Genomic DNA, 60093 nt, shown 5'->3' with positions numbered 1-60093 from the left:
TCTATCATGTTCCATGTGTGCACAAACGACATTGTTTTGCTGCCTTTAGAAGACGTTATTTGATGATTATAGTCGTCTCTCCCTTTGTTTTATACTGTTGTAGCCATGACTACGATGGGGATGAGGTTAAAGAATTTTGTTCATAGATAACTCACAATAGATGCTATCAAATCAGCCTATTCACAGAGCATCAAACTAGTCAACAGGAAAAAAAATAATGAATACCAATTAATTCACTTAAATCATTATCTCTCCCAATTAAAAAATTTGCTCATCGTTCGAAGATGAAGAGAATCATTAATCCTGTTTAAGGGAGAGATGCATTCCAAAGGTTAGGAAGACATTTGAAGTCATCTGTAATAAGTGTGGCTAAAAGGGCCACTACTACAAAATTTGCTCCAATCCCCCTAAAGATCCTAATTGAAAGTCTATGATCGAGAAGAAAAGAAAAGCTAGCAAGGAGAATATTGCATGAGTGGATTCTATCAACACCACACAAGTATAATCACTTTAGAGTTCAATTTGTCCTATAAATGAAAAGGTTTGGGGTTTAAGTGTCACATTATCTTTTAGTTAATGATTTAATTATCTATAAATAAAATGCCCAGGTATTTAATTGATTATATATGAACAATGATTTATACAGGTTCAGGGAGTCGAGAAAAATAGTCAGAGTACCAATTTTGCCGTAACTACTATGAATGCAGTGGTGAATACGTTTATGATTATATCTGTCAAAGTTGTGTTAGTTCTACTTTTATTACTCCCCAAACAAAGATTGTAATCAGAATCACAATTAAATCATACTATTTTATTGTAACATCTAACTAAATTTATGATACATAAGCTAAGTTTATTGATCATCAACTTAAACCTTCCACCCCCACGAGCCAATACAACATCATAAAGGACGAAGCACTCAATTGTTAGGTCACCATCTATCTACATTCACATTTGTTTCAGTTTCTGTGATGCATCATAATCCTCTTATCATTGGCCTTTATTCAAGGTCTTATACTCCATCCAACACATAACTTTCCACTAACATTGTATCTAATACTCCTAGTGAATATACAGTGCCTAAACCAAGTAGACAAGGTAGAGAACAACTTATGAGATTGCATTAAGATTCTTCAAGTTCATCCTCACTCCCACACTCTCTGCGGGGTTTCAAACATGAAACAAAGAGAGAGACGACTAGAATCATTTAATAACATCTTCTGGAGGCAGCAAAATAATGTTATTTGTGCTCACATAAAACAGGATAGATAGGCTCCTATCTTTACTAACAAATCACGTGAGCACCTAACATCTAGTTCACCACCTTAATCCTCCACCTCAACAGCTTAACGAGACACATCAACAAGTTTCATTGCTCCTTGATGGCAAAAGTGATAGAAGGTTCGTGTTGTCAGAGAAAGTATAGAGTCAGGAGCCGAAATGGATTTTATTTTTTTTATCAAGGATCGCATTATCATTCGAACAAATAGACAGAAGTCATATTGGTACTTTATTCCTAAACAAATTAACACAATACTCAAAAAGATATTGTTTTTATAATATGTTGTTTGAATCTTAGTTCTTTTAATTATTGTTTTATAAATTTTAAAATTTAATTTTGTATATTAAATATTAAAGGTGATGAGGTGGGTACTCACAAAACTGCAAGGATAAATTAAATTACAACAGCTCCTGAATAGTGTTGGTACAACTTTTTTGTCTAAAAAAAGCCGGATAAAATTGAATAGGTTAAAAATCCGCTCTTATCTATTTTATTGTCATACTTATTCGTAATATTTCATGTTTGCTTATATGCAGTGATGAAAAATAAATGTTGAATAGTAAGAGGTTATTTTTTAACATTGTTATTTTATTTATCTATAATCTCATCCATTAATAACATACATTTTTTTTATTTTGGGTGTGCATCATGCTAGCAAAATATTTGCTGAGGGAGAGAAAGGGAAATGAGCACGAAAGCTAAGGGTACATTTAGTTTGTATTTTTTTTATCTTTAATATTTTATGCGGTCAAAAAATTTATGAAAGAAAAAGAGAAAATAATAAAATTCAATTTTCTACTTTCTCGTCTTATTTTCTCTTTTTTTTTTCCACCAAATTTTAAATACATAAAATAATAAAAATAAAAACGCATACCAAATGTCTCCAAAAATTTTGAGCAATGGATTAGAAATTCAGCACAATATTATAAAGACCATGGATAAATTTAAAGATTGTTTTGTTTGGTGCATGAAAACTCTATTCATTAATTAGGTTTAAGTCTTGGCCGAAATGGATATTTAGCTCATGCAATTTTCTTTGACCATATTTTCAGACTATGATCTTACCTTGGGTGATGTTTGGCACCGTGGACAATCACATTTGGATGACGTGTTGTTATGATTATTAATAAAAAGGAGGAAGTGTATGAAGAAAGCGTCACAAATTGCAATACTGAGTTAGTTACAAATACAGAATACGTGGCAATTGATCAGGATGAGCAGGGACTAAGGCATAGTGCTAGAGAGAAGGTTGTTAACAGGAGGTTGCAAATATATGTTCTTTAGGTGTGTTGTAGTAAATTCTCTCCCATGTACCTGATGACAAATTATCTGAACCTTATATTCTTTTATTCTTTTTCTTGCTACTCCCTTTCTTGATTGTTAAACCTCTTCCTCCCTTCCCAGGTTTCTTGATGGATGCTCGATGTGGCTGAGATGTAGCTGAACTTATATTCTTTAATTCCTTTATGACTTGATTTATTGTTATCACATTATTTAGTACTTGTCAATTTACTGTTCCATTAAACTTGCTGTTATTTCTTCCTACATAATTGAATAAATATTTATTTATCAGTGAAATTTTCTACTGCAACACCCTTCCATTGGTGCTTTCATTGACCATGTCTATGCGGACAACACGAGAATGAAAGGCATGGAGGCAGATATTAATTAAGAAACTTTACCAGATGATTGAATCAGCAGCTATCCTTCTCATGAGTTCTCAAATGGTGCGAGCTCAACCGAGGACCCACCGTTTCGCGCGGGATTGCAATCTCAAAGGGTGAACTTCGATCTGCCAAAATTTGATGAGAGTGATGCCTTGGGTTGGATTTTCTCCATGGATCAGTATTTCGATTTCTTCCAAGTTCCCGATGAAGAACAGGTCGGTTTAGCAGCGCTTCAAATGTCGGGATCGGCCATTCTATGGTTTCAATTATCACAGCGAGCGACACAGTTCCGTTCATGGACTCAACTCAAGAGAGCAACTGAGCTCGAGTTCGGACCCTCATTATTCGAGTCTCCTAGGGAATTGCCCTTCAGGCTTCAACAACATGGAACGGTGAGTGAGTATTATTCCGAATTTGTTGCTTTAGCTAATCGTACTCAGATTGAACCGCCTGATGCCCTTAGGGACTGTTTTATAAGTGGATTAAAGCTATTCGACGGGAAGTGAAAGCTCAATGTCCTCCAAGTTCGATGTGTGCTGTGACTTTGGCGAGATTGTATGAGGATAAATTTACCCCCGAACCACGTCATACTACAGGGTCGGCTACCCATTGCCCTCAGTTTGCTAACCAAGCTGTCGCTACTACTCTGCGGCCTAATACAAGCCATTCCTTCCCTCCACTCCTTCCTACACCACCACAATAGCCCCTACTAAACACTACCAGAAATTCCACTAAAAAAACTTACTTTGGCTGAAGTCCAAAGTAAAATGGAGAAAGGGTTATGCTACTGGTGTGATGAGAAATTCTCAGCGAGCCATCGTGGTACCAATCAGCACTTCATGTCATTACATCTTGAATTAGGGGATGAGACGATGCCCGGGGGGGCAACGGATACGTTTATGGATGAGACCGCAAGCTTGTAGGTGTTGGATCAACATATCATTGAGCATATCCTATAATGCAATGCATGGTACTGAAGGCCCAGCCATGATTCGGATTAAAGCCTTTATCAATGGCTTAGAGGTCCAGACCTTACTTAATGGGGGTAGTTCCGATAGTTTTATTTAGCCCTGCATTACCAAGTTTTTAAACTTACCAGTGGAGCCAGCACCAGGGTTCAAGATGGTGGTTGGTGATTCCGATGTTCTGCCAGTGGAAGGTTGCATTGGGAGTTTAGAGGTTGATCTAGCTGGTTGCATTGTTACGATCCCTGATGTTTTTGTTCTGCATGTGGCGGGAGGCGACTTAGTTATTGGCACTACATGGCTTAAGTACTTGAATGCCCATATAGTAGATTATGATGCAACTTTTTTGCGATTTATGCACAATGGACAACTCACCACTGTGCAAAGGAATTAAACACTGAACTGCAGGTTGTGCTCAATTCCATCACATTAAGTGGTTGATCAACACTGATGCTGTAGCTGAAATATTTACTTTAAATTAACAAACTTAATAGAGGAAAACCAATCACCCTCACAACTGCTAGCTTATATGGACCCTAAGTTGATGCAGTTATTGACTAAGTATGTTGATGTCTTTGCTAAACCTTCGGGCTTACCACCACAACGAGCTCATCACCACTGCATTCCCTTGGTTAAGGATGCAGAACCTGTGAAGGCGAGACCATATCGGTATCCTCATAGTAGGAAAACCCAAATTGAATTGATGGTACAGAAAATGTTTGATGAGGGGATTATTCAGCCTAGCAAGAGTCCTTTTGCATCTCCAATCTTGCTGGTGCAAAAGAAAGATAGGACGTGGAGATTTTGTACTAACTACTGTGCTTTGAACAATATTACGATCAAAGACAGTTTTCTAATTCCAACCGTGGATGAATTGTTAGATGAGCTGTTTGGTGCTCATGTACTTTCTAAGTTAGATGTTCACTCTAGCTATCACCAAATCTTGGTTAAACCCGATGATCATTTTAAAATTGTTTTTCCGACTCATCAAGGCCTTTATGAGTGGCTTGTGATGCCATTCAGTTTAACAAATGCGCCGGCCATGTTTCAAAGCCTCATGAATGACGTGTTTCGCCCGTATCTTAGGAAATTTGTGTTGGTATTTTTTATGACATTTTAGTCTATAGCACATCTTAGGAGCTACACATTCAGCACTTGGAAACTGTTCTTCAAGTGTTACAGCAAGAGAAATTGTGTGCAAAGTTGTCTAAATGTTTGTTTGGTACTCATGAAGTTGATTATTTAGGTCATACAATTTTGGGGGTTGGGGTTCACATGGAGACTGATAAAGTCCAGACAATCTTTAGCAGGAAGCAACCACAAGACCTTAAGCAACTGCGAGGGTTCTTAGATCTTATCAGGTATTATCACCGCTTCATTAAAGGGTATGCTACTCTTGTAGCTCTGTTGACTGATCTTCTAAAAAAGGATGCTTTTAATTGGAGTGCTCAAGCTGATTTGGCTTTTGAAAATCTCAAGAGAGCTATCTCTTCCAAACCAGTACTGGCTTTGCTAAATTTTGAGCTGCCTTTTAAAGTTGGGACTAATGCTTTCGGGTCTGGCATAGGTGCGGTGTTGACACAGAACAAACACCTCATTGCTTTCTTTTTTAAGAAATTATCAACAACAATGCATAACCAGTCAGCTTACACGCGGGAATTTTATGCCATCACTTAGGCCGTTGTGAAATTCTGCCATTATCTATTGGGGAAGTAATTCATCATTTGCCCAGATTAGCAAAGTCTTAAGGCGCTACTCGAGCAGAATCTGCACACTCCTAAGTAACATAAGTGGCTGTGCAAGCTGCTAGGATATGATTTCGAGATCCACTACAAGCCCGGAGTGGATAATGTTCCTGCCAATGCCCTTTCTAGATCATGTTTTGCTGCTTGGTCATCACCAAAGTCTGATTGGCTGCACCAGCTAAATACTGAAATTGATCAAGATGCTAGTCTCAATGCCATTGTACAACATTGCATATAGGGTTCCTTGAATGATGCAAACTATGCTTTGAGAAATGGGATTCTCTTGTGGCAAGGCCAGGTAGTGATTCCCCAAACCAGCAGCTTAATCAATTCAATTCTGAAGGAATATCATGACAGTGCAGTGGGAGGGCACTCTGGTGTGGCGAAAATAATGGACCGAATCTGTGCGACCTATTATTGGCCTCACATGCAATGTCAGATACGTAGCTACGTGTTATCATGTACTACTTATCAGCAGGTGAAGGCTGAGACGAAGCTTCCTATGGGGTTGTTGCAGCCTCTTCCCATACATATGAGAGTTTGGGAGGATATTTGTATGGATTTTATTGCTGCTTTACCTCCCTCTGTTGGTTTTTTTGTGATTATGGTGGTTGTAGACCATTTAACCAAATTTGCTCACTTTATTTCACTCAAGCATGATTTTAGTAGCAAAACGGTTGCTGGGACTTTTATAAAAATTGTGGTTAAACTGCATGGGTTTCCCCATTCCATCATTTAAGATAGGGATAAGGTCTTTGTCAATCGATTTCGGTAGCAACTTTTCAAGATGCAAGGCACAAGTCTGGCGATGAGTTATTCCTATCATCCTCAAACGGATGGGCAAAGTGAAGCTGTAAATAAGACCTTGGAGATATACTTACGTTGCTTCTGTTTTGACAACCCACAAAGATGGTTTGAGATACTTCCATGGGCCTAGTTCTAGTACAACACCAGCGTTTATAGCAGTACTAAAAATGTCGCCTTTTAAAGCCTTGTATGGTCGGGACCCTCCCAACTTGGTGCGGTATGAATTCTGCCAAGATGGTGAGCAATCTTTGTAGGATATGCTACAAGTTAGAGATCAACTCCTTTATCACCTCAAGTTTAATATCTCTCGCTTACAGCAGTTTATGAAGCACTTTGCTGATAAGCATGGAAGGCACTTGGAGTTGGAAGTAGGCAGCGCGGACCCATAAAATTTTAAAAATGGGGGCAAAAATATGTATGCTAAAATAAATTTTGTTGAACATTATTAATTATATCGAGATATAAATTTTTAAAATACTATTCATTATATATAATTTATAAAAAAAAATATTTCTAAACTTTGGACTTAAAATATTTTAATTAAATTATAGATAACTTGTTATCCTAACTAATTTTTTTTATTTATTTGTATACACATTAAATAATAAAGACTAAATCAATTGACACATTAATGTCTAATGACATACTAGTGTTTATAATTTAAAACTAGAATTATATATAAATACTCGAAAAATTAAATCTGTATATAAAAAGTATGTTTATATAAAATAATCAAAACTTAATTTATAATTTTTATTTATTTTTAAAATAATTAAATTTGTTATATATTTTTAATTTAATTTTGATATAATGTGAGATGCAAGATTTTATGCATTTGTTTAACTATGTATTGGATTTAAAATATTTTCTCATTACTATTTCTGAAAAAAAAAAAATATTCTAAATTCATAAATTAATCAATTTATTTCAAAAATTTATATGCAAGTACATATAATAGAATAAAAGATAAAAAAAATAAGTAATACAGATGAATAAATTGAGAATAAAATAAAATATATAAAGCCATGAAAAGAATGAAAAACTAGTTTAATACCTAAATTATAATGATTTGAATTAAAATTTGTAATTAAAAATATCAGTTCTCGCTGAGTTTGGCCGGTGTATAGCTCGTCCGTCGATGAATGTCTTCAAGCTTCACGTCGGGATGAGTTATACGTCGGCAAAAAGAGAACACGGGGTGGGTACCTGCAAAAGACACTCCGACGCTCAAGTCAGTAAGTGTTTAAGAGGTAGAAGAATAATTCTATGACTATAGAATGTAAGACATGAAATAGAAATTATCATGTGTTGTATATTATAATAATTTTATGAATATATAATGTATAAAAAATCTCCAGTGTATATAGAAATAGGTGCCTTTTATAGGCATAGAGTTGATGGTATGACCGTTGATCATTAAGTCAGAATAATAGTCATTAAGTCGGTAATGAAGGTGTCGGTTACAGAATGAATGATAATTAAGGCCGAGTTATAACTTATAATGCACAATAAAGACCGAGTTATAAGGTGACAGATCAATATCAAAAAGAGAAACAATGAAATTGAAAGATATAGAATTGGCCCCTTTCAAATCAGTCACAAGCTCAGCCCATTAGTATATCGTTTGGCACTACCTGCAGAAACTAGAATTCATGATGTTTTTCACCTCTCCTCCTTAAAGCGATTTCGTGGTGAGCAGCGTGATCATTACTTGCCAATGCCCCTTCACTCCACTGAAGTTGGTTTCATCATTGAGCCTCACCAACTGCTGGCTACTAGAACAATCTTAAAGGATGGGAAAGAAGTGCAATAATTCAGGTTTAGTGGGGGGCAAGGCGCGAGTGCTGAGGTTACTTGGGAATAAGCTGACAAATTTCGACGTGTTTACCCCACTTTCAACCTTGAGAACAAGGTTATAGTTGAAGAGGAGGGTAATGTTATGGTTATTAATGAAAAGGGGATGTGCATGAAGGGGGCGTCACAAATTGCAATACTGAGTTAGTTACAAATACGGGACATGTGACAATTGATCAGGATGAGTGGGGATCAAGGCGTAGTGCTAGAGAGAAGGTTATTAACGGGAGGTTGCAAGGATATACTCTTTAGGCGTGTTGTGGTAAATTCTCTTTCCCTGTACCCGATGACAAATTCTCTGAACCTTCTATTCTTCTCCTTGCTACTCCCTTTTCTGATTGTTAAACCTCTTCTTTCTTTTCCAAGTTCCTTGATGGATGCTTGCTGTGGTTGAGATGCAGCTGAACTTATATTCCTTAATTCCTTTATGACTTCATTTGTTGTTATTACATTATTTAGTACTTGTCAATTTACTATTTCATTGAACTTGCTGTTACTTCTTCATACATAATTGAATAAATATTTTTTTTATCAGTAAAATTTTCTACCGTAACACCCTTTCACATGTACACTGTTATACTAAAAGAACTTAAACAAGAGCTTATAAACTATGTATGATCTTAACAAATAACAATCAAGCAGGGGTTGAATCTGGCTAATTATGGAGTGCTAATTCTGCAAAGATGCACACAGCTAGAGATGGTTATAAATGGTCGTTAAAAAAGAAGCATGAATGGCTACAAATGAAATTTGGCTTCGGCTGTGGCACTCAAGTGTTATAGAAAAAATTGTCTCATGTGACTTTGCTGGGGTGATGAAATCCCAATTGGAACTGTGAATCATTTATCTTAGATTTTGTCCAAAATCTCAACAAATCTAAAAGAGTTTAGGAGTGAGTCTAAAGACGAACAACTCAAACTTGCATTTCCTAATGCGCAAAAACCTTAAGCAGAGTGAATTTATTTTTTCAACTGGAATATAGTGGGTGTGGAGAGATAAGAATATTGACATTTTTAATTAACATGATTCTTGGAGCAAAGAGAAGGTTATTATGCTCATTAAGCATGCTGTTCGTGATTTATTCCAATCAAATTCCTCTCAATAGAATCATATCATGCCCTCTTTAATCAATACCTAGAAAACTCCTCCTTCAAGTGCAACTAAAGTGACTTGTGATGCCAGCTTATTGGAAGGCCATCAAGTTGTAGGATTTGGTTGCTTATGTAAGAACCGATTTAACCGCTTTAATAAAATAATAATTTAATCGTCTAAAATAGGTTTGAAAATATAAAAATAATATTTTAAAAATAAAAAAGGTAAAATTTTATTTCAATGAGTTTTTCTAAGTTAGAAAATGTATCTGTTGTGGAAAATTTTTATAAAAATATGTACCGGAGTTTAAGCCGGCAGTATCAGCTCTAGTTTGTCCGGTACCGTATTTTGAGAAAAATAAGATTTTTGAAAGTTGATTTATTGTTTTGAAGGACAAAAATAATTTAGAATTGAAAGCCGGACACTAATCTTAAAGGTTTTGGCCCAAAGTGGACCAAACGGGCTAAAACTGCTAACGGTTGGACCGGGCTCAAATCGGGCCGAAGGTCCAACATATATATGCTCATTAAATGAGCATTTCAGCTCATCTCCACCCTAAATTGAAGAAGGGGGTGCAGCTTGAGAGAGAGAAGAGATGTGAGGGTTGGTCACTATTCACTCCTCTCTTCCCGTGACCATAACTTGAGCTACGGAGCTCCGATTGACGAGTCGTTTGCGGCCACGCGTCGCTCTTGCCAAGCCCGTCATTTCTAAATAAGTTTTGTAGGTAAGATCTCTAAAATTGTGCTCTAGTTTTCAGCCCTAATATTTTCGCATTTTTTAGTAGATTTTGTGATTTTGTTTGTATAAGGGTGATCTAACATTGGAATATTGTTGAATTTTGTCCCTAATCTCGTTGGGTAAGGTAAGGTCTCACTAAACACTTGTGTTTAGTTATTTTTGTGAATCCTAGGTTTGATATTTGTATGTTATGTGATATTAGATTGAGTTTTGGTGTTTGTTGGAGTTAGTTTGAGGCTTTGGATCGAGCTTTGTGGCTTCGTTTTGGTGTTTGATGCATTTTGGGAATCAGCTAAGGTATGATTTCGGTTTCCTTTATGTAATATGTAATATTTCTGGATCTTAGGATAGTTGACCCTAAGATAGGATTGAATGATGTTGGTGTGTGATTAATTATATGTATGTGAATTTCTGTTTGATGATGAAGAAGATGATATGGAGTGTGGTAATGTGTGATATATGCATTATGATAATAAAATGATGAGTAATAGTGTTATTTATGATTATGATGATTTTGATGAATTATGATGGTTATTGTTGATGTTTGGTGTTAAATGTTGATGAGAATTTGTAGTGTGTGGTGGTGGTGTTGTTGAATGATGAGGAGTATGAGGTTTGGTAACATATTGAGGAGTTTTCGAATGGGGATTGAGAATGAATTGAGTGATTAGGTGTGAAAATATTTGTGATATGATTCAGGAATAATGGTAAATGTGTGGTAGTATTTTGGTAATGAATTATGGTTGTAAATGTTTTGATTTGATTTTGAGTTTTGGAAAAATAGAAAACCCTGTGAAATTTGGTAAAAATATGTTTTGATGAATTTTGGCGAATTATAACTTGAGCCTCGGTTTTCAAAATTAATTAGGTTTTATTTTAAATTAAACATGGTTTCAAGAGCTTTAAATTGATATAAAGTTTGTAGAAAACGGAGTTTTGTAGAGGAATTTATGAGCGTTTAAAGTTTGGTGTTTAAAAAATTGAAATTTTGCAGCATTTAATTTCTGGGTCTGATGCTGCATGCGTACGCGACCACCTGCACACGACGCGAGCAAAGAAAAACGCACCCACGCGTACGCGTGACCTTTTCATAATGCACTCCCACGCGTGGCTTACGCGTACGCATGACCCCTACTTTGCTGAAAATGTGTTTTCTTCAATTTTAAGGGTTCTCTACCTTTCCAAACTTCTTCAACTTCTCCTTAAGACTAGTGGATAGTAATTAAGCCCTAAGACTAGTATAGAGGGGTTTACGTTTGAGATTAATAGATTTATATACGAGTTTTAGAAGACGGTGACTTAGGCTTTGGAAGGTTTGTGAATGAGAGTAGTGAATGTGGTGTGGTGAGGTATTTCTTTGACGAGACTTTGAGATTTAGAATGATTAAGTCGTATTTGAGGAACTTGAGGATTGATAATGGATGATGAAAAAGGGAATTTGAAAATGAATGACTATGGTTAATGAAATGAGTATGAATGGAAGTGTGCTGTGAGTAGTGGCCTCTGAGATGGATTATGTGATTGTGACATGCATTGTTCTCTGTCGTAGGGACTGTGGTAGTCTCCCACCTATGTTCGGATGTGAGGGCTGTGACAGTCTCCCGCTCACGTAACATACATTGATTTGGAAAGTCGCTATGCTCCTTTGGCAAGGGCTGTGGCAGTCTCTCGCTTGTCTGAGGTAGCGGTGCCGGCGTAGGGGCCGAGCTAGTCTCCCGCCTATGTTGAGATGTGAGGGCTGTGGCAGTCTCCCGCTCACATAACCTTTCTACTGTCAGAGTGAACTCGGGCATTATAACCCGAAAGAGTGTGCCGGACACTGTAACTCGCGGGGCACAAGATAAAGTAATAGTGAGCAGGGCACTATAACCCTGGTCGTGGCAGAAAGGCGACATCCCGGGCATGTGTCGGGTTGGCATTTTGAACCAACAAGTGATATCACGAGCCAAATAGGATAGACATTCATCATATGCATCTTCTATATGCTTGCTTGCTTTGATTACTTGAGTTTTTCCTATTTGAATAATATGTCTATATGCTAATTGAACTACCTGCTGTATATGTATATTACTTGTGTTTTTCTTGGTTGCATTAAATGTGTTTTACTGGCGTTGAGGAGGATCGGGAGGCGGTGGCGATGAGATCGCACGGAGGTTAGGTTGGCGAAGGCTGTGAGATATAACGGTGTGACTAGTATTAGTTAGAAATCCACTAAGTTTAGATAACCTTGTTTATGGTTTATGGTTTAATTTATTTATTTTCGTTAAGCTTGAATATCTGTATTGGTGTGAAGTTCTTGGATTGCCTTTGGCATTCCGAAACCTTACATCTTATATATTGGGTACTGTTACCATACTGAGAACCTCCGGTTCTCATACCATATATTGTTGTTGCTTTTTAGATGCAGGTCACAACCCACCCCGGTAAATTTTGTGAATATGGTGACAGAGCGGATGATGGTCTTTCATATGCTTTATTCTACTTTACTTTTGTTGTGGTATTCTCTCATCTTTTTATTTTTAGACTTTATGGCCTTAGAGGCTTGATTTGAGAGATAAGTTGTATAAACTGTTTTAAACTTCCAAAACTCTTGTATTTCTGTTTGACTAGCCGGCCTAAACTCCGCAAGCTGTGACTAATCATCTTTTTGGTATTTCATACTTATATATATATATATATCTTATTAATTCAATTATTACCTTGTGTATCTTGGAGCTATCTACAATATATATATATATATATATATATATATATATATATATATATATATATATATATATATATTATGTTTTGATCTGTCTGTGCCTACGCATTTAGTTGTCGACTGTGAATGTTATGCATTTTGTAATTTCGCTTTATGCGACTTTGAGCTCTATTCTTTCATTGAGCTTTTAGAATTATTATCTCTTTCTATATATATTATTGTATAAGCCTTAGATTTGTCGTAATCTCTGATTAACCTTTGCTTTACGACATGAGATAAGACTTTAGGGTAATTGGGCAGTTTAATTCATAATAGCATGGGCGATGGCGAATAGGTTTCTCGGGTAACATTCTAGTGAACAGTGGCAAATATTCTTTGTAATCTGAAAAAGACTTGTACTACGTAAAAGTGTGAGAGCAGAGAAAGAATTTGTGAAACTAATAGTTTAGAGGCCTTCTTATTGATCAAACAAGAGATCAATACAATGTCGACAGAAGACAATGATCTTCTTTTGAATATTAGAGAAGTTCTTCACCACAACTGGACAGCTAACATTTCACTAATTCAATGATTAGCAATTGATATAGCTCATTGCTAAGTGGCTACGAAGAATAAACAATCATACACAGAATGGCTTCAACCCTGGAATGCTTTCGAGGTTATAGATTATTTCTAACTTTCGATTTTTTTTGTCTTCCTTTCTTTGCGTTATTTATTTATTTATTTGTTACTTTTAGGAAATAATTTTAGAGAAATACTAAAGGGTCAATATAATTTTATTATTTTTAAACAATAATTAGTTATTAATATTTAAAAATATGGATTAAAAATATATTTTAAACTAAAAGAAGTTAAGAGGGAAAGAGCGATTTATTGAATTTTATTGTTAGACGATTATATTCATTATCAAAATCTATTAAAAAAAAATGTTCACTAATTTTTTTGGTTATTTATATATGAAATTGTATAAATGGTAGCAAATTCATTTGTTTAACATGGAATCTCTTGAAAGAGAATAATCAAATTGATTATTTTATATTTTTATTTATATATTACTGATAATTACTGATGTATAAAGTAAAATTTATAATATAACAACGTTCTTAATATTACAAAAGGTTTTTAATAATGACAAGAATCAATTTAACTTATATTATTATCTCTTAGATATCAAATTAAAAAATATTTTAAAAATCAAATTAATTGATATCTATTTTAACATTAATTCATATCTCAATGCCATATATATATATATATATATATATATATATAATATTATTTTTTCTTTTTATATTGTATAGATGAAAGTTTGTTTTTTTTTTTTTTTTTTTTTCATATCACAGGATCGTATTGAAGTAATTTTATTCTATATATTTTCATCAATTAGAATCATAATCCATATTCTATTATTTATTTGAAGGGAAAATTATTTCTTTAATCCAATAAAGGGCGGAAGAAGTGATGAGACCGACTTAGATTTTACGGCTGCAAATTATACCGCGTATATTTCTCTTTCACTATTTTGACTTTGTTTCCTTCTTAGTCTCTGCTTCCTTCCGCTTTTCTAGCCCCCAGCTGGCACCTCCTTACATTTTATCCTCTCTTTCTCTCTCTCCTTCGAGGAAACCCTAATCTCCCTTCCTCCTCCTCCATTCCTTTTCCCTCTTCAGATCCAATCTAATCTTTGCTGCAACCATGTCTGCGGCACTCGATATGACCCTTGACGACATCATTAAGAACAACAAGAAGTCCGGATCAGGCGGATCCCGCGGCCGTGGTCGCCAACCCGGATCCGGACCCGGACCTACTCGCCGCTTCCCAAACCGCGCCGCCAACCGTCTTGCGCCTTACGCCACCGCTAAGGTTTTTACTTTTATTTTTAATTGATTTTTGTTCGATTTGAATATTTTCGAATCTTTTTGTTTATGGGATTCAGATCGCGAAGGTGATTTGGTGTAACCTTTTGTTGGTTTCGTTTTTATATGTTTTCAGGCGCCGGAGACAGCGTGGCAGCACGACCTGTATGCAGATCAGGCTGTGGGAGCTTTCCCTGCGCAGGGTGGTCGAGCGTCGTCGATTGAAACGGGGACCAAGCTATACATCTCGAATTTGGATTACGGTGTTTCTAACGATGATATCAAGGTGAGCCATCTCTTATTGATATTCAATAATCTATCTTTGTTTCCTAAGCAGAGCGCTTTGGTGTTCTGACTTTTGAATTTGAAGCCTTTGACGTTGCTTGTTTTGCTACTCTCTCTCTCTCTCTCTCTCTCTCTCTCATTACATTAAGGGATGTAGAAGAACACTTCCTAGCCATGCCTTTGCTTGTATATGTGAAATTTGATTTTGAATTGGCTCTGTTATTCTACTCTTTTTATGTATTTAAAGAGATAAAAGCACGTGAAGCACATATTCTAATTGTAACCGCTACAAACTCATGTATGCATGATTATTGGTTAGTGATAATATCGAATATTTCTATCAGCTTGGGACATCTGATAGCGAGCTTAATTGCTATGCTTTCTCAATATAAAAACACTAAACACAGATTTGGACTACTATTTTAAGGAGTCATTATTTCAATATTTCTTATCATATCTTTTCCTTTCCCATTAATTACACTGAGGTCAACGTCTGGTGCAACATAATGAATGGGAAAGAATTACAACAACGTGTATTCGCAATCCTTTAAAAAGCTACAAATAATGATGTTTCCAAGTTTATCACTGACGATGCATACAACACCAGGAACTTACTTTCATTGTTGTTCTAATCATGCCTGCATGTGTTTTGTTTATGCTATATTTCATTCTATCTCCTGTTGAAGTTTTTCCACTCTGTATTTATTGTTTTTTTTTTCAAATAATTGTAGGAATTATTTTCTGAAGTTGGTGACTTGAAACGGCACACTGTTCATTACGACAGGAGTGGGAGATCGAAGGTATCTAGTCCAGCTGGAATATTTTGGTCCTTCTGATCAATTGTTTCTGTCCTGCCATAGTTTAGAAAAAAAAATACTCTTTTTCCATAGGGTACAGCGGAAGTAGTCTTCTCGCGGAGAGCTGATGCTGTAGCTGCAGTGAAGAGGTACAACAACGTGCAACTGGATGGGAAACCAATGAAGGTAGAGATTGTTGGAACGAACATCACAACACAAGCTGTTGCTCCTGCTGCAAATGGAGGTTTTGGAAATTTGGGTGTAGTTCCCAGAAGGTATGTAATTCATTAATGAATCTGTACATTGGTGTTTGGGTTGTCCTTAATCTAACTTTTGGAAGTTAGGCATTCATGATTCTATTGTGCTGGGACTGACTGTTGTTATGGGATGTGCATGCACTGATTTTTTGTATTTCGAGGTTTCTCTTTTACCATGCTGCAAAGCTTCACTATGTCCTGTTTTGTGTTGATTAAATTATTTCCTTTTTTGTAAATGTAGTTCATTGTTCCGAATTTGGCATTACCTTGAAGGATTGCATTGATTATATTAACTTCGCACTAAAGATTGCCATTTCATATTTGAAATTTGGATCTTCTAACAAAAACCTTAGAGCATGCATCCTGTTGTGTATATGAGTTTGATCGGTGAATACTCAATTTTAGTTCTGGTAATTATACCTAAATCTTTTGTGATGCTTTTTATCATGAAATATCTTGTAGACATTGTTTTTATAATCCAATTTGAAGGTCTATATCATTGATTTGGCAATGCTTTTGATCTATTTAAAGCTTATTACACGTATTTTGGCTTTTAAACAGTGGACAAGGGAGAAGTGGAGGGCCATTAGTACGACCACGTGGTGGTGGAAGTAGAGGACGTGGCCCTCCTCGAAGAGGTCGAGGGCGTGGAAGAGGTCGTGGCGGCGAGAAGGTATCTGCGGAAGATCTTGATGCTGATTTGGAGAAGTACCATTCAGAGGCAATGCAATTAAACTGAAGAAATTACCCGTGTTATATTTTCTTGGTATTACCGTTGTGGTTATTGGGGCTTGGTGATGGAACACTGCCTACTTATGTAACTTTATCCCATGCTTTTAGGGGAAAAAGGGGAAGGACAACTTCTAGAGTGAACTTTTTCCGTTGATATATGTAGTTTGGGATTTTTGTAGTCAAATATTTATTTTTCTTGACTACGACTGAAATGTGGGTAAAGAAACAAAGTCAGGATGTAATATGCAGTCGGGCTTGCTTTCATTGGCTTTAATCAATTTTTATTCAGCAAGTATGGATGTGGAATCTGTGATCTCGTCTATCCATGCACAAAGAAAGCTTTGGCTTCAAAATGTGGAAGGCTGCAGATTTCTCCCACTGCTGTCTGCTGCTTTGTGTTTTGATTAGACTGTAACTGTGGAATCATCAAAGAAGGTAGCTTTCCCTGTTGTTGCCTCCTCCCCCCAGAATGACAAAGCTCCTTGAATCTCTCTTGGTAGTATCATTTTTCCTGTGCTATTAATTTTTTTATATGATGGTATACCATGTTGAGTTTTTCTTACCTGTATTGGCTGTATCTTTTAGGGAAGTTGTTTTTCTCTTGACTGTTTGGTAATTCTGACATACTATCTAGTGGGATGGAATCTATCATCTGTTCTCTGGTTGGGTGCACTGGTCAAGATAGTTCAACAGATGAAAGATAGATAGAGCCTTCCGTGATAGGTTTGCTGCAGGAGTTAGCATTTATGTAGATCCTGCTGCATTCAAGGTTAAGCTGTCTAAATGGTGTTCTGTTTACATTTTGTTCCGAATTATTTCATATGCAATCATCAGTATTCGAACTGAATGTTACATAGGGAAGAGGGAAGTGCTTGCTCTTAGTGATGGTTGGAGTGGTCGTTGAACAATTCTGTTTTCAAGGCATGTAAGTTGGGTGTGGGAAAGACTTGCAGTGCAGGGATTATAACCTGGTGCATATTTCTCCCATGTTGGGTTTTGTACAAGCCGATATATTAGCAAAGGATATGATCATCGACGGCCAGTTCTAGTTAATAATCATCCCCAATACAAGTGTTTTGTTCTTAAATATGGGATTGCTAAGTTGATTTTTTGAAGCTCCTACTTTGCAGCAGTTAGGACTTGAGGTATATAATTGTTACAAAGCTTAGCGCCTTTTTATTATCTTGTTCAATGTAATTATAACCTGTTGTTCGTAGTCATATAGAGAGTAACCGACAACTTGTTCGTAAATTTGATGGAACGAATTGCAGTTCCGTGCCTTTTATAAAAAATCCCCGCTTTGTGAAGTTGGATTGAATTCTAGATTTATTGCTGATAGAGTAAAATTGTACATGAATTATCATTATCATTAATGATAATAGTGCGTGCGGGAAATGTTCAGAGACCCTTTTTCCCCTTGCGTTTCCCTGTTGGCATGCATTCAAAGTTGGAAGTTCATCTGTAAAAACTTCATGGGCATGGGGATGGTCTAAGATGACTTTGGCTTGGCAATCTTTGCCCAGAAGGACAATAATACCCTCAACAAGGAGTAAAGGATTGCCTTAATGCAAAAATCCACCAAGTTCCAGCAAGTGGAAGGCCAATACCAGGGATATAACAATCTAAAGAACAAACTTATAAGATGCCGAGGGTATCGTCCAACCTGAGTGCCATTTTATAATATCTAAGTCAAATGTTTCTAGGCTGCAAACATCTAGCTCCTACTATTTTAGTTAACTGTCAAAATACAACCTAGGTTGAGAATAACAGCATTTGCCACTTACCGGAAAGAGCAAATCCAATGCTTCCCAGGCCGTATGACAAACGGCTCTAGTGGGATACATCAGACCGCCAGGAGAAGTGAAACTATACAAACAAGTTTTTAGTCTTGTACTTGTAGTCATTCTAAGTTCCATGCCTGTACAATATTGATAAAAAAAATAAAATAAAAAGGGGGTTAGTTCGAGATAAGAATTTTTTGAGTATAGTATTTCATGGTAACTATAGTCCATAGTACCCTGAAGGACCTTAATTTCTGAAAGGTAATGCAGTAGTACTGGTTCCACCTTCAACTTTTGAAGCTGAAAATAATTTCAGAACCACAGATCAGTAGGGTAGCTAACATCATCATTTCTACATTGGTACAGAGAACAACTCCAAACACAAAAAGTTGTACCTGATCAGTAAGTTCTGTAACAAATATATCTGCCGGGCCACCATTCAAGAAGGCATTTGGAAAAGTTGGACAATGTTTCAGAAAGCTATCCATTTTGTGAGCTGCATAGAGAACCAACAACCTTTTTAGAAGACTTGGACAATTATTCATAGGCTAATCCGGTCTACATAATATCTACCTGCATTGTAAAAGAGCATGAACCTTGAAAGCAAAAGATACATATCTCGTTGTGCCTGGAATTCAATGAAAATTTTAAGTGCCGCTAAATCCATATCAGGTGAGCATAGTTCTACTGATAAATAACACTCTGAGGAGATCTCATCAGACCTGAACTGGGATTTTATTCAATTGATTGGGGACCAATGTAACATCTTGCAGAAGGTACTGATCTTGAAGTGGAAGAGGAAGAGGAAGAGGAAGAGGAAGAGGAAGATTAATAATCATTGGCCAAAACTTTTTCCGAAACATTAATAAGATTTGGCTATAGGACTCTTACACGGAATAGAGACTGGAAACGCCTTGTGTGTGTTTGAATGTCAATCCTTTTCATAAACAAACAATAAATATTTTTAAAGTTACAAGGGAATAAGCATAACTAACTTGTTCATCACTTCATCTACAAAAGATTCATCATACATACCAGAAAACATTAGTGGCACCTTGAACAAGAGCAGCTGAGTAGCGAAGCAGAACTTCTGAATTGTCAAGTTGAACTTCAAATAACTGCAAAAATGTTTGAACCAGTTTTATATATATATATTTTGCGCAACAATCTATAAATGAAATGAAAGGCAAGACATACCCATTTGTGGAAGAGGAGGGCAAATATGTTGGATGCAAATGATTGGGTCCACATTTGAACAATCATTTCAAGAATACGTTTTCCAGTCTCTGGAACTCTGGCAAAATACTCAGCAAGAACATCATAGAAACATAACGGACCTTCAATCAAATCCTCTGCAGGAGATATAACATCTTCTTCCTTTTTCACTATTACATCTGTTCTACCCAGGAGACTCAAAATCATCAACTATAATACGCGTACAGTTTCAAATTTCCATAACTAACTCACCTTTCGCCCGATCATCCACTTCTAAAGCTACATCTGCAAATAGCTCCTGCAACAAGTTGCGCCTCTGCGACGGATTAGCTACTGCCTGCAACACACACACATATTTACATCAACACAAAGCAAGCATTAAGATTAAAAAAAAAAACTTGAAATTAGAAGAAAAGGAACCCGGTGGAGCTTCTTGTGGATGGCTTGAGAAAGAGCACTGAGACAACTACTAGTCATTTTTTTTTTTTGTTTTCAGGAAGCAATATTCTGATATCTGAATTCAAATGGAGCAGCAGTGTTTTATAGTCTTTTTTATGAAAACACAGATTTCAATTTCCACATGATATGTGTGTGTATAATATCTTCCGACAGCACCACCGACCGTACAGTAGTACAAATCAAAGTTGACGCATGTTTGGAGTTGGATCCTAGTGTTTGGTCCTAATTAATAGTTGTCCATAGCCGTTTCTCTCTTTTGACATATATGTATGTGGTTTTTGTGCTTTTCATTTTCGTGCAACTATATTGTTTATTTATTTAAATTTAATCTAATCTAATGTTATGTCATTTTATGTTAGAGAGACGTAGAAGGAAATGTGATTAGTGTGAGGTGTTTGGCCACGGTGGCACCATGGAAGTGTCAGGATCAAAGTGTTGTCAAAATTAAAGGCTGGTATTGGAAATATGAGACACAAAATTAAAGGCGTTTGTGCATCGTTGCGGTTTAATTTGGTGGGTGCTGTGTTGTCCTAGCTACCGCGTGTTCACTAAAATAGTATAATGTTGTCAACTTCATAGGTTGGATCACTATAATTTAATTCATGAGGAAATCGGTTTACTTTGATTTTTCTTTTAGTACACATGTTATGTAAACATAGTTACCATTAGTTTTTTGTAGAGATATAAACTTCTCTTACATTATTATCTACACCTCATAATAGTAGATAAATGGTATACGAATTTAAATCTTTTATCTAAGAGACGCAGTTTTCACTGTCATCTTGGGAGCTGTTTTTTTTACTCTCATGAAACTCGGTTTAATTTTTTTATTCTCTAATGGATGGCGGTGATAAAATCACATTGTTTAAATGCATATATTATGTGCCGACCACAGAACTTTTCTCAATCTAATCAGCATTGCAGAACCTCAAACTCATCATAGTATTTGTTCTGAACTAAGTCAAAGTTCACAAGAAAACAACATTGAAAGGTCCAAAAAGGTTATTATGCAAAATAAGCCTATAAAAGAGAAAGAATCAAGATCTATGGAACCTTGAATCATTCAAATTAATACTACAAAATTGATCCGTGAAAATGTTTCTGAGCCCATAAATATTAAGTAGAGTAAAGTAACAAGTAGGTCCCTGAAGATTTTGATCTCGAATTAGTCTTTAAAAAAAAAAAGTACAAATTTAGTTCTTTACGATAATAAACAGTGGACACATGAAGTTCTTCTATCAATTTATCACGTAAAATTTAATGGTACTGCCTAGGGGTGTCAAAAATCCTCAGGAGGCGGGGATCCCTGCGGGGACCACCCCGAATGGGGCCCCGTTGGTGGGAAATTTTTTCCGTGGGGATGGGGATGGGGAGCAAAATTCCCTCGAGACAGGTGCGGGGACCCGAGCGGGGATCCCTGCCCCATCCCCGATAATTTCCCGAATGTTTGAAATTTTTTAGATAACCTTACTTTATTTCTAACATAGGTGGGTTTTTTAGTAATTTTACCAATTAAAAAAACACTAACCCTATTATTCAGTCTTCTCTACTCACTGTGTTGTATAATTTTGATTTTCTCTCCTTTTATGTATCTAAACCAATTAGACATATAGGATTTATAATTTTGAAATAGTTAGGGTTTGATTTTGAAATAGTTGCTTGATTTTCTCTCCTTCTATGTATCTAAAGCAATTATGACCATCAAAGAATACTTGATGTTAAAGACTATATCTTATTGCTTTTTTTTAGAATGGAAGTTGTATTTTAAGATTGTATTTTATGGATTATAATTTGCTATGTTGTATTTCTGGACTTATAATCTTAGATAAGATATGTTTGTGTGTTTGTAATAGTATTTTGTAGTTTTTTTTTATTTTTTTGATATTTTTTACTATAATTTTCATATGAATATTAAATATAAGGGGATGGGGAATGGGACCTCGCGGGGAATATGGGGAACGCGGGGAATGGGGATGGGGATTAATTCTAGGGGCGGGGAGCAGGGAGGCATCCCCCACCCCCGCCCCGCCCCATTGACATCCCTAGTACTGCCTATATATACCGTTAACTACTGTGACATGTTTATTAATGAAGGATTGTCATGCAGATAACAACTTTTAGAATGAAACTTCACATGTTTTATTAGAATTCACAATAAATAGAACAGTTGATAAAAATTATATGAAAACTCAAAAGATAATAAATATTTTACTATCCAAAATTATATTTTCTATACTCATGTGGCAATAAAAAGACATACATATAGATAACTTTGTTTTGTTTCACACTATCCATTAACAAAAAGACATATATGTCCTTTTTTTTCATCAAAGATTAATTAGTTCGTAGTTAAAATTTTCATAGATCTAATTGTCACTTTACTCTATTAAGTATAATGGTTATAACGACCAGGATTGTGATATCTCATTTAAAAATAAAGCCGCTACTCTAATAAAAAAAGAAAAGAAAAGAGAAAACACTATAAAAAAAGGAAGAACTAAAAGGGATAAATTGTTATCATAGTCACAAGATACACAAATTAACTTAAGCATGGTAATATCCTTGCATAATCTTCTCCGGTGTGGTCTTGCAGCGAACAAGTTAGCGAGTTCTCATCTATAATGAAGATCAGAAAGATAAAAATACTCCAAACAATGACACTGACAAAATGAACTGTTGGATTCATTCTCAATGGCTTTCTGTTTCACTTTTAACAAGTGATAACCGAACAACAGAAACTCTTGCATCTCCTGACTGAACTTTATTTCATTAATAAAACCTTTATAAACAACGTGTTAGGATGAAACAAACATCATATACTCACTAACGAAATTACAACGCCAACAATTGATCATCAGCATAAGAAATAATAATCAGAAGACACAACTACTATTGGAAACACCAGATGAGGCATATTATGCTAAAAAAGGAAAAAGAAAAAGCACTATTCAATATCTACCAACCCATCAACGTTCTTCTAACTCTATCTACAATCTGATTTCTAGCAGCAACACTTGTTAAGTGAAATTCACAGTTCTCATCCAAAAGGAATCTGTACACCTCCCATTCACGTGCTGATGCTGAACAACGTCCTACTTCAGCCTAAAACAAAAAGGGAATAACATAAACATTGTAAGATCTTGATTATTGATAACAATTGGAGATAGTAGAGATTTTCTATCACATTGCTGAATTTGCTTACCGAGAAAACACAGATTCCAAGTGTTTTGAGAGCATATGTGACGTCATAGAACACCCGAGGTCTTCCCATTCCAGATAGCTCAACTGGATTAGCAACCAATAGTTCAGTATCGGGCCCTCGGTTGGCAATCATAACTCGCAATGGATGAAGCATTTCCTGCTTTAGACGTGAGCAAAGCGCACTCTGCTTCCCGGAATCCAAAATCTTTTTCCCATCTTTCTGCTGAATAAATATGTCTAAATCACGATACCCTTTTGTGTTTGGTGAAAAACGGCCATAAGAAATCTGCGAAGAAGAATTCAAGTGTCAGCAAACTGCAGCAATGCTATAGTTTTGCCAGGGTGACTAGAAAGTTAGTCTTAAAAGGATCATAGGTCGACAAAACTGATAAAATAACCATGGATATAAGTCCAAGAACTTTTGAAGTCAGCATTCTACCAAAAATTGAAGAGATGAATATTGTATATCTTTGAAGGATATTTGAACTTGAAAGAAATGAGAACCTATCAAGCATACTTATGTTGCAAAAGTGATTCCATAAAGAAAGAAAACCTATACCTTTATATTCATGTCTTTCAAAGTTCTCATAATGTCATAAAGAAGACCCTTGTGATCCGCACAATGTATTTGAATAAGTGTGTGAGCTGGACTTAGCGAATTGTCTATTATCACATTGGTCCTTTTCAACTTTGTCATATCTGGGCTAAGAGCTTGAGAACGCCGCTCATTATCTGATAGCTCGCATTGAAATAGCTCCTCGGCTAAAACAGGTGACAGAGAAGTGATGCCTTGATTACATTCATACTCCGGACCGGCCAATTGAAGTTCACAGCTGACACAGGAGTCTTGGAGAACATTGTTCAATCTTTCGCACGTCTCATCTTGTCGCTTTCTTGTGTGTAAAAGTTCTCTATAACAAAAAATAAGTGACAGTTACTAACAGCCAGCATTACTCACTTGAATCAAAGGCATCAATATTTGACAGAACCAATAGATTCCTTATAATGTTCATAAGCCAAATTTCAAGTAGCATCTCCTAAGGGGGAAGCCACATCTAGAAAAGAAACATATTCCTTGCAATCAACATTATCAACTAATCCCACCATGGCATTCAGCCAAAAAATTTCACAATCAGATAGGCCACTCACATGTTATCTGTTATGAAAAAGAGGTCCAAGACTCTGCCATCGGGTGTCGTCGTCACTTTCACCTTTTGTATAGAAAGTTCAAGCTCCGAGAGGACTTTTGTAACATCTAGAAAAGTATCAACTATAGCATAAGCAACAAAATCGCAGCTCACACACACACACACACACACAAAACATGAAAGATCAACTCAAACAAAGAGAATTTCTGCTACCGTGTAACAATCCCTTTCGATCAAGGCAACAAAACTTGAGTAAATATACAGGAGATGATCTTGGAGGTTGCTGGACAAGATAAAACGAGGCGGAACACGGTGGGCAAACTGATTGAAGGCGATCTTTAAGAAAAGAACAACTTGTAGCGAGCAATGTGGAATGAGGAATTACCCACAATACAATGTAGCACCAAATGCCATCAGTTGAGATGTCTGAGAATATTCAGAGGAGTGAAATAAAGCGATCAGCCTCCACTAGCCATAGCATTTAAGCCAAGAAAACCACTCACATTATAAAAAATCTCGAATTTGGATCCTCTAAATTTTAGATTTTCACTTTAGAGAATAAAGTGAGATCTCTCACCATTGAATGCTTTCTCTCCCATGTTTTCTTTTGGTCCGACCTATGAAATAAACGGTGATCATACTTTACCTTCTAAAGTAAAATTCAAAATTTAGAGAATCCAAATCAAAAAATCGAAGGAGTCATATAATAAAAGCCAAAGCCACAAGGAAGACATTTACTCAGAGTCTAAAATCTATTGAAAAAAAAAAAAATACCAGTAATCAAGATGCAGCACAAATAATTCAGCGAACTAAGATATCTATTTTTAGTATTTCCAAATTAATGAAATCTGTGCTATTATCATGAAAGTTATCAGAGTCAAAAAATTCTTTAAACTATGAAGCCACCAAAATTAAACAACTACTTTAGCAAAGAGGAAATTAAATAAATAACAAAATTTCCAACTGAAGAATGTCATAAAAGTGAAACAAAATACCCAGTCTACCAAAAGAATTCAACCGGTGAAAGAGTTTAAGGATGACAACCTCCTTTGGCAATGGAGAGACCGAAATCGAGGATGATTCTGAAGACATCGCAAGCGAGACCGGTTTTGTCGGGGCAGTTTACAGTTATGACAAAAGGCTCACCAGACTTGCTGGCTTCCTTTATCTGAACAACGTCGTCGTCGCCGCCGGCGCCGCCGGGAACTCTCATGATGATGATGGTTACAGCTCTGACACGCGTGGCAGGTCAAAGGAAGTGAATCGGTGAGTAGTGTGAGATGGTTTTGGTTTTATAGTTTTAGGTTAAGATTAAGGTTTGAGTTTGAGTTTGTTACGTTGCTTAACAGAAAAGAGTAATTGAAGGGAGGAGAAGGTTGAGAACAGTGTGGTGACTGGTGAGAGTTAAGATTAGATTTTCCCCATCTAATTCCTCGTTAAGCTGACTGTGATTCGACATGTCCACGTCAGCAACCCAGAAGCCACAGTAGTGAAACGTCGCCGAATGTTGCTGGTTTCTGACTTGCTGCTTATCTTTCTTGTTTTTTTTTTTGGATTAATTTGTAAATCTGAAGAGTTTGTGGTTAATCAATGCGTTATTTTATGTAATTCGAAACTTTATATTTATTTAAATAGATGAGTAAATTTACTATTTTACTAACTTAATTTAGTTTTATTTTCAGTTTAATTTGAGATCACGGTTGTTTCGTATCTATTTTAAAATGTTTTATTTTTTCATATCTATTTTAAATTTTTCAATTCCGAATTATATTGAGTGATTAGAAAATTTGTTAATTGTTATAATTAAGGGGAACGATATTTATTAATTAATTTGTTTTTTAGTAATTTTTAAATTTATTTATTATTAATATTACAAATGTGAAGAATATATGAAATTAATCCCATATAAAAAAATAAAAAAAAATAAAAAATTTATAAGATAAGAGATTTATTAACTTATTATCTTAATATTTTTGAATTAGATATAATATCTTTTTGTTTTATATTCTCTCACTCGATTCCTCTCTAAAATCTTTTCGGTGGTCGATAATTCCTTAAAGCGGCCAACATATTTGAATTAGTTATTGACACTTTTTCTATAGGCAACTACTCCCATGAAGATGCCAAAAACATCTTCTCATGATGATCCTTATTTAAAAAGTGTAACTTATTTATTTAGCAACACTTTAAATAAAGGTAACACTTTTACTTCAAATAAAATCAAGCCCTACAATTTATCATCCAATAGTCAAAATGATATATCTTCACATGATGATAATCATTAAATCTTCATTGGAGTAGGTACCTTTTCTATATACCTGATCGCGGCCTAATTTCTATATATTTATTTGGCTTAATACCAACAAAGCATGTTCCTATTGTGAGTTGTGACAAACGTAGGATTAAGACCGTGGATGCAATTCAAATGTTATTAAATAATCCTAAAAGCTCTTCAGGTCTTTTGTTTGTCAGTTAATTACAATCAAGTTAGATAGAAATAAATTTTTATATTTTGTATGTAATTAGTGAATTAAAATAAATATAATTTTATATTTAAAATAAATTAAAATAGAAAAGAAAAACTAAGAGAGTAGAAAACACTTTAGTAAAAGATTGGAAAGCTAAAAATTAAACTTCTAATGTATTTCAATGATCTTTTTTTGAAAATAGTGTTATGGAAGTTTTCAACAAATATAAGAAAAACAAGAATTTCAAATAACTAGAAGCCAAGGAAAGGAGGCAACACTCAACCAGTTCTATTGGTTTTACAAGATTTGTCACACTTGCTAGAAGAGTCATTAGGCAAGGTGAGTTAGAGAATTTATGAAAATAAGGATCTTTAGTTCATGGAACTTGAGCACTTGAGAGGGAATGATGATTGAAAATATGTGACTTTTAGAAAACTATGATTTTTTAATTTTTAATAAACTATTCCTAATTTTTTATTTGCCGTTTATTTTCCACCAAGTGAAAATTAGTCCACAAAAAGTTACAAGTCATTTGACTTATGTGGACCTTGTATCAGAGTAAAAGACACATCTCCATACTCTAATAACATTTATCTATTTTCCAAGGGATGTGTTTACTTAGAAGAAACTCAAAACCCAGAAAATGTGTATAAAGAAATTCAGAAGAATATTAAAACTAAAAGAAAAAAAAAAATCATAAGCAGAACTTTAAATTCAATAAACATTCCAAAATTTGAAGTGACAAGCTGTAGTCTTCTGGCAAATAATAAACATTTAAAGATAACAACTCTTTAAGACTTTAACTATGTGACAATTCAGAAACCAAATTAGAAAGCCATCCAAACCTCCTGAGTATAATAACTATGAATATGAAAAATTTTAAAACTGCAGATTCATCCCTCTTAACATGTATGGACAAAGTGAGGGAGTTAATTGCTCTTGTCGACTCCAAGCCTCAGACGGAAATCCTCCTCCATGCGAGGAAGGCCATCGCGCAACTTGATTTTCGGTTCCCATCCCAACAATTCCTTTGCCTGTGTTATGTCCGGTTTCCTCTGTCGTGGATCATCCGGGGTGTTCTCCACCATCTTGATCTCCACTTTTGGATTAATAAGCTGCAAAGCATGCATAAAGCATTAACAATTTTGCATTCTCTTTGCAGATAAACATATAGATGAAATGTGTTAATTTGGTATTGTGCTCATATAAGTCCTTAAGATCAAAACAATTTTGTAAATCATACTAGGAGAGATGAAGGCTACTAATACAAAAGGGTAAAACATCTTAAAAACTAACCTCCTTCACTGTCTCAGCAAGTTCAACCATTGTAAATTCACCTGAAAATGTAAGCATACTCAAATAAGTAACTGAGGCTAAATAAAGGTAAAAGTGAGTGGTATTCAAATATAGGCCTCTCAATATAACTCTTACCTGGGTTTCCAAGGTTGATTGGTCCGGTGTTCGGTCCTTCCATGAGACGGATAAGGCCATCAACCTAAGGCATTTCACAAAATAAATATAAGCAGATTCCTGGTTTTAATACAACAATTAAAACAGATTCAGGTACATACCATGTCTGAGACGTAGCAGAAACTGCGAGTTTGTGTCCCTGGAGATTGGACTGTCAAGGGTTCACCACTATAAAACAACAATAATTACTGATTAGGCAGAAACGAACCAGAATGGAGGGAAGAAAAATGAAGAATTAAGTTAGGCAATACCGAAGTGCCTGAGCAATGAAGTTGCTAACAACACGTCCATCATCAATGTTCATGCGCGGTCCATACGTGTTAAAGATTCTTGCAATGCGTATTTCTACGGTTGAAGATGAAGAAGAAAAACATCTCAAGGAGTGAAGTCTCTTTGGTAAATTTATACCAGACATATGTCATAAAAGACCAATAATTGAAGACAAGAAATTACCTAGCCCGTGCTGCCTATGATAATCAAACATCAAAGTCTCAGCCACACGCTTCCCCTCATCGTAGCAGCTACGAACTCCTGTTATTAACATATATTAAGTCCTCAGTCTATGTCTACATGAATATGCATAAAAGAAATTATCTGCCTCAATAAGGTGAGCCTTCATTAAGGAGCAAATGAAGGGTGGGGATATAAAACAATTAAAGGAAAAATTCCCGGAAAACTCATCAAAGGAATTAGAAGCGAGTTCATAAATTGAAGAGGAAATTACTAACACATAGGATTAACATTTAAGAAGCCAAGGTAAAAGTTAAGGCCAGGAAAAAGGAAATTACCAATAGGGTTAACATTTCCCCAGTAGCTTTCAGGTTGGGGGTGCACAAGAGGATCACCATAAACCTCAGAAGTTGATGTAAGTAAAATCCTGGCAAAAAAATTAGAACCAATTAAGAACAACTTATAGCAGCATTTGAGGTTACGTTGAAAATATAAAAGAAATCCAAACCTTGCTCCAACTCGCTTTGCAAGCCCAAGCATGTTCAGTGTTCCAATCACATTTGTCTTTATTGTCTGTAAAGTTATTATTCCCTTACAAATTAGAAAGTCTTTCAAGGTATGACCGGTAGAGAAAAATGTTCAATTAAAGATGCATGACAGGAGCTTGGTGATGAACTAGAAAGCAAATTCTTCAGCCTTTACAGGATGGTTAAAGAGACAAAAGAAGACCTCAAAACGATACCTTCACAGGATTGTATTTGTAGAAAATAGGAGATGCTGGGCATGCAAGATGATAGATCTGATCAACCTCAATCAACAATGGCTCCGTAACATCTATGATGGGATCAAACGAAAATGTGCATCAGTGTCACTGGTTTACTAACAGATTTAAAGGAAAAGCAGAACATGCTATAATAAGCACAAGTCTCGGATAGTTGATAATAGAATAGTAGATGAGATAATACCATGACGGATAAGCTCAAATCTTGGATGACCAATCCATTTTTTGAGATTGTCCTTGGATCCAGTGAAGTAGTTATCAGCAACAATGACCTGGTTAAAGACAAGGTTATTGTGGCAGAACTTCGTTAAATCACACATTGTCCTATTTGCTTTATCATAATTTATTTCATATAAGATGATAGGAAGTTATTTCATTTATTTAGAATTATTTAAACATGAATAAAAATTCTTTAAGTGTAACATGCTGACCTCATTTTTTTCATTTTCCATCAATCTGTCAACCAGGTGAGACCCGATGAATCCAGCTCCTCCAGTGACCAATATTCTCATGTTGGACTGTAATCAAGAAGGAATAATAAATTAATAATAGGTAAAGGTAAAACACGGCATCGATCGAGGTAAAAAGATGTTTCTGTGAAATTAGTGATTGGGGTAAAGCTTATAGCCAAACACCAAATACAAATTGGATCAAAGATGCATAATTCACCTCTCATATACATAATCCAGAAGCATAGATACAACAATGAATATAAAAACAGAAAGGGAAAAAAAAACACTGAATACAGTTAGTATACAGTATACTGTCTATACTGATCTGTTTACAGTATCAATGTGTGACTTAGAAACAGACTTGTAAACAACAATTGATTCATTGTATCATTAACTAATTATGGTCACATCATATTCAACATATGGGGAAGAAAAAGACATAACATAAACCAAATCTTCAATCAATAAAATTCTAGCATTATGAGTTATATATAATTAAATAATGCAATCAACATGATGATCACAGTGACTTGTTTGCAACAAAAGAACATGAATTTAAAACTATTAAGTAAGCTGGAAGTTCGAATCAATCAACGATGCAATGGCTCACCTGAAAGAATTTGGAGAAACGCAAGGGAGATGGCAGAGGTGGCTGCTTTGTTGATGTTTGGTGATCTCCATTAGAAGAATTGTTTGCCATTGTCAGAGACCTTCAAAAATCAAAATCCTGCAAAATAAAAAAAGTTCTGGTGGATAAATAACATTCACAATCCAAATAATCTGGCTTTAAAAAAAGAAGAAGAAAAGAACAGGAACTGAACCTGATGAATAATAGGTCTAGAAAATTAGCAACACAAAACCCTAACCACTCTTCTGATACAAGCATAGAATGTTAATACACCCATTTATATATAGACAGGAATAAATTAAGATTCCCCACCAAACGGTGAATTTAAAAGGGAATAAAAACATTTATGAATATGAAAAATATAGAAATTTGGAAGAAAAACAATTGAGTAATGGAATCCTTGAAAGTCACGGAAAGTAGGAGGAAGACATAATGAAAGCACCCAGGCAACGACACAGTAATGGAAATCACACCAAACTAATATTCTGAAGTAAACATTCAGAAAAGGGGAAAAAATAAATAAAAATAACGAATAAAACGCAACCAACAGAAGCCCCACATTGAAATTTGTGCCTTTGACTAGTCTGTATAAAATAAAGGGTGTGAAATTACCCGACTAATGAGAAATTGAGGTGTTGATGGTGGGAGAGATCACGGATGAGAGTAAGTGAAAGTGAAAGGATCAAACTAGTTGGAGTGTGAAGAACGAAAGCGAATATGCTCTGTTGCTGCATGCGTATGTGAAGTACAACGTTACTATATAATGGCCTGCCACGTCATTTGTGATGACGGTTATTGGACCAACGTGGACCCCATGTTTTCTACCGAATTCAATCCAAATTTTAATCTCTCTATATTAATTAAAAAAGATAAGAATTTATGTTTCAATATTATCAATTATCCGCAACAATATTTTGATTCAAAAAATTTTTAAAAATATTTTTCTCAATATATAATTAATAGTCCGGTTACAATAATAATATTAATACCAAGTCAATAGCATGCGTTACTGATTTTGTTCTTGTTTAGCCTTGGTATCTTTTCTTAAATTTTAAAATCAAATATTTAAGTACATGAAACTCAGATTTAGATAACTTTTGTTAAAAACGATTGATTTATTTAAATTCAATTTTAATCTTATCTAATATCTTATCTTCTTTTCCGCCTTAATAATCATATCATCTCAGTATCAACATTTCAATTTTAAGTTAACTCGTTTTAACAAGTTAACATTAACATAAGCGGACTATATCATAAAAATGATTATACACAGCTTGGACTTTAATTTCATTTGTACAAAGCATATAATTTACATGATATCTCATACAAATTAATCTCGCTATTGGGATTGTTCCACTGAACAAGTTCTTTCATGCACTCTTCAATTTGCATCACCTCTTGCATAATAGTCTTCAAGCAAAAACCCAAAGCACTCAAACTCAGCACAATTTGGCTCTTCAACTCTTTCTCATTTTCACCATCATACAAGCTCTCAACAACACTTGTTGACCTTTGAAGAAAAGAGTCTATCTTATTCTCTATTCCTTCCTTGCCCAAAATAGAAAGCATCCATGCATCACACTTGGTTGACTTTCCATGTTCAAGATCACTAGAGATTCTCTTTCTCTCAATCTCCTCCTCAAGAATCTTAAGAGATTTCATTCTAGATATTTCCTCCAAATGTTGGATTGAAGAGCAAATCAACTCCTTAATGTGTCCAAGTTCATCTTGTAGCATGTTCACATCCTCTTTCTCATCATATATCTCATCCTCCATATGAAATTCTTGTTGGATAAACTTCAATGCATGATCTCCAAAGTGCAAGAGATCCACCAAATTTGACAATGATCCCAAAAGCTTATTATAACACTCTTTATGAAATTTTAAGAACCAGAAATTAGGCTCAATCTCTGCTTCCACCACAAACTTCCTTAGCTCATTAACTTGCATTCTAAACTTTCTTATGTTATCTTCCAAATCAGTTTTGCCTGCAACTCCAATTAGGCCTAATGACCCAATGGACTCACCAATTGTGACCAAACTTTGAGAGAGCCCAACTTTGGCTAAAGTAGAAGCCCTTTTGGGCATGAATATTAGGTCCACAAAAATAGAACATAAAAGCCCAATAAAAGTTTCAATGATTCTTGCAATGGCAAATTCGCTTGGTGGGCCAAAGTTTTTCCTACCAAGGATTAGAACAGCCCCAATAACCGCAGATATTCCACCTGCTGGGCCATACATTCGGCTTCTCTGAAGGATGCTTGCAAAAACAAACCACGGAAGGAGAGAAACAAATCTAATGGGCAAAAATTTCTCAAAGACAAAACAGCCCAAAACTCCATACACAGTTCCTAACACTGTCCCTTGGGCCTTTACATTTGCTGCTCTGAATGTGGGCTCCCTTCCTGAAACATAGCTAACTGCAACAGGAAGCCCGGCCCAGAACCCATTCTCTTTGCTGTAGGTTAATCCCATGAACACTGCAAGGCCCAATGAGATTGAAAATTTAATTGCTGGAACAAGGTTTGTGTTTCCCATTATTATGGCCCAGTAGTTAGAGCAGTTTCCTTTACTGTTTGGGGAAATTTGAGCTTTGTCTTTGTGTACAACACAAGACGTAGTAGTGAAGGATGTGTTGTGAAGGAGTTTGGCACAAAATAAGAAGAAATAAGTGGGTAAATCTTGGTGGGTTGTTGGCATGGTATGAAATGATTGGAGGAAATTTGTTGTGGCTTTTGTGCTTGATTCAGGAACAGTTAGGGAAGCCCCATGTTTTGTGGTTAAGGTAACATGTTCCTCTAGTGTACTAAGGCCATGTTTAAGGTCTTCATTGAGAATAACAATGTTGACTGGGAATGAGTTGGTACTTTTCAAAGCCAATTCCATCCCTCTGAGGTTGGTATCTATCTGTTGAAGCCTCTTCATTGGGACCCAGCAATGCAACCTGAAAACCTTAAGTAGAGGTGTCTCCCACCGTATGCTATCCTGTTCAAAATGGAATACACATAATAAGATTTTATTTTTAAATAAATTTATCAATTATTTTTACCTGAAGTTGATAGCTGAACTTACTTGACGGCCAACGATTGCTTGAAAGAGCTTGGTTTGAGTAGTTACGAAAGAGTTAGCATGAGTGACTAATGCATGTGAAGATGCAGAATTGATGTCATCCTCGCATATTACCTTTATTAGCACTTGCATTCTCTTCAACATACTCTTCCTTAATACCTTGTAATTTCTCTTTACCTGCACGTACAGCTTATATTATTTATGTTAATTTTTATGACTAATTGTATCTGAATACAAAGAATATGAATGATTATATATCTAACAATAACCTCAGAAGTCGCAAGACGAGGATAGGGAAGAAGCAAAGCAAGAAGGCTAGCGATGACGCCAAGTGCAGTACTTGCAGCCAAGCGTAAAGGGTGCATGAGAGGATCGGTGTGGACTCCATTAGCATAACCTGTCACATAAACAAGCACTATTTGACCAAGCGATATTCTCTTTGCCAACAAATGCGTTGACCGATCCGAAGGAAGAACCACCACAAAGGCAGCGACAGCGACCGCGACAGCGGTGGTGGCATTGGACAAGCGGGCTGGGTGCACAGCCCAGAGGGTGAGCATGGCGGGGCCGATGGCTTGGATGGTGGCGTAGAGGGCGAGCCAGCATGCTCGAAAGGTGTCTCCGAAGGTGGCGTCGTTGATGATGATGAGAACGAGAGAGACGTATGAGAATGCAGGGAAGGTTATGAGGGTTTGAATGGAGGGTGGGCCCAAGAGGGTAACGGAGCCCACTATGGTGCATGCTAGGGCGGTTCTGAAGGCTGAGGCTAGGCATGCTTGCCATAATGCTGGGAATTGGAACCGTGCCATGTCTCTAATTCTTCAATATTATTATTGTCTTACAAACTTAGTATATATAATGAGATTAGAGGCACCATGCATGAAGTAGTGGATGTGTACGTGGGGCATTTCTTAGGTAGTGGAGTAATGTTTAAACAGAAAAATTTTTTTATATTGTCTTTAATAAATATTTTATTAATTTATATTTGTAAATTTTACAAAAAATATAGGTATAAATTATATTAATTTATATGTATAAATTCTGATAAATATAAGGTAGAAACTTAGATGCATTCGACTTCATGTGAAGTTGATACCGAAAAGCCGTTAAATGATTTGACTAAATTTTCATCTAACAGCTTTCAGGTATCAACTTCACGTGAAGTCGACTTCACCTGAGTTTTTATCTAAATATAAATATAAATTATATGTTTTATATTGTTGGTTAAATACTGACAAAAAAATAATATTTATTAGCCAGATAATATTACTCATGTTTAAAAATCAAATGTCTTTATATGAAATATTAATTAAAAATTTAGAGAAATTCACATATGCAATTAAACTGCTTAATCTAAGAGTCACCAAAAAAAAAAAAAACTGCTTAATCTAATATTTATTTACAATTATCATTTTTATACAATAATGTTGAAAATAAAATTGTTGGCTAAAACCTTGTTATACACTTAAACTTTCACTTTATACATAAAACATTTGTGTACAATAATCATAACTTGTGTTTATATTTTTTTTTTCTGAAAAACTAATGGAAATTATATATAAAATTTTGAATACAATATTATCCTCGTATATATAAATAGTAAATCTTATCTTTATATTTTGTCTTTTTGGAATCTCCTGCTAGTAAACTTGCACCAATGAGGAAACCATTTTCCTTTGTCTGAAATAAAATGAGAATAAGCTTTGTAGATCGAAGAAACAACTGAAACCGTGCCAAAAGTTAAGTATAAGAAACCAATTATTTGGCTACCAATATTTTGCTAATTTTCTGCCAATTTCTGCCAAATATTTGGACTCTAATGGAAAATACCATTTTGATTTTTGATAGTATTGGGTGGTTATGTTTCTTGTAACGTACATATTTTTTAACAATCCCGCTAGGTTATCAACAGCATTTCTGCCAACTTTTGCCAACTCTTATTTATAATTCTGTTTAATGGAAGTATCTTTGTGAATGTGTCTAATAAAAATATTTTTTTTATGACTGTGTTTAATAGAAATGTCTTTATAGCTGTATTTTCTAGATGTGTCTCTTTATATATATGTTTAAAATATAATAATTAATTATTATTGGTAATAAGTTAGTAGATAATATGTTGGTACCTTATACTTTTCCATTTTTTAATTAATGACAACATTTTAAAGCCTATGTAGTATATGGTTACGATAGATGTAGGAACCAATTTAATTATTTGCTTATACATACTGGTGAGTTATAATAAGGTCTCATAAGAAGACAAAGATGAACCTAATTATGTCATGTTCAGAATAGTATAAAAAATTAGACAATATCTAAAACTGTATATAGTAAGAGTGGTTATGCGCTTTGTTAGAGTTAGTGGCATTGGGTTCAACAATGCTGAGACTAAGAACCAGAAGTTTCCTGGCAAATAAAGGAATCGGCCATGGAAGTGGGATTTTCATAGATATCCACTCAGATTGACTTCCGTTCCAGAATTGTACTGGAACCTTTCCCTTCGCAACGATGAAGGGTCACATGGCCCACACCAAATTAAATTCAGCAATGAGATTGCATGTCCCCTTTGATGATTAAGCAACAAATATCACATCAATGAATAATGTTTCATTCGTTAAGATTTTATATTGACCCATAGAATGTAATAAACAATATTTATTATTTTTAATTAATATTTAGTCAATATTTTAAATATTAAATATTAAATTTTAAATTCTAAATTTTAATAATATAAGAAATAAAGTATTAGCTAATATTGATCAAAATATTAACTTTTTAATATTTAGATAGCTAATATTTTTATTAATATTAACTAATATTTTAAATTAATATTTTATTTTTATATTATTAAAATTTAAAATCTAATATTTAGAATAAAATTTAGAATTAGTCAAATGTTAATCAATTTTATTAATGATATAATATTACTCTTTTTAAAACATATATTTAGTATTTCATAAAAAATATTATACAATTATAAATAATTTTAATTATTTATTTATTATAAATTTAATTATTTTATTATAACAAATTTTATTATTTTAATAATTGGTTATTTAGTTAAAAAATATGAAATATGGTTATAAAATATATATTAACTTATTTTTAATGTAGAGGAAAAACTTAGTTTATGGAAAGCAAAGATTTTCAATAAAGCAGGGAAGTTGGTCCTTATTAAGTCTGTTATCAATAGCTTACCTGTCTATTATCTGAGTTTGTATAAAATGCCAGTTGCGGTAGCGAAAAAATTAATTTCATTGCAACGGAAATTCTTTTGGGAGAAGGACGATGGAAGAGTTGGGTTAGCCCTTGTAAAGTGGGAGTTGATACAAGTACCGAAGAAACTAGGAGGGCTAGGAGTGGGAGATGCCATGATTCACAACACCGTCTTATTGTTTAAGTGGTGGTGGAGGATCTCTAAGAAAAACTGCCCATTATGGTAGAAGGTTGTGTGCTCGTACAATAATCTGAACCCAAGCCAGTTGCTATCTACTTAAGTTCTACCAGCAAAAGGGGGCGTGAAAAGACATAATGTAACCTGCAAATAAAAAAGCACATTGCCAGACAGAAAATGATTGATGGACTTGCTATGGAAGTAGGAGATAGTAGACTAACCAGATTTTGGGAGGATACATGACTACAGTCAGAAAAGTTGAAAGATTCCTTTTCTGAGGCTTTTCTTGGTTTCAAATAACAAAGGATCTGTAATTGGGGACTGTGGGTTTTGGATGAGATAGAATGGGTGTGGAACTTCCAATGGAGGAGAGAACTCCGCCAATGGGAGATTGATAGTTTGAATCAAATACTCGATATATTGCACGATGTAAGATTGATAGCAAGTGTACAAGATAGAGTGGTGTGAAAATTTGACAAGGAAGGCGTTTATACTACTAACTCATTTGTGCAGGTCTTGCATGAACATACTTTGACAGATGATATCCTTTGATATAAGTACACAAATGAAATCTGAAAAGGACTAGTGCCCCCTCGAGTTGAGTTGTTTACTTGGTTTGTGCTAGTAGGCCGAGTAAATACAAAGGATCGATTGAGTAGATTTGGAATTATTGATCAGAATGACAATATTTGTGTCATGTGTAACAAGGAATTTGAAAATGTGCAACATTTGTTTGTTACGTGTGAGTATGCTTGGCAGGTATGGTACGCATGGATTACTCATGCGGGTCGGGTTTGGTGCATCCCAGGATCCATTAGAAAACACTTTGAGAGTTGGAAGACGATACCGTTGAAAAAAGAGGAGCGCAAAACATGGTTACTAGGATTTTTCTTCTAGATATGGAATATCATGTTGTGTAGGAATGAACTTATTTAAATATAAATTCATTGATAGATCTTTGAAACAAATTCATGTTGTTGATGGCCATACTGAAAATGATATAGGAGATGCTATGTTTTTATTTCCTGTTTGTATACTCCACTTAGTCTGTTGAGTCTGTTATGACTTTCAAAAAAAAAACTTATTTTTAATGTATATAAAATATGGTTTAATTTTGTATAAATGAAAAAATTTTAAGGTTAATAGAATTTATTATTTTTTATCAATATTTTTAGTTATTAGTCCAATTTTTTTAGTCTAGTAATTTAATAATATATTTTTAGTCTACACTTTAAATATTGTTGACTAATTACTAGCTAAAAATAATAAATTCTGTTAATTCTCTAATATTTTTATATAAAAAAAATTGTTAAATAAAACCTATAACATGTCGTCATCTCCAACAAATCAAATTACAATATAATATGGCAACACTATTAGTAATGCATGCTTTTGTATGTTAACTTTCTATGCTGACGAAATAAAATTGAGTTTGAGCTTGTATTTTTTATTTGAGGGAACACAGGAGGACCACACCCACACCCATACCCACCAAGATCATTGTTTCTACTTTCTTGGATTGGATCGTGGATGACGCTAGCGCTCTACAAAATTTAATAATTTATTTACGCTTATAAAGGTTTTCTTGGAAACTTAGAAGCAAACCCTCCTATCACATGACCATAATACGTCTCACGTAGGTGGAAATCCTATGTAAGAAAGTAGTGCATCTTTGTCTTATTTTACGCTATAAAATATAAAATACGAATACTATATAGTTTTTCTCCAAATTAAGTGGTGTATTATAGTCTTGAATATTCATTCTCACCCACATTCTTTTTATTTTTTATTGGTTTATAGTAAGTGTCTCTTCTGGATTTGCACTATTCAGACAATGAATATAGCTGTGTCATGCTGCTGCCAGTTTCTGAGATTCTGAGATAAACAAGTGAGATGAGGGACAATGTAAATTAGGGTGATAATGAGTGTTGATAGTAACATGCACATACATAAGGCTCTGTATTTGGGACAGTTTATTTCTTAAAATAGGAAGTGCAGAATTTTAGTGATTTCCTGGTGCATAATGGGAAAATATCAATATTATCCATATGATTCTTTCCTGAGATTCCAGTGAACATTCCACTAAATCTGTCACCAGACTCATCCATGCTCCCAATTGCAAATTTACTTATAATGTATTACTTTCAAAATATTGGATTATAACAATTAAATAAGAGTCGGTTTTAAATCAGAAAAACGTGTCTCTGACATTACACAATGTGACTAAGACTTGTTAGAGGACAAAACTAATATGAAGCAAATACAAAAGTTCAGTAAAAGAAATTTGTTATATAAGCTAAATTCTGCTAAATGTATGAGGAAACATTAACCTCGTGCATAAGGAAAATCTCATTAGCAATATCACAATCTCAACTACCAAAAAAAAAAAAAAAAAAAAAACTTTATCATTTTCTCAGTGTTTGTTATCCTTTCTCTCAGCTCCTCCACAGAACTTCAGCATAACGTTAGAACAAAAACAGAACACCCCCAACATGCACCAAATCTCAACCGAGTTTTTCTAAATCGTTTTCTTATTGCTAACATAAATATAGAGGACTACAGAATACAATAACTGAAGAAGCATTTTTTTTTTCCCTGACTTAAGGAATCTTTGATAATTGCTAAGTAATTCCATATCTATATTGCAACCGATAACTATACATCGTTAACTGTTTGGACAATGCCACACACTAAGAAGATTTACACAACCAGCAAAAGGAAACTGATTTGGCCAGCACTCTTTGCATTATGATGAGAGGAAATGGTGACTACCGGCATCATACATAACAAATCCAAGAGATATGAAAACCCAAAATATGAGAAAACCTATGAGAATGGTTCTCAACAACTGCTCATAGTTACCAAACGAATGATCTTCGGATTCATTGGAACGATGCAAATGCAATGATGTTGAATCCTCATTGTCACTATCACTAATACCTCCCACATTATCTCCCCTGCTGGTCCCTGCTGTATGAGGTTGCAGCATTCTACCATTGCCAATTTCAGAGCATTCTGAGCAAGTGCAGCAGCCTCCGAGATATGATGGCAGTGCTGGAAGATTATCAGTAAGAACCTTATGATACATCTTCCCTTCCATTTTCAACTTTTTCCGAGTTGTAGGCTCCAAACTCTTGACAGAAATGAACAAATTAAGATTGTTTAGTAACACCCCGTTTCACATGCTATACTGTGTTAAATTCAACAGATAAGAAACTGAAAATATGATATTATGTAGATGGGTGTTTCACATGAAAATGTAAAATTGCAATTAATCTAAACAATTCATTCAAGATCCATACATTTGAAGACCATCAACCTGATGCAGCTTCTCTTACTACTTTCTAAGTCAATTTAGGCTGATGAAAGAGACAGGAGAGCCTACCTGGATAAAGCTCTGGGCAGTAAAATTAAGAACTTCTGGGAGTCGTATGACAAACAAACAACCAAGACGATTTGGGAAGTGCTCTTGCAGCAGCGAACAACAAGATTTCATCATTTGCATGGGAATTTTCAATGGAGATAACCCTTCACAGTCCACCAAGACAGTAATTTGGGGATTGTCTGCATCAACCAACTGCACGATTCCATGTTCTACATGTGATACTGAAATAACAAAGAGTGGATGCCATTAAACAAGGGCATAAAATTAATAAGCTAAAAAAACTGAGTTTACCCATGTTATGGAAATGAAAGGAGGGGAGAATCCTGCCCCAACTATTCAAAATACAGCATGTACAGAATGAGAAACATACCCACTGCCTGAGCAAATCGAGGTCTATCTTCAGATGCCAGTGTACTGCAAGCTAGCCCAAGCTTTACAATGAGGCAAGGTCTGTGCATCACATCATATCCATGCCAAAACACAACTTTTGACCACTTTTCCAGCTCTTCTTCAGTAAGAATTCTGTAAGCCTCTCGCCAACGTACGGTCTTTTTGATTGAGGTAAGGAAGCATGAAAAGTCATTATTAGAAGCTGCATAAAATCTTCGGAGCTCATCATTATTGATTCTGCATAAACACTACAAAATCATGGTCTGCAACAACCGGAGACACCAAGAACTATGATAGTTGTGAATAAGATTCTGTTCTGCAGATGTAGATAACCATAAAATACCTTTCTGGCAAACAAATCCCTTGACTTTCAAGCTCTTGAAAGAGTTGAGACAACCAATATTCAGATTCTAAAATTTTGGAATCTGTCGAGCACTGACTGCAGAAGCATGAAAAGAACAAGTAAGAAAGCTTGCAAGTAGAGCTAAATGATCAAGATACAAAAACCCGTAAAATAAAGTTCAAGTTTCATTTGACTAAGAACACAGCAACATGTTAATTCAAAGAAGCTGTAGTTATAAAAACACAACAATTCTGGGTTCAATATGCCTCACATATACATACATCATACAGGAGAAGATAAACGATTATTTGAGATAAGTTCTTCAAATTCTTATCCTAGCAAATAAAATTAGAGATACATACATTCTCTCTTTTCCTAAGTACAAACTTGTACCCGTCAAAAAAATAAAGCACAAAGGGTTAATAGACAAATAGATAAACCTGTGCATGAAGATATAGAGCGTTCATATACCTTGTATTCATATCAGCCTGCACAGGAGATAATTCTGAGGATTTTACTAAATCACTATGTGAATCAGTAACACAATCTGACTTTCCATCACTTAATTCTGATTGGTCAGAGAAAATTGTTGCAATTGAAAGGGCTAGTAGTGGTCTTGATAGGACCTGACAGAATAGAGAATTATATGTTTGCTCCATTAAAATGTAATCAAATACATTTTTTTATGAAAAAGTTCAGAAATCTAGAACAACAAACCTGCATACTTTCCACTAAACCTTTAAAGGGTGCCCATCTCTGAATCCATTGGAAAGGCGGATAACAGAGTATCTGGAGTGCCTGAAGGCCTTTCCATACAAATGGACATTTGCTTTTGGAGAACCTCCTTACAATCTCTAAAGCAGCAACTTTAAGCGCAAAAACTGTGATGCGGCCGACGGCACTGGTTCCAAAGTCACCATCAATCAGTGAAACAAGGTGCTGATGATATCTCAGCACAACAGATTTAGGGCGAGACAAAATCAGTGATTTTCTATATGATTTTTTCCCAGTTGCAACACTGCCTTGTTTGGGGTTCCTGGTCATGTTAGAATTAGAATAGTCCACCATGTCTCCCATGGAATCTGATGGCTAAGCAAGCTTCTGTGGCAGGCAAGCATGAAATTGAAAGTATATTGTCAAATACAACTCCATTAATCACAAAATTGTCTTCACAATTAGAAATATGTCTTGCCAATCCCTAATTTAAACTTGTTAAAGAAGCACAGCAATTAGCTTATTTCAGCTGCTGGAAGCAACCAAACATAAAGAACTTGAAGATCAAAATGATAACGAAGAGACATATATGTAAAGCAGCATTGCAACTTCAATTAGTTAGAAAACATGTTCAAACAATAATAGCACCTGCCAAAAGGTATAATAGGCTGATGAAAATAACGAATTTCACAAAATCAACCACAGTAGACTCAAGTCAACGAAGAAACACACTTGGTTTGATTCACGCAGGAACCAAAGCCACAATGATGCTAAATTCGTATGAAATTCTATAATTATAGTAATTATTCAAAGGTTAACCTGAAATTTGATCGGAAGCGATTACGAGGCCAAAAACATGGCTGCAGCAGAATCTGGAATCTGAGCTACGATAATTCAATAGCCGGTAGCCACTGCGGCGGCGCAGGTCGCACCTCATTCATTGTCAACCGTTCATCTCATCGGTCTATCTTTACCATGGACGGTGTCGATTTATCTTTTGGTGGATTGAATGGATTCTCCATTTATGGGCCTATAAAAAATTTTATATGGGTCCACCTCCTGGATTTTTTACATGTTTAAAAAAATACGAAAAGTCTAGAGGGCAGTAACTTTTTCAAATTCTAGTCAGCATGTAACCAGCAAAGAAAAGTGAATTATTAGATGAAATTTCACACCAATCTCACACCATCAAAATCATCATTGATGGCTATGTGATGGCTATAAATCACAAAAATTGCTGGTCCCTATCATTCCTCTTTATTTTATATATATATATAATCATTTAAAGTGTTAAAATAATTTTATCAATAATAGTTTTAATATATTATATTTATTAAGTTATTTTAATTTTAATTGAGTAAATATATCTAATATAAATTTTAAATATTATCATTAAAATTACCTTAATAAAATATTTTTAAAAAGTATAAACTTTATGGAGTGACAATATCCACAACTTATACTAGTTTTACTCTATAGCAGGTAACATCTTATTGGGCATATCATTATCACATTTGCGTTTGTGTTTGGGTGATTGATTTGATTCAATTACAATTATGTACAACTAAAGCAATTAATTAATTATATCAACTATTTTGTTGTAAATAAATTTAAAAAATAAATATAAAATAAAAAAATATAAATAGAGAATATTCGTAAATATTAATATCTTAATATAATAGAAATGATATATATATATATATATATCATTATACACTAGTAAGGCGTGGATTCATCTCCGAGCTGGAAAGCTCCCCGCGTTCCAGGCCGGCTCCTATCCCAGGTGGCACCTCTCCTCTACGGTGGCACCTCCTCCAGCTGGCTCCTCACGTTCAGGGATGCATGTGCTCCTCTGTCAGTAGTCGTCAGCCATCCCTTTCACCTTCTCTCTCATGCAACGTTGCATCCTTTTCACCGAATCACTGAGCCAACCTTCCCTCTTCATGGATCTGCTTGAATAGGTAATGATTTCTTTGAACCCTAGCAGTTTTGCTTTCTTCTTCAAATTTCGTTTCGTCTGCGGTACGAAACTCTGTCTACGAGCTGTGTTCTCCTGGAAGTTTGTTCGTCGCCGTTCATCTGGGTTACTGATTTCCCAAATTCCCGGTAAGATTCAAGATCTCAGATCAATCAATCAGGTTCATCGAAACCTATTATCCTGTTGGTCCTTTTTCTCTTCCTTGATTCTGTCGATCTTTGTGATGAATTTTGTCATCGGTTCGACGATTGATCTAGGTTTTATTGTGTATGGTTCCTGAAATCCCTGATTGTGCAAATTCTGAACATTTTTTGTATCTGTTCTATGGTTAATCGAGATTTTATTTTCTAGGGTTTGTGAAATTCCTAATCTTGCAAATTGTGATCATTCTAGTATCTGTTCGATGTTTAACCCACATGTTATTGTCTAGGGTTTCTGAAATTTCTAATTTGCAAATTCTGTATGTCACTTGGTTTTTTTGTGGGTTCATGTTGTTGGTTAGATTTTTTTGGGTGTTGCTGTTAACCTTCAGTTTGAACTTATTATCAGATCTCCTTTTGGTACCTGTTGAATTGTTTGTTGCATGTGTTTTGTGTTTTTCATGAATATATTTTTGATTTATTACTTTGTTTACATTCGACAAATCCCTTGAGTTTTTTTTACTATTTTCTGTTTTGAGAAACATGTTCTGTTATCTATATTTGATGTAATGTTCACATGAAAATGTGGTTTGGATACATAATAAGGTTGTTCTGTATATTCTTTATTGGGAATCCGAAATTTGGGCATCTTTAACAAGGTATGAGGTTTGAATTTCATCCCTTTCATGAATGTTGATGTCATTTTGAGATTTTTTTTAATTTTTATCTAAACCTTTTTTTTTTCCATTCATCTACTTTTTTGAATGTATCCTTACCTAACACATTTACCAACTCTCATTGTGATGAGTAGAATCATTGTTTGGGGTAGTTGATTACTGTCTTTCCTATGGTCTTATGAGGTGTAGCTGCACTGTAGTAGGTATGGTCTCATATCTCAATTTCTGGTGCGTATTGCTTGATTTCTTGAGAGTTTCACTTGTTTTTCCTTTTTTTCTGTTGGTTCAGGTTTATCTCATATGATTAGTTGTTTTATATTTCAGTTGTTGGAAGGACATGCACCTCCCTGACCCCAAGTTAAGAGGTTCATTGAGAAAAGAATGGCCTTCTGCCATTAAAATGGCTTCAATGTGTTCTTTCTCTAACTAGCACATGTCTTTCCCCAAAGAAATAAGTATCCAGCAGCTGGTCTTCCCATCAAAATGTTTTTTTCACATTTAATAAGGTTGTGCTATATATTCTTTATTGGAAATTTAAAATTTTGGAATCATTATCAAGCTATGAGGTTTCTGTCTCATCCTTTTCCTGAATGTTGATGTGATTGACAGTTTTTTATTAATGTTTGTGTATACTTTTGCTCCCATTTATCTCCTGTCTCCAATTTATTGCTACCTAATACATTTACTAACTCTCATTGCCAGCACTAGAATCATTATTTGGGGCAGTTGGTGACTGCCTTCCCTTTTCTCGAATGACATGTAGCTGCATTGTAGTAGTTGTGGTGTGAAATCTTAATTTTTGGTCCCTATTTTTTTATTTTTCCAAAAGTTTACTTCTTTTTTCTGTTTTTGTGTTGGTTCAGCTTTTGCTACTATCATTAGTTGTCTATGTGCCATTGGATGGAGATGAGAATGTAGGAATGCCTATCAAGGTATGGACTTTCTATCTAACCTATTTGGTGTAGGGGTGTGCAAAAAAACTGGTTTCACTGAACTGAATTGAAACTGTTTTAAATAAACCAGTTTTTTTAAATAAAAAACTGAACTGAAACCATAGTTTTTATGAAAACCAGTTTATTAAAAACCAGTTTTTATGGTTTAGTTTAGTTTTAAACCAAATTAAAACTGGTTTTATTTAAACTCTAAAATAAGTTTTTACATACTCTTTTTCTCTCTCTCCCTTCACTCTCTCTCCCCTTCCTCTCTCTCTCCTCCTCTCTCCCTTCTCTCTCGCTTTTCCCTTTCTTCCTTCTCTCTCTCTCTCCTCCTCTCTCCCTTCTCTCTCTCTCTCTCTCTCTTTTTCCTTTCTTCCTTCTCTCCCTTCTCTCTCTCTCTCTCTCTCTCTCTCTCTCTCTCTCCCTTCTTCTCTCTCTCCCCTCCCCTCCACTCTCTCTCTCTCTCTCCTTTTCCTCTCTCCCCCTTCTCTCTCTCCTTTCCCTCTCTATTTTCTCCTCTTTCTCCCTCTCATCTCTTTCCCTCCTTTCCCTCTCTCTTCCCCTTTCTTTCTCTCTCTCTCCTCTCCCTCCTCTCTCTCCCTCTCCCATCTCTTTCTCTCTCTCTCTCTCTCTCTCTCTCTCTCTCTCTCCTTTCCATCCTCTCCTTCTCTCTCCCCCTTCCTTCCTCTCTCTCTCTCTCTCTCCCTCCTTTTTCTCGCTCACCCCTTTTCTTTCTCTCTCTCTCTCCTCTCCCTCCCTCCTCTCTCTCTCTCCCCTCTTTCTTCCTCTCTCTCTCTCCCTCCCTCCTTCTCCTCTTTCTTCCCCTCCCATCTCTCTATCTCTCTCTCTCTCTCTCCATTTCCTCTCCCTCTCTCACCCTCTCTTTCCTTTTTCTCCATTTTCCCTCGCTCCCCCTCCCTTCCCCCTTCTCTCTCTCTCTCTCTCTCTCTCTCTCTCTCTCTCTCTCCCTCCCTCTCTCTCCTTTCTATCCTCTCCCTTTTTCTCCCCCTTCCTTCCTCTCTCTCCTCCCTTCTCTCTTCCCCTCTCTCTCTCTCTCCTTCTCCTCTTTCTTCCCCGCCTCTCTCTCTCTCCATTTTCTCTCCCTCTCTTTCCTTTTTCTCCCCACTCCCTCGCTCCCCCTCCCTTCCCCCTTCTCTCTCTCTCTCTCTCCCTCCCTTCCCCCTTCTCTCTCTCCTCTCCCTCCTCTCTCTCTTCCTCTTTCTCTCTCTTTTTTTCCTTTTTTCTCTTTCTCTCCCTTCCCTTCTTTCTCTCTCTTTCTTCTCCCTCCTCTCTCTCTTTCTCCTCTTTCTTCCCTTCTTTTCTCTCTTTTCTCTTTCTCTCTCAACCTTCTCTCACTCTATATCCCTCTTCTCTCTCTTCCCTTCTTTTCTCCAAAACAAGAGAGAGAAAGAGGAAGAGAGAAAAGAGAAAGAAAGAGGGAAGAAAGAGAGATAGAAAAGAGAGAGAGAGAGAGATGAGGAGGAGGAGAGAGAGAAAGAGAGAGAAGGAAGGGGAGAAAGAGCGCAAAATAAAGATAAAGGAAGAGAGAAAGGGAGAGAAAGTGAGAGAGACAGAGAGAAAGAGAGAGGGAGAGAGAGAGAGGAGGGGAAGAGAGAAGGAGAGAGAGGGAGAGAAATAGAGAGGAAGAGGGAGAGGGGAGAGAGTGAGAGAAAAGGATAGAGGGAGAAAAGGGAGCGAGAAAAAAAGGGGAGGGGGAGAAAGAGGGGTAGGGAGAGAGAGAGAGGAGGGGAAGAAAGAGGAAGATAAGAAGAGAGAGGGAGAGAAAGAGAAAAGGAAAAGGGAGAGAGAGAGAAAGACAAAAAGAGGGGAAGGGGAGAAAGAGGGGGAGAGAGAGAGAGAGAAGAGGAAGAGTGAGAGGGGAAGGAGAGAAAGAAAGGGAGAGAAGGAGAGAGAGAGAAAGGAGGGAGAGAGGGAGAGAAGAGGAGAAAGAAAAGAAGAGGGAAAGAAAAGAGAAAAAGAGAGAGAAAAAGAGGGAGAGAGAGAGAGAGGGGAAAGAGAGAGAGGGTAAGAAAGAGAATATAACATCTAACTTTATATATGTTAAGAGAGAGGGGGGAGAGAAAGAGGGAGGGGGAGAGAAAAGGAGAAGAGGGAGAGAGAGGAAGAGGGATAGGGGAGAGAGAGAATGAGAGAAAGGGATAGAGAGTGAGAAAAGGGGGAGAGAGAGAAAGACAAAGAGAGGGGAGGGGAGAAAGAGGGGAAGGGGGAGATAGAGAGAAAAAGAAACGAGAGAGAGGAGGGAGAGAGAGAAAGGAGGGGGAGAGAGGGAGAGAAAAAGAGAGAGAAAGAGAAAGAGAAAGAGGGGAAGGAGAGAGAGGGAGAGAAGGGAGATAGAGAGAGGAGGGGGAGAGAGAGGGAGAGAATGAGAGAAAGAGTGGGAGAGAGAGAAAGGAGGGGGAGAGAGGGAGAGAAGAAGAGAGAGAGAGGGAGAATGGAAGGAGAGAGAGAGGGAGAGAAGGGAGAGGGGAGAGAGAGAGAGAGGGGGGAGAGAGAAGGAGAGAGAGGAAGAGAATGAGAGAGAGGGAGAGAGAAAAAATGTAAAAATTAATTTTATATATGTTAAAAGTTAAAACTAGTTTTAACCTATAAACCAGTTTAAACTGGTTTTTTCTATTAAAACTGGTTTTATTTTTATGAACTGGTTTAAACTGGTGCACTGCATTGTAAATTGGTTTAAAACCAGTTTCTTATTTGACAAAGTAGTTTGGTTCAGTTTCTAAACCATTTAAAATGGTTTAGTGCAGTTTTAGTTCAGTTTATGAGAAAACTGAACCATGAACACCCCTAATTTGGTGAGTGGTGATGTCATTGATATGAATTGATTCATAGCTTTTTCCTCATTAAATGAAAGATTTGGTTATTCAATTTTTTTGTGGGTTCATGTTCTTGCTTAGAATTTTTTGGAGTTGCTGTTAAGTTTCAATTTTAAATCATTATCACATCTCCATTTGTTATCTGCTGAATTGTTTGTTGCATGTATTTTTGTTCTTTTTCATGAATATATTTTTAATTTTTTATTTTGTTTATATTCAACAAATCCCTAGACTTTTTATACTACTTTCTGTGTTCTGAAACATGTCCCCTTATCTATGTTTGATGTTATATTCACATGAAAATGTGGTCTGGATACATAATTAGGTTGTGCTCTGTATTATTCATTGGAAATTCGAAATTTTGGAGTCATTATCAACACATGAGGTTTCAATCTCATCTCTACTATGAATGTTAATGTCATTGAGAGATTTTTACTCATCTTTGTGTATACTTTTTTTCCCCAGTCATCTGCTGGTTTGAATGTTTCCTTACCTTACCAATTTATAGCAACTCTGATTGTTATCAGTAGAATCATTGTTTGGGATAGTTTATTACTGCCTTCCTTATGTTCTTATGAGCTCTAGGTGCACTGTAGTAGGTATTGTGTCATATCTCAATTTATGGTCGCTATTTCTTAATTTCTTTAAAGTTTCACTTGTTTTTCTTGCTTTTGTGTTGCTTAGGTTTTTGATCCTATGATTAGTTGTCTATATGCTATTCAATGGAGATGACCATGTGAGAATGCCTATGAAGGTATGGGCTTTCTATCAAACCTATCTGGTGAGTAGTGATGTGATTGATATAAATTGATTTTCCCATCAAAATGTGTTTTCCATATGTAATAAGGTTGTGCTATATATTCTTGGAAATTTAAAATTTTGGAATCATTATCAAGGTATGAGGTTTCAGTCTCATCCTTTTCGTGGATGTTGATGTGATTGACCGCTTTTTATTAATGTTTGTGTATACTTTTGTTCCCATTTATCTCTTGTCTCCAATTTATTGCTACCTAACACATTTACTAACTCTCATTGCCAGCACTAGAATCATTATTTGGGGTAGTTGGTGACTGCCTTCCCTTTTCTCGAATGACATGTAGCTGCATTGTAGTAGTTGTGGTGTGAAATCTTAATTTTTGGTCCCTATTTTTTTATTTGTCCAAAAGTTCACTTCTTTTTCCTGTTTTTGTGTTGGTTCAGCTTTTTCTGCTATCATTGGTTGTCTATATGCTATTGAATGGAGATGACCATGTGAGAATGCCTATGAAAGTATGGGCTTTCTATCAAACCTATTTTGTGAGTTGTGATATGATTGATATGAATTGATTTATAGCTTTTTCCTTATTGAATGAAAGATTTGGTTATTCAACTCAATTTGATTCTCATTTTTTTAAAATTATTTATGTAAAAATTATTTGCTATTTCACCTCTTGAAAAGACATGGGGTGTTTCTCCTGAATTTGAGATGTCATTCCCAGTGGAATTGGCTTTCTTAGATTAAGATGGTATCATTTTGCTATTTTTCCCCACTCATCTGCTGGTTTAAATGTATCCTTACCTAACCAATTTATACCAACTCACAATTTCTGGTCCCTATTTCTTGATTTCTTGAAAGTTTCACTTGTTTTTTCTGTTTTTGTATTGGTTCGGGTTTTGCTCCTATGATTAATTGTCTCTATGCTATTGAATGGAGATGAGAATATGGGAATGCCTATGAAGGTATGGACTTTCTATCAAACCTATTTGGTGGTTACTGATGTCATTGATATGAATTGATTCATAGCTTTTTCGTCATTGTACCTAATCTATTTATGAGTGGTGATGTGATTCACAAAAAATGATGTGTAACCTGTTGTTTATTTGTTTATTTTTTTTTCAAGTTCAAATGAATTGGATTAGATTTATCTCTTGGTTGTTTTAATTCTGTTTTATTCTTCAGCTGTTAGATGGAGATACACCTGCTTGGCCTCAAGTTAACACGTTCCTTGAGAAAAAAATGTCCTTGTGCGAGTAAAATGGGTTCATGCTATTATTTGTCTAACTAGCACATGTCCCTAGCCAAAGAAAAAACTATCCAGCAGCTGGTCTTCCCATGAAAATGTGTTCTCCACACATAATAAGGTTGTGCTATATATTCTTTATTGGAAATTGGAAATTTGGGAATCATGATGGACGTATCAGCTTTCATTATCATCCATTTCATGAATGTTGATGTGATTGACATGTTTCTATTCATGTTTGTCTATACTTTTGTTCCCATTTATCTATTGTTTCCAATGTATCCCTACCTAACACATTTACCAACTCTCATTGCCATCACTAGAATCATTGTTTGGGGTTGTTGCTGACTGCATTTCCTATGGCCTAATGACATGTAGCTGCACTACAGTAGTTGTGGTGTGATATCTCAATTTCTGGTCCCTATTTTTTTATTTCTCGAAAGTATCAATTCTTTTTCTTGCTTTTGTGTTGTTTCAGCTTTTGCTCCTATGATTAGTTGTGTATGTGCCATTGAATGGAGATGAGAATGTGGGAATTTTTATCAAGGTATGTGCTTTCTATCCCATCTGTTTGGTGAGTTGTGATATGATTGATATGAAATGATTCATAGCTTCTTACTCATTAAATGAAAAATTTGGTGATTCAACTCAATTACCCTCCATTTCCCTCCTGAATTTGAATTCAAAAATGTGAGATTGTGTCCTGAATTTTTTCTATAAAAGGAATGTGGGTGAAGCACAATGAATGCACAAACATTCTGCTGTGTTGGATTCCCTCCTAAGCTATATTTATTTCAGAAATTTACTGTTTACATTTTGATCTATTTCATCAACTCATTTTATCTCCTTTCTTTTTATTGCAATGCCTCCTCCATTTGATATGATTTCTAAGATGCATCCTCCTAGAGAGGCTTGGAGGCTGAAAGTTAGGGTTCTAAGGCTTTGGGTTGTACCCTCTTTTGGTAACCATGAGGTTCCTAACTCAATGGAGATGATTCTCCTTGATGAGCATGTTAGCCCCTATTAGCTTCTCTTTTAAATATGGTCTTACTTGTTGTTTTTTTAAGTTTTCAACTTTACATTATGTGTTTGATTATTCTGATTTTGTTCTTTTGTTCCATTTCTAGTGTGAAAAAATACAAGTTACAGTCAAGAAACCACTGCTTAATAGGTTTAGGGATCATATAGTTGAAGGACAAGTTTATAGAATGGCATATTTTACTGTTGTGTCAAATCATGGTAGTTATAGAGCAACTTCTCATGAATTCAAATTGGTTTTCCTTCACCGAACCACTATTGTAGCTGTTGATGAAGATGTCATCCCTAAGACTTGTTTCAACATGTTTCCTTTTTCTGAGCTGTTGAACATGACCCAAGATTATGATTTCTTAGTTGGTGTGTATAACTTTCTGCTTTTCTGTTATTGAAGTTTTTTTAACAAATCCTTTGAATAGTTAATAGATTGTGTTTATTTGGAATAGATGTCATTGGTCTTTTAACTTCAGTCGGAGAAGAGAAAGAATATGCAAAAGAGGGAAAATTTGTGAAAATGATTGCATTGGAATTAACTTCAAAAGAGTATGTTCATTGAGTGATTTCTGCTGCTTTCTCTTTATCTTTTAATGATCTTTTTTGCTTATTTTCTGTTTTATTCTTTGTGATCTTTTGAGTTTCAGTCTTACAGTGCGATGTGCATTATTTGGGGATTATGTTAATCAAGTGAATCATTTCCTTGCCTCTGGCTATGTGGAGCAGCCTGTTGTGGTGATTCAGCTTGCAAAAGTCAAGTTCTTTAGGGGTATATTTTTTTTTCTGTACATCTCATGGCTGCTATAGGTATTGTGTCCAATAAAGTTTGCTAAACTCTTTCTTTGTTGTTGTGTAGGTCAAGTAGGTCTTCAAAATGTGATGTATGCCACTCAAATGTTATTTAATCCTGATATTCCTGAAGTTGTTGAATTCAGGCAGAGGTTAGCATGCTTTATTTAGTTGATGTTTATTGTATTCTTTATTTACAAGCTATCTGGAGTAACAAGTACAAGTATTTGCATTGATTTTTTTTTAGTATGATTGAGCAAGGTGTCAATGGTACCCATCCGCTGTTTATTGCAAATGAGGGTAAAGTTCTCTCATTGGAAGATGATTTCATGCGTTTAACTAGAAAATGCACTATTGAAGAGCTTCAAGATGACAATCAGGTTGTTTTCTTTTGAGTTAGTTGTGTTTCTGTTTCTTTTATACACAAATGAACCGAAAAAGAAAATCAAACAAGAATTTCCAGATCTGTTTTTTCATTCATGCTGTTAATTAACTCTGAAATGCCCATTGGATAGGAGGGTTCTTTTATCATTTTTAGTGCAATTCAAGGTATTGTTGAGGATGGAGGTTGGTGGTATTCTGCTTATGTGTGTGGAAAGGGTATCTATCCTCAAAATGGTGCATATTACTGTGATTTTTGTTTGAAGCACATAACTAATGTCACTCCAAGGTCAGAAAATTTGTTGAAAATGTTTTCTCATATTGTAGAGTGGATTGTTTATAAAAATAAGGTTTGTTGGTACTATTTATCTGAATGATTGTGTTATTTTTTATTTTTTTCTCTATACAGATTTAAAATTAAAATAACAGTTGAAGATCATACTGGGGAGGGTATTTTCCTTCTCTTTGATCGTGAGGCATCTTATTTACTTAAGAAATCATGTGCTGACTTGTTTACTGAGGTTCAAAGAGATGCAAGTGTATGTTTTTAGTTTTCTTTTATGTGTTGTTCAGTTTATGGTTTGCCATATTTATTATTGAAACTCTATATTTCTTATGTATTACTTTCAAAACAGCTTATATGTGGGGATACTTATCCTCCCATATTCCAAGTGCTCATTGGAAAGAAGTTGCTGCTCAAGGTTGATATCAAAGGTGTCCCACATGATACATTTTATGGGACTTTTCGAGTTAGGAGAATTTGTGATGATTCCACCATTATTGCGATGTTTGAACTACCCGATTATGACGCTAATGACGAGTCTACTCCAAAAAAGGTTAGATATACATACAAATATTTTTAGATCGTGTTAATTCATCCTTAATTTGTTATTTTTTATTTATGTATCTTACTGTGGTGAATTTCTGTTATGGTCTTATGTATTTTTAAACTCTTATGGCATATGAATAGGAGCATGATTTACACAAATCTGTTCCTTGTGGAAAAGGAGATGTTGGTATTAAGAAGGAGTTTTCAGATAGTTTTATCAAAAGTGAGAAAGATGCTGGTGAGTATTCTGGGATTTTGTGTAAATCCCCCATTCTTATAGATTTTTTAGCTGGAAAACAGCCTGCTATTTCTGGAGGGACTGAGTTTGTTGCCTTAGATGATGGTGAACATGGAAAAGAAGAGAAAACACCCAGCAATGATACTGTTAGTGATGATCTTTCTGCTAAACTCGATATATTGCTTAGCTCAGCAGAAAAAGAAACTCAGGTACTCATGGATAATAATTTTTCTTCTTATTCCTATGTGTGGTGTTTCTAATTGTATTTTGTATTCTTGAGTGACTTTCATGCCTTTTTTTAATTTCTTTGTCATAGGAGGTGTTGTCCCATGTTGTTGACGCATCTTTGCAATATGGAGAGAAGCTTATTCATGAGAATCATGTTGTCACCTCCAAGGGTAAGAGGAATTTGAATCCTCAATTTGAAGAGGCTGCTGTTGATGTAGATGGGCGTGGGTTCAAGGTTGCCAAGGTTAATGGAGTTTGATTGAAGGTGTGGAATTGAGCTGCTGTGTCTAGGTGTAGGTGTTTTATGTATTGTATATCTATAAGTATTTAGGAAGGCTTGTGATTGCAAATAGGTGGACATGTAATCATGCTAGCTGGATGTTATTTTGATTTCACTTTTTTGGATTGTGTCCAACAAATAGGATTGTCAGATATAGGGGTTTTCCTTTTGTGATGGCTCGGGTAATGTGCCAAGTTGGTCTATTCTCAACTCCTCTTTTTGTAATAGTGACTCTGCTAGGGATTGGACACATTTTCAATATTGTACCCTCTTTATGTTACATACTAGGATATGTGGTCATATGTTGGAATACTCCTTATCATAGGGGTGATAGCCATATGTAATTGTCTATATCACTATCAATCAATATTTTAATGAAATGCAGCAGTCCTTATTTGTATCTCTTTATTGTTGTATAACTTTATCTTTTTATGTTGGTTAGTTATTGCTGTTCATTATAATACTCTATTTCTTTTATTTTATGCGTTATCAGAGGTGTGAATGTTTATATGAGTTCTTTATTGGTGTGTTTGACAACTTTTGCTGCCAGCCATCCCTTTCCCCTCCCCCCTCCTTTTTTTTTTCAATTGTTGCTTATAGTAACTTAATAGGAACTTAATGATGTGCATGTGTTTTTGGGACTGAATCAGGCGTACTTCTTGGCTTTTATGTTTCAACCTCTTGTTTTCTTTAGTACGAGTAACACAGATGTCTCATAACTCTATTCGTGCTAGAGAATATAGGCGAAATTCTTTGAAAAGAAAGCGAACACAAAGTCAACATCGAAATGCAAGAGGTTAGTACCGAAATATAATGGCCAATGTGCAGTTTTGTCCAGTAGTATCAATCTCAATTAATTAGATTACTGATTTGGCTTAATGTTCTTTAATTTGTTATTTTCTACTATTTTCTGCATGTGTGAGACTGATTGCTTTGCCCCTTTGTCGCTTTTCTATGGATATTTTTTTTTAAATTCATTGAGCTGTTTACTGAAGTAGAATCTTTTTAATTATTTATTCTAAAGTTTTCTTCTCATTATAATGTTAGTTCATTTACGTGATTATTGTTTTCTTGTGTTGCTCAGTTGGTAATAATAGTAGATTTAAAATACCTCTATTTGCTAAATAATTAGGTAAAATTATGTGAAGCTTTTTTAGCATGTTTTGTTACACGAGTTAACTTTGGAAAGAAATTTGAATATAGGGTGATAGAGCTCTTCCCTCAAGTTTTGTTTCAACTCATGGGGAAGGATTAGGGCCAATATTCTATGTCATTGACGAGTTAGATAATTGTTTATCGCTGGAGGTGATCAGAAAGAATGATCAGTTGCTGATAACTGAGAACTCATTTGAACTGATTAGAACTTTCTATCTTATCGATAGACCGGCATCTGTTCAATTTAGGTATGTTGGTTTTGAAATTTTTTTTATTTCATTGTTCGATAAGGACAACCAACCCATCCAAGTTCACCTTGATCCTGACTGCTATGTTCCTGAGCTAATAGACCCAGAGACACTTGATAATGTGTCAAGAGTCTTCCACATAAAGTATACCAGGATGGAAGAAGACTCATCAGCTGATGTGATTGTTCTATCTGTGTCTGAACCATCGGATGAACAGTTTTCATCGGATGGTGATGAAGACAATGATCAAGATGGGCCACTGGTGGGGGATAATCCACATAATCCGATAGATTTGTCTAGTGGTAGCAGTTTATCATTGGAAGTTGATGAACACATTAACGCGTCAAATGAATTGGCTGATCCTAGGTAATGCTACATGTAACTATTTTTCTTTCTTTTGTATTTTAATATCATTTGATAGCTTTCTATTTTTTACTGTCGTGACTAAGGTTCATATTATCTTGAATTAGATATGCTCCAGAGGTTTCTTATGAAAAGAAGATCAAAGCTTCGAATGTCGGACAACCTAGATTGGTAACTTGATCTTAAAGAGTGTTTTCTTTTTTTTTCCCTGCAAACTTATTGGATGTTCTTCCTAAATCTGTTATTCATTGTGTATGAAAATATTATGTTTATGTTAACTATGAATTATTCGTTGCAGTATTTAGCTTCAAAATTTGCTGTGTATCTTAAACCATCTGGAGATGGTTCGATTTGGACGATCACTGGTCCAGATTCCAATGTTGAGAAGAATGTGTTCTTTTTTCACTTACTGAATAGTGGAGGAAGAGGTACAGAATGAAAAGTTGGGGTCGGGTGGAGTGAATGTTGTAGAACATACAATTTAAAGGAGGGTGATACCATCACTTTGAAACTCAGCTCGATAGCTAACTGCCAGATAGAGTTATCGATTCAGCGTTGTTAGGCCTCCTATGTATAACTCTATTTGATGGATATTTTGATTTATATGTGAAGTTGTCTTGGACATATTTTATTTTTTGTTTAATGAACAAATTTATATATGTTGTATATATTTTGTTTTGCTAACAGTAAGTATAATACGTAATAGTAAACTACATCTCTATTGTACTTTTTTTTCTGTTTTTTTTTAGTGTTTAGCAATTGTTTGAATATTTTATTAACTTTTATTATCTTACAAAATATGTTATATATTTATTGACATATTGAATAATTGTTGTAATCTATTTTTTTATTTTAGTCTAATGATAATTTTGTAATTATTTAAAGTTAATACAATATATCTATTTTTATAAAATACATTTTAGTTATATTCTTAGTATTTTTCTTTTAAAAAAATTTAAATTTCGTGAATCCCATGCATTACACGGATTATCACGCTAGTATATATATATATATAGAGTCTGAAGTTTAGCCTCACATTTATAGTCGTACTAAGTTTTTTATTTACAATCTTCATTCATATAATCTATTTAAAAACTTAAGTATTCTCTTTTTTAAAAAACTAAGCCATCCAAATATTAATGAGCGTTTATAATTATTTTTATAACATATTTGACTTTTAATATAAAGATACACATTAACTAAAATTTTTTTATATTATAAATTAAAGCATGCCGATAACATGTCACTAAAAATAAAAACGATATTAGTAAATACTTGTAAAATTATTATGGAAGCGATCATAACAGTAGAATAATGATGGTACACTAGAAATTAATCCCTAATGAGGATGAATAAACATCTTATCAAAATCATAATAATGTAATGGCATAGGATTCCCCACCACAGGCATAATATAGTGTATAACAAACATTCTCATATAAATTTTGAAATATGTTAATGATTAATTGATTATGTATGTGTGTGTTACCATGTATAAGAATCTATGAATTGCATACAAACTTCAACAATTCACCATAGCAAAAATGAGAAGATAAGAAGTCTCGTTCTATATTCTCTTTACATGTCTCATACTTGCAGCTTTTCTAAATAATCATTTTGCTACTGTTGAAATACATAAGGTTATTCATTCGGGTATGCATGTTTGTGACATTTGAAGTCTCTTTAATTTATGATTATTCTTACCTAGCTATGAACCAAGTTGTATATATATGTAAACACAATCAAAACACCTCAGCTAATTGAATTGCATGTGACCTTTTTATAGTTAAGTTGGGCAGCGTTTGGTTTAAGAGACATAGACACTGAGACATAGACACAGTGATACACGGTGACACATGTCTGCTGTTTGGTTTGGTGAGACACAGATTTTCGAAGGACACGGGAGGACACGGATAGACACGGAGACATTAAATTTGTGTACCTCCAATTTGGTGAGACACTAAGACACAACTTGTGAGACACTAATTTTTTTACTCTTTTACCCTTATTGAAATTTTAAAATTTGTCCTCTTATCTCCCCAAACCTTTCTTTTTTCTCTTCCTCTTTTAGATTCTATAACTAAATTTATCTTTCTATTTTCTTTAAAAAAAAATTGTACATTTAATTTTTTATTTATTTAAATTTTGATTAATCTTTAATAAATTCTGAGCTTTAGTTTTTTATTTTTTTTAAAAAAATATATATTTAATATTTGAATGATAATTTAAGATGATATTAGAAGAAATAAAAAATATTAAAAGAAATAAAAATTCAATGGTGATGACATGTAGTGTTTGGGATAATGGATGTACAGTAATAATAGTAAAACTTGTGGTAGAATGAAGGGTAATTCAGTCTTTTTAAAATATGTGTGTCTTGTTCTTTATTTTTACCAAACACAATAGATAGACACAAATATTTTATGTCCATGTCTTTAATGTCTATGTCTTTGTGTCTATGTCTCATCATATACATCAACCAAACGGAGCCTTGAAGCTGATGAGAACCATGGAGGGCAATCCAATGCCACCACGTCCTGTTACCTATTTAATGTATATATATATATATATATTAACATATTTATTTATTTATTTATTTTTAAATAAAGAGACTCGAACCTACGACCTATAAATGAGTAAGAAAATACTATAGTGTGTGTTTGGATTGTAGTTTGTCAAATTGGAGTTTGAATAAAAGTGATTTTATAGAATTGATTTTGGGTAGAAGTAAGTTTGTGTTAACATTATTTATGTTTGGCAATTCTATACCAAAATTGATTTTGATAAAATAAATATTGTTTGGATAATATTAGTTAATATTACTTTAGATAAATAATTACTTAAAAAGACATGATATTAAACTATCATGTTATCTTTTTATACATATTTAATTTTTCTTTTATACTTTTTTTCTTATATGTTTTTTATATAGTATATTTTTAGTATTCTTAGTACTCTTTTTTAGTACGCTATAATTTTTAACTATTATTATTATTTATAGTTAATTTTTTTATTTAATTTATTTTATCTCATGGGATCAATAAATTCTATTATAAAAAGATAATAATAAATATAATAGACAAAAATTATAACTATAAAAATATATAATTTCAAAAAAATATAAATAATAAATAATAAAAAAAACTCATATAGAGAGAAATAATAAAAATTTTATAAATAATGCAATAATATGTATAAAGGATAAAGTTGATAAAAGAAAAATAAATGTTAAATGTAGTGGCTAAAAGCTCATTAGTGTAATAGAGAAGTTAGAAATTATTGCTTCTTCTAAATGTGATTTTATGAACAAAATCACTTCTATATTTGTAAAGAAGAAAATTAGTCAAACAAAAAAATTACCAAACACACCCATATCATTTAAATTATAACTCAATTTACAATATATTTATTCATTTGCAACTACTATTTTAATGTTATATATGGGATCAGGAGAATTTACAAAATAATATGGTAAGAAATTAATCATTACTAAATTTACATATGCGTGAGTTTATAATAATTTTGATTTAAAAGTGTTTAAATTGTCACTCTTTTCACTGTATTGTTTTTTTATTTTTACAAATTTTAATACAAATCCAATTTTGAATTGAAATTAATTAAGAATGAAAATGATAGGGGGAAGAAAAGAGAAAGTAAAGTCCCAATCTCATAGAAAATTAATTGACCACTGAGTAATAATAAAAAATTAATAAATTTTGATAATTTTTAATATTTTTTATACCATAACTTATTGTATATTCTTAGAAAAAATAATTATATGTAAATAAAATAAGATTTATTTATGAGAAAGCCTCAAAAATCAGCATTTTTATTAAATTATAGTCATTATTTAATTATTA

At 34.7% G+C, this 60093-nt stretch overlaps 6 protein-coding genes and 1 long non-coding RNA gene across 10 annotated transcripts; 2 read left to right on the top strand and 5 right to left on the bottom strand.

Moving 5' to 3' along the window:
- The first annotated feature begins 14330 nt into the window (after window positions 1-14330).
- Window positions 14331-17346, top strand: LOC112769262 (THO complex subunit 4A). Its single transcript, XM_025813725.2, has 5 exons — window positions 14331-14720; window positions 14850-14999; window positions 15730-15798; window positions 15889-16070; window positions 16614-17346. Exons 1-5 carry the CDS (start codon window positions 14553-14555, stop codon window positions 16789-16791), a joined length of 747 nt encoding a protein of 248 aa, XP_025669510.1. The 5' UTR covers window positions 14331-14552; the 3' UTR covers window positions 16792-17346.
- A 737-nt stretch (window positions 17347-18083) lies between these two features.
- LOC112769260 (uncharacterized) lies at window positions 18084-20339 on the bottom strand. Of its 2 annotated transcripts, XM_025813724.3 has the most exons (11): window positions 20201-20339; window positions 20033-20117; window positions 19763-19959; window positions 19601-19683; window positions 19457-19502; window positions 19288-19344; window positions 19139-19193; window positions 18961-19061; window positions 18802-18865; window positions 18569-18702; window positions 18084-18447 (listed from the first exon to the last, which is right to left on the bottom strand). In XM_025813724.3, the coding sequence occupies exons 1-11, from the start codon at window positions 20255-20257 to the stop codon at window positions 18274-18276; spliced, it is 1053 nt and encodes a 350-aa protein (XP_025669509.1). In that variant the 5' UTR covers window positions 20258-20339; the 3' UTR covers window positions 18084-18273. The 2 variants fall into 2 exon arrangements, with proteins under 2 accessions (XP_025669509.1, XP_025669506.1); XM_025813721.3 differs by having other exon boundaries at window positions 18569-18865.
- On the top strand, window positions 19053-20529 carry LOC140181554 (uncharacterized). The gene is made up of 2 exons (XR_011876342.1): window positions 19053-19237; window positions 19339-20529. It is a non-coding gene; the product is annotated as an uncharacterized lncRNA (long non-coding RNA).
- Window positions 20530-22987: 2458 nt separating this feature from the next.
- On the bottom strand, window positions 22988-26182 carry LOC112769259 (ACT domain-containing protein ACR9). 2 transcript variants are annotated; one of them, XM_025813718.3, is made up of 7 exons: window positions 25633-25870; window positions 25166-25205; window positions 24802-25014; window positions 24590-24695; window positions 24000-24351; window positions 23442-23726; window positions 22988-23341 (listed from the first exon to the last, which is right to left on the bottom strand). In XM_025813718.3, exons 1-7 carry the CDS (start codon window positions 25678-25680, stop codon window positions 23195-23197), a joined length of 1191 nt encoding a protein of 396 aa, XP_025669503.1. In that variant the 5' UTR covers window positions 25681-25870; the 3' UTR covers window positions 22988-23194. The 2 variants fall into 2 exon arrangements, with proteins under 2 accessions (XP_025669503.1, XP_025669502.1); XM_025813717.3 differs by lacking the exon at window positions 25166-25205 and having other exon boundaries at window positions 25633-26182.
- Window positions 26183-27753: 1571 nt separating this feature from the next.
- LOC112769258 (UDP-glucuronic acid decarboxylase 5) lies at window positions 27754-31575 on the bottom strand. 2 transcript variants are annotated; one of them, XM_025813716.3, is made up of 13 exons: window positions 31450-31575; window positions 30820-30936; window positions 30189-30275; window positions 29942-30029; window positions 29719-29810; window positions 29485-29549; window positions 29315-29403; window positions 28980-29057; window positions 28778-28871; window positions 28628-28694; window positions 28488-28551; window positions 28353-28393; window positions 27754-28171 (listed from the first exon to the last, which is right to left on the bottom strand). In XM_025813716.3, exons 2-13 carry the CDS (start codon window positions 30907-30909, stop codon window positions 27986-27988), a joined length of 1041 nt encoding a protein of 346 aa, XP_025669501.1. In that variant the 5' UTR covers window positions 30910-30936; window positions 31450-31575; the 3' UTR covers window positions 27754-27985. The 2 variants fall into 2 exon arrangements, with proteins under 2 accessions (XP_025669501.1, XP_025669499.1); XM_025813714.3 differs by having other exon boundaries at window positions 31031-31451.
- Window positions 31576-32088: 513 nt separating this feature from the next.
- LOC112772945 (uncharacterized) lies at window positions 32089-34747 on the bottom strand. The gene is made up of 3 exons (XM_025817970.3): window positions 34176-34747; window positions 33910-34083; window positions 32089-33822 (listed from the first exon to the last, which is right to left on the bottom strand). The coding sequence occupies exons 1-3, from the start codon at window positions 34713-34715 to the stop codon at window positions 32125-32127; spliced, it is 2412 nt and encodes an 803-aa protein (XP_025673755.1). The 5' UTR covers window positions 34716-34747; the 3' UTR covers window positions 32089-32124.
- A 5063-nt stretch (window positions 34748-39810) lies between these two features.
- Window positions 39811-43150, bottom strand: LOC112771787 (uncharacterized). The gene is made up of 7 exons (XM_025816608.3): window positions 42949-43150; window positions 42133-42516; window positions 41887-42041; window positions 41416-41511; window positions 41053-41309; window positions 40683-40903; window positions 39811-40430 (listed from the first exon to the last, which is right to left on the bottom strand). The coding sequence occupies exons 2-7, from the start codon at window positions 42490-42492 to the stop codon at window positions 40044-40046; spliced, it is 1476 nt and encodes a 491-aa protein (XP_025672393.1). The 5' UTR covers window positions 42493-42516; window positions 42949-43150; the 3' UTR covers window positions 39811-40043.
- Between the last annotated feature and the right edge of the window lie 16943 nt (window positions 43151-60093).

This window comes from Arachis hypogaea, chromosome 18 (assembly GCF_003086295.3).
Source record: "Arachis hypogaea cultivar Tifrunner chromosome 18, arahy.Tifrunner.gnm2.J5K5, whole genome shotgun sequence".
NCBI classification, from domain to species: domain Eukaryota; kingdom Viridiplantae; phylum Streptophyta; class Magnoliopsida; order Fabales; family Fabaceae; genus Arachis; species Arachis hypogaea.
This window is presented reverse-complemented; position numbering and strand designations above follow the sequence as displayed.

Bases quoted from the DNA above. Each gene is read 5' to 3' on its own strand.
- LOC112769262 (XM_025813725.2), top strand. From the start codon at position 14,553: ATGTCTGCGGCACTCGATATGACCCTTGACGACATCATTAAGAACAAC. The intron at 14,721-14,849 runs GTTTTTACTTTT...ATATGTTTTCAG, and splicing joins CGCCTTACGCCACCGCTAAG to GCGCCGGAGACAGCGTGGCA. The intron at 16,071-16,613 runs GTATGTAATTCA...GCTTTTAAACAG, and splicing joins TTGGGTGTAGTTCCCAGAAG to TGGACAAGGGAGAAGTGGAG.
- LOC112769260 (XM_025813721.3), bottom strand. From the start codon at position 20,257: ATGACTAGTAGTTGTCTCAGTGCTCTTTCTCAAGCCATCCACAAGAAG. The intron at 19,062-19,138 runs GTAGATATTATG...TTCTCTATGCAG, and splicing joins CATGCTCTTTTACAATGCAG to CTCACAAAATGGATAGCTTT. The intron at 18,866-18,960 runs GTACAACTTTTT...AATTATTTTCAG, and splicing joins TTACAGAACTTACTGATCAG to CTTCAAAAGTTGAAGGTGGA.
- LOC112772945 (XM_025817970.3), bottom strand. From the start codon at position 34,715: ATGGCACGGTTCCAATTCCCAGCATTATGGCAAGCATGCCTAGCCTCA. The intron at 34,084-34,175 runs GTTATTGTTAGA...CTGTACGTGCAG, and splicing joins CTCGTCTTGCGACTTCTGAG to GTAAAGAGAAATTACAAGGT. The intron at 33,823-33,909 runs GTAAGTTCAGCT...CATTTTGAACAG, and splicing joins AAGCAATCGTTGGCCGTCAA to GATAGCATACGGTGGGAGAC.
- LOC112771787 (XM_025816608.3), bottom strand. From the start codon at position 42,492: ATGGGAGACATGGTGGACTATTCTAATTCTAACATGACCAGGAACCCC. The intron at 41,310-41,415 runs GTATTTTATGGT...GTGTTTATGCAG, and splicing joins GGGATTTGTTTGCCAGAAAG to AATCAATAATGATGAGCTCC. The intron at 40,904-41,052 runs GTATGTTTCTCA...TTGTTATTTCAG, and splicing joins TCGATTTGCTCAGGCAGTGG to TATCACATGTAGAACATGGA.
- LOC112769259 (XM_025813717.3), bottom strand. From the start codon at position 25,801: ATGAGAGTTCCCGGCGGCGCCGGCGGCGACGACGACGTTGTTCAGATA. The intron at 24,696-24,801 runs GTAGCAGAAATT...ATACTTTTCTAG, and splicing joins TCGAAAGGGATTGTTACACG to ATGTTACAAAAGTCCTCTCG. The intron at 23,342-23,441 runs GTAAGCAAATTC...TTTTTGTTTTAG, and splicing joins TTGGAATCTGTGTTTTCTCG to GCTGAAGTAGGACGTTGTTC.
- LOC112769258 (XM_025813716.3), bottom strand. From the start codon at position 30,909: ATGGCAAACAATTCTTCTAATGGAGATCACCAAACATCAACAAAGCAG. The intron at 29,811-29,941 runs GTATTATCTCAT...ATCCCATCATAG, and splicing joins ATTTGAGCTTATCCGTCATG to ATGTTACGGAGCCATTGTTG. The intron at 28,552-28,627 runs GTATGTACCTGA...GAAATGCCTTAG, and splicing joins TCTGCTACGTCTCAGACATG to GTTGATGGCCTTATCCGTCT.